The 60,948-nt window shown below is 37.4% G+C and overlaps 2 protein-coding genes and 3 long non-coding RNA genes across 10 annotated transcripts; 4 read left to right on the forward strand and 1 right to left on the reverse strand.

Moving 5' to 3' along the window:
• Positions 1-10,267: 10,267 nt before the first annotated feature.
• On the reverse strand, positions 10,268-12,188 carry LOC125211754 (SUMO-conjugating enzyme SCE1). Its single transcript, XM_048111674.2, has 5 exons — positions 12,004-12,188; positions 11,815-11,898; positions 11,180-11,332; positions 10,969-11,082; positions 10,268-10,581 (listed from the first exon to the last, which is right to left on the reverse strand). Exons 1-5 carry the CDS (start codon positions 12,070-12,072, stop codon positions 10,519-10,521), a joined length of 483 nt encoding a protein of 160 aa, XP_047967631.1. The 5' UTR covers positions 12,073-12,188; the 3' UTR covers positions 10,268-10,518.
• Positions 12,189-15,267: 3,079 nt separating this feature from the next.
• On the forward strand, positions 15,268-16,271 carry LOC125202707 (uncharacterized). Its single transcript, XR_007173168.2, has 2 exons — positions 15,268-15,618; positions 15,754-16,271. It is a non-coding gene; the product is annotated as an uncharacterized LOC125202707 (long non-coding RNA).
• A 3,630-nt stretch (positions 16,272-19,901) lies between these two features.
• Positions 19,902-22,318, forward strand: LOC125202626 (uncharacterized). Its single transcript, XR_007173137.2, has 4 exons — positions 19,902-20,171; positions 20,249-20,425; positions 21,454-21,515; positions 21,970-22,318. It is a non-coding gene; the product is annotated as an uncharacterized LOC125202626 (long non-coding RNA).
• A 6,476-nt stretch (positions 22,319-28,794) lies between these two features.
• LOC148932446 (uncharacterized) lies at positions 28,795-31,194 on the forward strand. Its single transcript, XR_016135482.1, has 4 exons — positions 28,795-29,064; positions 29,142-29,318; positions 30,347-30,408; positions 30,863-31,194. It is a non-coding gene; the product is annotated as an uncharacterized LOC148932446 (long non-coding RNA).
• Positions 31,195-50,780: 19,586 nt separating this feature from the next.
• Positions 50,781-59,129, forward strand: LOC125201405 (protein MRG1). Of its 6 annotated transcripts, none has more exons than XM_089065704.1 (12): positions 50,781-51,057; positions 52,313-52,370; positions 52,466-52,519; positions 52,718-52,780; positions 53,104-53,258; positions 53,395-53,430; positions 54,045-54,085; positions 56,085-56,237; positions 56,829-56,908; positions 57,813-57,982; positions 58,211-58,295; positions 58,765-59,129. In XM_089065704.1, exons 1-12 carry the CDS (start codon positions 50,796-50,798, stop codon positions 58,853-58,855), a joined length of 1,248 nt encoding a protein of 415 aa, XP_088921830.1. In that variant the 5' UTR covers positions 50,781-50,795; the 3' UTR covers positions 58,856-59,129. The 6 variants fall into 6 exon arrangements, with proteins under 6 accessions (XP_088921830.1, XP_047955452.1, XP_088921831.1 ...); XM_048099495.2 differs by having other exon boundaries at positions 50,830-51,057; positions 52,445-52,519; XM_089065705.1 differs by having other exon boundaries at positions 50,843-51,057; positions 52,445-52,519; positions 56,085-56,183.
• Positions 59,130-60,948: the final 1,819 nt, after the last annotated feature.

Consider the following 60,948-nt stretch of genomic DNA (forward strand, 5'->3'; position numbering starts at 1 on the left):
AGAGAAGAACTTAGTCCTAAACTTCGAGAAATGCCATTTCATGGTACCAGAAGGAATAGTCACCGGCCATGTAGTTTCCGAGAGAGAGATTCAAGTGGATAAAGCCAAGGTGGATGTAATCTGGAAACTACCCTACCCCACGAATCAGAAGGAGGTTAGAGGGTTACTGGGTCACGCAGTTTCTATAGGAGGTTCATCAGGGATTTTGCAAAAATTGCCCAACCGCTAACGCATCTCTTGCACAATGATGTAGAATTTGATTTTGATGAATGATGCAAGAAGGCGTTCCAGATACTGAAGGATAGACTTGTCTCCGCCCCGATAATCCGCGCACCAGACTGGAATTACCCCTTCGAATTAATGTGCAATGCGAGTGATTTTGCAGTAGGACCAGTCCTAGGTAAAAGGATTGACGGGAGAAGCTATGTCATTTTTTATGCCTCGAAGACCCTCAACCAGGCTCAGAAGAACTATGATACCACAGAGAAAGAGATGCTGGCAGTGGTGTACTCATTCAAAAAATTTCGACCGTATCTGCTAGGGTCGAAGGTAACAATCTACACTGATCATGTTGCGATTAAGTATCTCCTGGCCAAGAGGGAGTCTAAGCCAAGGTTGATTAGATGGGTGTTGTTGCTGCAAGAATTTGATTGGGAAGTAAAAGACAAGAAAGGGACGGAGAACAAAGTTGCAGATCATTTGAGCCGAATATTCTAAGGGGATACGGATGAAGCTATACCGGATGCCTTCCCCGAGGACCATATTTATTATATATGGAAGTCTGCTAGGTCTATTGACTGGGAAGCAGTGTTCACAGCAACAGGTCTAGGAACATCAGACAGGGGGAAGCGTCCGATGAATGCAGAGCCATGGTTCGTTGACCTGGCCAATTACTTAGTCACTGGAGAACTACCAGGGTCCCACGAAAGTTATCAACTTTAATTTATGTGTATCACAAGTAAGTCTCAATCATCTACTCAAATTCATGCATGTTTCTAACGTTTCCCTTTTTCCCCTCGATTCGTTTTATATTACCAATCGAAAATCAAGATATTATTATCATATCACTTTCTATTCACACCACAACAACTCCAGATCTATCATTAAAACGTGCCACGCATGAGTGTTTTTCAACACACAACACACATGCACGCACACCGAGGCACGCACATACACACACACACGATTCACACACGCACACATGCATCCCATATTCATCAATTGTTTCCCCTTTCACTCACTCTATATGCATGAGGGTTCAAGAACACTGATTAATCGGTTAGATATGAAAAGATTAATGCAAAAATACCTTTTCTCGATAGAACGAACGGTAGAACAAAGTAGTAGCCTTGATTCTTCAAAAATTCTTGAGTTCCAACTTCAATTTTTCTCAAAAGATGAAGAAATATTGGAGAATAGTAGAAGAAAAATTGAGAGAGAGTGAGAAAGAGGGGAGACGTGATTTTGGGGGAGTGGGGGCGGTTTTTCTTTGATTTAGGTTTAGGGTTTTCACTCTTATTTATAAAGTTCAAGAATATAATCCCACAATTAAATAAATAAAGATTTGGAAACATATGGGGGGGGATTGGCGTTAATATTGGTGAGAAATAAGGGGATTTCGAATTCTTAGGCTATTTAATTAGCCTATGATTTAATTTAGATATTTCACGGAGTAGAATAAAATATCACGGAGCAGAATAAAATAATAAATCTCCCAATAAAAGTAGGAAAGTGGCGTGATTTTTGAATCTCTCCACAAGGATTCAAATTAAAATCCTAATTAAAATAGGATATGGCAAGATATTCTTAGATATGGTAAGATATGCTAGAATATTTATATTTATTCATGGAAGAGAATAAATAAGGGATCAAATAATAAAATAAAATAATTCCTTCTCCCATAAATAGGAGATTTTCAAAAATCTCCATATTATAAAGTGGGTTTTGAAAATTTCATAGAGGAAATAAGGAAAAATCAGAATTTGGATTTAATTTGGATAAATATCCCAAGAGAATAATCAAATCCACGAAAAATAGAATTCCTCTCCAATAAATCATGAGGGTCGAAAATTCCAATAATATGTGTAGGATATTTATGAAAATCCTATTTAATCTCACTCATCCCTTAGGAAATAATTCGCCACGATATATTCTATCCCACATCAAAATATTCACATAATCGCATCACAAAATCCACCATTTTTAATTCCACTCCATCTTCACAACACATTGACCTTTCAACGGCCACGTCATATTTTCCACACTATTGACTATTCAACAGCCACGTCATATAATCAACAAGTTTGACTATTCAACTCAAACTCAACTCCATATCGCAACTAGGTCACACACAAAGAATCATGCAATAAATCACTCATCATTTAATCCACACACTTCATAGCATTAAAAGCATTTAATGCAAAAAAATTTATGTCTCGAAAATTAGGGTTCGAAAAAGTGGGGTGTTACATTTCTTATGCATATACTTTTTCATCTTGCATGACACATTATATTTCTTTCAAAATGTGTAGAATATCAAATACGTATGCACCAAAAAAGTGAAATAAAAAATAATTTATTAAAATTAACTCATAAAAAATTGATTAAAACCTTTTAACTAAAAACAAATAATATCGAACAGAAAATTTGTAAACACTTATACAAAACAAATAAATTCAATGTTGATACTTTCATCACCAAATATGGAAAAAGAAGAACCCACCCAATTGTCAGAGACTGAATATCAAAGAGAATAACAATAAGGATGGAAAATTCTAGGTAGAAGATAAGAGGTAGTAAAAAAATACTATGCTCCCTTTGTCACACTGTGAAAGCCCAGAGCTGCCTTCTCTTGAAAACTGAGAACCTAAATATCTGACATCAGGAAATGGAAGAGCATAGCAATAAGCAAAGGAATCGTCCAGGTAGAAGATAAACGACAGTACATAGAAAAATACTATACTCCATCTACCATCCTTCATAAACTCGATCAACACCAACACCAAATATTGGTCCATGTCCAACAACCAGACCAAGATAGCCACCTTTAGCACAGGAAAAAAAAAATTATTTTGCATCTCATGTCATATGTCGAGGCCAAACACAAAAATTATTTTGCATCTCATGTCATATGTCGAGGCCAAACCCAGTACCCATGTCAAAAAAGAAACTGATGACACTGAGAAAAAATAATCAAACACCAAACCAGAACTGGCTTCCATGTAAGGTTGATTAATACTTACCAGCCAATGCTAAAACAATGGAAATTGAAGAGTATAACGGTAACCCTCCATAGACATTGTCATTGCCAGAGATGAGTCTGTGTCCATATGTAGGAACTGGCAGCGGAAGCGCTGGTGGACGCTAATTAATTTGCATGAATTAACATAATTTAGCAATCATTAATCACACCAATAAATCACATAATAATCAGATCTATTTAGAAGATTATTTAGACAAAATCTATTCGCGTAATTCTTACATGTATCATGCTCATAACTTGAATTAATCATGCTTTAAGAATATTGAAATCTAAAACATGCTTTTCTACGGAGTAGAAAAATACCTAATTAATTCTCCAAAGAATTGAAGATGGCTAGCTCCTTCTCCACGTGCCGCTTTGAATACTAGACCACAAATCTTCTCTCTGGTTCCCGAACTGTACTCCGATATCAGTGTGGGTTGATCTCACCAGAATACTAGGACTTAAATAAAGAAGACAGAAGAAATCCTTTTGGGAAAAGGAGTGGAAATCGAAAATCTCCTCAGCTGGGGGGGCGAAATTTTCGAAAATTTCAGTGCTGAAATTGTGTTGATTCTGTCTCCTTTATTCTCCTATTTATATTAAGTTCCTTTTGGGCCCAGACAGGGATCTATGGAAGGTTTTGGATACGGACTCATCCAATTTACTTTTTACTAATTAAATTGAACCCACAATTTAATATAAGTTATAATTGGAATATTACGAGCAGCCACTACAGAAGTAATATTGAACTCTCCCCATCCAAATCCGAAATTATAAGTAATCCGGGTTTCCGTTTAACTTTCATTTCCTGCGCTTAAGATAAAAATGTCCGTTAATTAATTAATGTCTGCTATGGACTTAATTAATTAACTTCTTATTAATTCCAAGATTGGACTTAGCATGAAACGCTTATTTATTATTCATAGAGTAATCAAACTCCAACTAGCTAGGTTCCGAATAATAAAACCTTGTTTCGCGCTCCTCTTGAGGACATTATCAAACGAGACTCACCTCGCGCACGATTCAATATAATAGCAATCCTAGCACCGCTAGATATTGATCACCACTACCCAATATATCAGGATCATTGGGTTGCGAAAAACCCGCACCATTTGATAAGTCAAAGTAATGCATAATCAATACCGTATGCTCAATGCTAACCTACAATGATTAAGAAACAAATATTATCAAGACCTCGCCTTTCAGTAGATAGCCCAAGGACAAGTCTCGCTGTTAGATCCATTCAGTCTTATACCACACCAATGTCATCTTATTTCAGTAAGGCTTAGAAATATGCGGACTGACATTGCAACCTTTCTCGATGGATAATCAAATTCCATCTAGGTTGTGAAATTCATCTTTTTCTTTGTTTAGAACTGACCGTGTTACCTTAAAGTGGACACGACGCCCACAACCGGTCTACTAAAACAAAGACTTAGACTTTGTTAAGTTAACTTATACATTTAAACATGTACTCCCTCCGTCCCATGGTATTAGACTCGTATACCATTTTGGGGTGTCCCAATATAATTGACCACTTTCTATTTATGGTAAAAATTAAAGAATTTAAGTAACACCCTTATTACAATTAAGATTAAAATAATGTTAATTAATCCAATGTTAATTGAATGGAAATCGGTACCCAACCCACCAACATCATTTCATTTTTTGTCTTCTCTCTCTTCCAGACTCAATCCCTCATTCTCTCTCCACGCCTCTTCCAAAAAAAAAAACCCTAGATCTAACATTTCCTGTCAAACTCACGCATCCATGGCTTCCAACGACGAAATATGTGAGCCTAATCCAAGCGATGATGGGTGGGTTAACCCCCGACGGCCCCTTACTCGCTCGCCGTCGTGGTCTGCTGGCAGTGGCAGTGGCGGAGGAAAATCACTCGTCGTGGTGCAAGGAAAGAGGAAAGCTCCGGTTGCCGACGCTACCACCCCTGCCGTAAAGAAGTTCAAGAGCGGTCAGCTGAAATTAAAAGATCTGAAAGTTGTGTTCCATTTATTTTAAATTTAAAAATAAAAATACATCACATTACCTAATCTACTTTATTACCAACTTCATTTACACCACTAAACATCACCTCCTAAAATCTTGTGCCCAAAAGAAGCGAGTCTAATACTCTGGGACGGAGGGAGTATTAACATTCATTAAATGTATAATATAACAACATTATGACAAGAATAATTTGTTTTATTCATTGAAAAATAAAATAAGAGTTTTACAGTATTCAATCACTCGAAACGTGATTTCTAGTATACAAACTCTAACACCATATACCAAACAATCTATTCCAATTTATTTATGGAGACACCAAGTCAGAGAATTGTGCATAAGATATTCATCCTCATTAATATGTGATCTTGAGGCTGCTCACCAGAGAAGAGCAAAGAAGAGGAAAACAATGAGGAAAGTAATCAAAGCATGAACACTTCCATCAACTGTCGATAACTATCAAACTCGGAGAATAGACTAGAAATAATTTCACATAGACAAAGAGGCAAAAACCTAAACTTCTCGCTCAAATGATCTTGGGCTACCAAATCGATTCACTACATAAAATATAGAAAGATTTTCATGTGCTCCACTGCTCCACTAAACCAACTACATAGCACATAGCAGTTAAATATAATTACTATAATTTATGATTTATGATTATGAAGTCTTTATTTAATTTTATTTTATTATAATATTCATAATGTCAGTTTTGTAAATATCTCCAAAACTCCCCTTTTATATATTTATAGATTTATTTTATAATGAATTGTATGTAGAATGAGTTAATAGGATATGAAACATCCTTACCATTTATAGTAAAACGAAAAATGGAGTTCTAATGGAGTCGTAGATGGACATAACCAACAAAAATGAACAATTAATGAGACACGAAAGAAGTAATATTTAAATTATTATTAATTTTTATTTGAAGTGTATATTATTAGAATTATTCTCATGCCTTTTGCCTTTTTTACTACCGAGTACATATGCATTTGATTTTTTTTGGTTATGTTAACTTTATGAGACATGTTGATGGTGAGATTTTCCAAGTACCATGTAGCCATATACAGAGAAGTGAACTTGAAAGATAAGAACATATCTCTCAAAGTTCGCTTCTCGTCGTTCAGGCATCACAGAATATCTTTAGAAGAATTGTTCGCTCGATTCTTGAAACTCTGTTAAGTTCATTGATGCATAGTTGATTTGAAGTGTTTCTACATGCTAAGAGTATTTTCATTTTCTCTTTAAAAACCACTAATTAGCACTCACAAACCATCCAAGTGGATGAGATTCGTATTCCGTCTCCACTTAACTAACAAAACCTCATTTTATTAAATCCCGTGTCGAACAGAAATGTTTCACTTAGTGAGGGACAGAAGGAATGATAAATAATTGAAGCGAAGGGAAAATAAAGTAAGAGAATAATACAGAGATGATTATGTATTATAAACAGGAGTGAAAATGAAACGTCTAGTTTAGATTAGGATGGAGGAAGTATATAATTAGTATCTACAATTATTGTATTATGTTTATACATTATAAATATAAAACTCTTAGGTCGTTAAGCTAATCCAAAACCTAAATGTTTAGGATTATAAATTTCTAAAACAATAAAATTACAATCTGATTAGCCTCAGTCCAAGTAGTATTGATTGAACCTGATGGACTAGCCTAATTGCAGTGTTTTAAAAACCAAACCGGACCGACCGGTTGGACTGCGAATCGTCAAGTGGTCTATTCCGGTTCACCCCCTAAAAACCGTGAGCATTGGTCAGGCCGCTTTGAATTGATGGAACCGGCCGGTCCGACGGGTTGGGCCGCGAACCAGAAACCGGTTTTGTATTTTAAAAATGGCTTGTTTAAAATTTAAAAAAAAATATGAGACTGAAGGGGGTCAAACCGAGACCTCTAGCCTATATAAGGCATCTTTATCACTCCACCACATGTATATGAATGAATATTGTGAACATTAATTAATCTTATACAATAAAATATACACTCTATGTCCATGATTAAATGTCTCATATTTGACTAGCACGAGTTTTAACAAATTGTTTGACTTTATAAAGTAAAGTGGGTAGAAAAAGTTAATGGAATGTGGGGCCTACTTTTATACATTGGTTTTATAATAAAATGTGAGTGAAATACATTAGTGGAATGTAGGGTCCACTTACCAAATATAGTAAAAGTGAAACGGGACATTTATTAACGGACGGACAAAAATGGAAAAATGGTACATTTAATGATGGACGGACGGAGGGAGTAATTTTGTGTAATTTTAACTATCATCCACTAAATTTTAACTATATTTTGTCGAACAATAAATTTTATTTATATTTGCATAATGATAATAATATATATATATATATATATAATTAAATAATTTTACCAAAGATTTAATATTTAATATAATTTATTATTTACTAAATATTATTCCCTCCGTCCCACAAGTATATACACTATTTCCTTTTTAGTTTGTCCCAAAAGAATATGCAATTTCTAATTTGTAAACTCTTTTACCGGACTATTCGGGCCGACCCACAGGTTTCGGGTTGGATTGACATCCCTAATTTTATATATTGTAGTTTTATAATAAAATGTTAGGAGAATGAGTTAGTGCCTTAGTGGAAAGTGAGATTAACCTACTATATATGGTAAAAGTGAACCAAAGTGAACCAAAATTGTAGTATGAGAGAGTACTATTTTTAGTAAATAAACTCCACATTCTACTAATTTATTTTACTCTCAATTATTATAAAATTAATATATAAAAGTAGGGCTTACATTTCACTGACTTTTTCCATTTATTTTTTCTCCACAAAGTTAAACAATTTCTTAAAGTTCGCACCAATCAAATATGAGACATCTATTAGAGCATGAATAACCTTGGCCCGGATTTGGGCCGCAAGTCCCCTCCACGTCATCATTCCCTCAAATTAGGGGTTCCAGCCTTCCAGGCCACAACTCCATTAACACCGCAGGCCATAACTCGGGCCACAACTCAGGCCCACAACTATTCATTTGCACTATTCACAACTACAACATATTTTAATCATAAAACAAAATACGTTGAACAATTAAAATCGGAAAAATTCATTGTTCAATCGAAAAATAGAAAATTACAACATTTAAATTTAAAAATTCAAAAAAAAAAATTTAAAACATAAGTCAATTTGAAAAAAAAATTAATAAGAAATTATCAAAATGAAAAAATTATAAACTATAAATTATAAATTTCATTTTTAATTCTACCACTTCCCAATTCCCAATATAAATTTATAATTATACTCTATTTTCCAATTCCCAATATAAATTTAATCATATTTAAACTCCCAATTCCCAATATTAAGTAACGTTCCTCTCTCTCCCTCTTTTCTTCTTTCTTCTTCCTCTCCATTTCTTCTTCTCAATTTCTTCAAGAATCTGAAAAAAAAAAATTCAGACTTGCGGCCCGGCCCGAACACAACTAACGCCGGGCCGGGACGGGACTCGGGAGCGGCCCAGGGACGCAACTGCGTCCTCGAGACCGTCCCGAGCCGTGACGCTCGTGCCTCCAATGCTAAAATCGGGCCGGGACTCGCGAGTTGCGGCCCGGCCCGCCTGCGTTATTCATGCTCTTAGGGACTGGATGGAGTATGAAATTAGGCTTAGCTAATAGACAAACTTTAGCCACATATGACTATTCTTAGTTTCATTTATATTCATTGTTTATTTAATAATATAAGTGAATTTTAACCCACATAAGTTATCATGTTTTAAAAAAAGACTAAAGTACATTTTTGGTTCTTAATAGTAATATGATTATTTTATAATTTTGGTAAAAAACATTAATTTTTGGATCTATGAATCCTGAACAAATAAAAAGGGTCTAGAAATAAACCTTTATGTACAGTGCGGTCTAAAATAGATGGTCAACACTATTAACTAACTTTTGACTGGATTAGATTATTAATTCAAGATTATTTAGCAACTTAAACATTATAAATTTTTGGCTAAATATTTCTAAATAGAAATTAGATTAATAAATAAATTAAAATAGAAAAAAAAAATACTCACTCTCTAACGTCTCTCACTCTTCTTATTTCTCAAACACTAAGCAAAATTAAACTCATTGCGACATCACGAAAGTGGCAATTTAACAAAGATTTGTAGTACTTCATGATGAATAACACGTTTATGAAGTCATGACGTTGTCTTCATCGACGGGCTCACACCACTTGAAAAAATATTTCATTTCTCTCACAAACAAAGTATAGCTTCTCCCTTGTTTCAATCATAAAAATTGTACTTGAATCGATGGTCATGCCCACAGGCACGCGCCGGAGACAGAGACTATAGTAATTCAATCGCTTCATATTTGACAAGAAACTAAGGTACTTGTGGGAATGGGAAAAAAAGACATCGACAATTTTGTTAAGGAAACACTAGTTTCTTTTTATTTTAATTTCATTTGTGAAAAAGGTAGAAATAATTATTTATAAAATATTAAATATACTAATCAAACTTTGCTAATCCAGCGAAAATGTACTTTAAAAAGGTTGACCTTCAATTTTAAATGGCACTGCCATTAAAGGAAATTCCGTGTACACTATTTGAGATTCAAAGATCCAAAAATTAATATTCTTAACCAAAATCACAAAAGGGTAATACGTCTAGGACTCTTTTAAAAAACATCAAAATCAACGATATGTTACAAATAACCTAAAGAAACCTTTTTAAGTTGATCAAAATATGTCAATTGTGTTACTATGGTGAACAACAAAAAGATAGAGAAGATAAATACACTGCATATTTTTAGTATTTTTAAGTTCTGAAAAAAAATTCACCATAATATAAAAATTCGAACCATACTTCAAGAACAAAGAGATCGAAATTAGAAAAGACCTAAAAGTAGAAGAGAAAAATATAACGAGGGCCAGGGGAAAATGTTTTGTAATTGATGGAAGACATCAAAGCAAGGTCGTTGTCTAAGGGCCAAAAACAACACTCTTGAATGTATGAAAAAATAACGCATGCCTCTGAAGTCGAGCAAAGGAAAGGCGATCTTATATTACCACATTCGACATCAATCAAATACAATCTCCTTATCACAATCAAGAGGTTTCTATGCATTATGCAGGTTCAGTAACTAGAAGCACATCCAAACACCGTACCAACAACCAACACTGCCTTGCCAGTCACTGGGGTACGTGATAACCTTCTTTTGACAAATACAAATTCTAGCAACATGTTTGCATCAAAACTAAGGAATAACCAGCACAAAGATATATTCAGACAAGAGGAGGATACAGCTTCGCCTGTTGCCGAACCCTTTTCTTGTATTCAATTGGATCCTGCAGGATATACAACAGTTCGGCACAAGTTAACATGGAGCTTTTTTCACTCCCAGCTCTCTAGGGCCCATGAAAGAATATGAATCCATGTCAAATGAAAACACACTCGCACAGAAATTTACATGATGACTTTGGAATTAAATATCCTGAATAAGGAAGAACTAAAGAACTGGGCCATATACATGAAGAGTATAAGAATGAAATATACGAGCAATATAAGAAATAGTATATCAAGAATTATGTTTGTCTTATATCTCATGCACACATTACAGCCAAAGGGAGAAACGATTTATATAGCAAGTGGTAATAAATTTGGGTAACTGTTGCAATAAATCTGTACAGAAAGAGCACGGCAACAATTTCAAAATCACAGAGAATTTCTATAACCTGGATGAACATATGGTATCCCTCAGTTTGAGCTGGATCCTGTGGATTAGGCGTATCCAACAAATCTTGGATACCAACCAAAATTTGCTTCACTGTGATGGCTGGGCGCCAACCCTAATGATATTTAAAATGGATAGAAAAATAATAATAATCACCATAAGAATTAGCAGATCAGTAAGACAACGAATATAGAAGAAGCAGTTACACTCACACTATCTTCATTAAGAATTGAGAGGCAAACAGTTCCAGATGGGTACACATTAGGATGGAAAAAGCCTTGAGGGAATTTACACTTCGGCGGCTTGCTTGGATAATCTTCACTAAACTGCATTGTGAGTGGGTAATAACCACCCTCCCAGTCAGTCTGCAATGCACCCATGATCAAATATTTAGTAGTATTAAAAACATAAGTAAACACCACACTCAGTATAACTCATTCATCTGTTCATGAGCTACCCATTACAAGCATTGCCATACATCAATTATATGTATACAGCAATAGAAAATCAACATGGAACAATTTAATAAAACTAAAAAAGAGAACAAAGAAACAGAAAGAAATCCAAACTGAAGCCACTTCAAAATTTGTCTCTCTCCTCCATGATTTGGTATTTTAGGGAGAACTACCATGGCTGATTAATTCAAAACAACTTCCACAAAAATTAAGTAAGCTGATAGAGAGACCAATTTGCCCATTAAAAAGTAGACGCAATCACAATATTAAACCCAATCAATGGGCTGAACTCCTATGTCAAATCCACATTATTCAACTCCAAATCAGGGGCTCAATTCCAAGTCAAAACAACGACGAATAAACAAAATTAGTTGATTGATTGATATACTTACCCCGGCCTTACCAGGAATCGTGCAGTGCCACACCATCAAATTCACTGTACCCTCAGGCAGAGTCTCCGGTTTAGCCACAAAACCCTACAGCCAAACATCAAAATCCACAATAAAATTCATACTTAAAATCACTCCATAAACAACAAACACAAACTGCGATCGAAACTAAAAGTAGAGAAGTGCACCGACATGTGGATGATTCTTCCGCCATGACTTTCGCTCCTCCGTCAGCCGCCCGCGCGCAATTCCACCGGACATTTTGCAATCTGAGCCCTAAAATTCCTCCTTTAATCCGAGAAGAGAAACAAAGAGCCTTCGCAATCTCTAATGGGACTATAGCTATTGAATAGTCCGCGAGGCAAGTGATAGATGGACGGAGAAAGGGGCATTTTATTTTTCATTTTCCTTTTTGCTTTAATTTTGTGTTCTGCAGGAATAAATGGACGGCCCGATTAGAATCATTAGATCTTTCATCCGATGGCTGCAAATATTTTGGAAATAAATAGAAAAGTTTGAAGAGAAAAGTCAAAAGGAAAAATTAACTATCTTGTTTTATTTCAGCGTGAATACAACGCTACTAGGAGCATCATGTGTGCAACTCGTGGGAATGGAGTGTTTGTTCCTTTTATGTTGAAGTTAATTTTGAAGTGCTTTTTTTTTCTCTTTAAAAACACTAGTTAGCATTTACTCCCTCCGTTCACCGTTAAGAGACTCATTCCTTGACGACACAGGTTTTAAAACATGTTAAAAAATGAGTGGAAAAAAGTTAATTAATTATGGATCTCACTTGTATATATTAGTTTAAAATAAAATGTGAGTGCAATAAGTTAGTGAAATATGAGACCTATTACCATTTATAGTAAAAGTGAACTGGGACTCCTATTCACGAACGGAGGGAGTATAAACCATTCAAGTGATGAGATTCATATTTTGCCTCCCATGCATGCAAAAGAAAGAAAAAAATAGGCAACATGTCAATACAATCTCATAAAAATTGTTATCATCTGAATCATTAAAGTTGAAAGTTTCTACCTCAGTTAATCTACATCCGATTAGCTCATAGTTCGAGTAGGATTGACTCGAAATCTATTGGGTTGGCCTTAAATGCAACTATTGTCTTGTTCCAAAACTATGTTAGTATTGCAATTTTGATTTGGATAAAATTAGTACACAAATATAAAATAAAAATAACTCTCCAATTTGTATATAATAATAATAATAATAATAATAATAATAATAATAATAATAATAATCTATCTATCTATACATATATAAAAGACGAGTTTTGGCACTCTTTTAAAATATTTATAAGTTTTATCCTTATTCTGAAATGTTTATAATTATGGTATCAATTTGAATATTCATTTGTAAATACAATTTTAAAATACATGGCCGTTTCATCTTAAATGCAGCCATTCTTTATGATTAAAAATTATTAATTGATTAATGAATCTATAAATTTTAGAATTATTATATTGAAAGTTCAACTAATTAAATGCAAATTTGGAGTGGGAACGTTATGAAATTCCTATCACCCAGGAGTTTATATTATAAATTATAAATTTATAAAAGTAGAGTATTTTAGTTTTTCTCTATAACAAAGTGGTAGAATAATATTTTAGTCACTTTTGGGATTTAAATTATTTTGAAGACTTGATTTGGTGCATTTAGACCAGGTGTGATTATTGATCACACGATAAGTAATTTCGTTTGTCATTCAAGTTGTAACCGCCAATGTTATAGAATTTTATTAGTAATAATTGGAATAGCTTATTCATATAAGTTACCCAAAAATTAGTAATAATCATGCAAATTATTAATTTGTAACAGTCAACATTATGATTGCTTTTCAATATTTTATGTCTATAAATATGTATTGTTTGTAAGATTCTATTTCATTTCTTCAATATCTCTCCTCACTCCATTACAAATTTTCGGCAAAAATAAAACAATTTTCACATCATGGAATTCACATTCCTTAACGATCTACAGTCAGTAATTTTAGTGTAGTGCATGCGTGTTTATAAATTCATTAAGCGTGAACAAATGTCACGAACACACTTTGCTAAGGATAGCAAAGCCGGAAAACCGTGACTAGGAGTGGGGAATAAGAAGAAGGGAATAGAAAGAGGATAAATAGTGACTCAATACTCATTCAGAAATAAAGGGGAGACAATTTCAAATAAACTTTTAATCACCAGAACTTGAATAGAAATCTTACTATTCAATAATTATTTATCAGAGTATAGAAGAACAATAAGCAGCGGAATGAATGCGGTCACATGTATGGAGACATGCACCACCGAGAGCCTCTACTTAAAATAAAAAGGAATCATCAACTTTGCTCAGCATACTCCATCGTCACTGCTCAACCTGCACATTTAGAAATATATGCAGGGCTGAGTATAAAAATACTCAGTGAACACATTGCCCAAATATACATATATAAAATGAAAATATTGTCATACCATCACAGTAACACTCGAGGGTTTTCTCTTAAAAGGCTCGAGCTTACTAAATTCTTTGTGAGCTAAAGTTCGACTGATCAATCTAAGTTCTTTCTGTACTTTTGCCATATCTGAACACCAAGTGCCGTGGAGACGGTGCTCTCCCACGGTCACCTACATCTTTCCCCCGCCGGGGAGGTGGCCTAGTGCTCTCCCACGGTCACCTACATCTTTCCCCAGCCGGGGAGGTGGCCACCTCCCAACGGCCTCTACTTATATCATCTTTGTGCTGTGAAAGGTGGCCACCTTCCACGGTCACCTGTGTACACTAATCCGAGTAGGGACACCACCCTCACTCGGACCTGAATTCGATTCTTACGTTCCAACCAAACAGATAGGCCTCATACACATAAAACAAATCATTTATGGCAAGACAACATCATTTGTATAGCTAAATATCATCTCAAAAATAATTTATAATTTTTATCCACATTAGTATGTAGGATAGAAAAGTTCACCTCGTTCTTTTAATTTCCTTAACTTGAATTTCTCACTCCGACTTTATAACTTGCACTATTTAACCTTTTTGGAAACATCAAAATATAATATAAAATACTAATCAGACTTCAATAAATTCTTGAACTTTAATAGAAATGCAGGCCTCCTAATTAATCCTTTTCATTTTTTGCTTATCCATTAAAACTTCCAAAACTCATATAGTATTTGATCATTCTTCTTCTATTAGGCTCAGATTCCATAATTAATCTAGATTACCGAAATTTAATATTAAATTTCTTTCAAAATAAATTCTAATTTCGAAACTGGTCAAGACTTCTTTTTTTTTTCATTTTTCAGCCCAAGTAATCAAATTATCGGAATTGGGCCTCTACAAATCATGTACTGCAACACCAATTAATTAATTAGAAGTTGGACTCGAATTTATTTCACAAAGTAGTTTAGCCCAATCATATAAAGCAAAACACATATGCAACACTCCATTTCCTCTTCCTCACTCCTAACCCAACTGATGTTAGAGAAACTCCTCCTTCTCACTCCCTGCTGCTACCGCCGCCTCCAGCTCAGCGACGCCGTCCGCCGTCGCCTCCGGCGGCGCCCCCTCTTCTCTTCTCCGTCTCTCCCCCCCCCTGGCTCCTCTCTCTCTTTCTCCCCTTTAAATCTCTCCCTCTCTCGGATATGTTATGCCGCCGTCGCTGCTGTGAGCGCGGCGGCTCGCCGTCAAGGCCCTCGATCTCTCCCTCTCGGATTCCACCGCCGTCACTGTCATGCACCACCTCAACTTTCGACGCCGCTGCATCCAGCGGCCAACCACACCGCCTTCTCGCCGGATTTCCGACAGGTAAGAGTTTATTATGTTCTCCTTTATTGTTCATTTCAATTTCTTTAGATTTGTTTTATTAATTATTAATATTTGTCCCAACAGTTTCAGATTTGGATGAACTAAGAGATTTCTATGTTTTTGAAATTTTCGTAGTTACTGCTGTGGCTGTCGCCGGAATCCGGACATAACCTTTACCTCGAGACAAGTTTCTTAACTTTAATATTATTAAAGAAAGACTTAGTTCAAAAGAAAGACTTGGTGGTGAACAAGCGCTTAAATTAGGACTTAGTTTGCTTATTTCATGGATTTTGGGGAACCTAAGCATGCCAAAAGAAAGACTTGGTGGTGAACAAGCGCTTAAATTTTATGTTGATTCAGGTTCTGAGTTCAAAAGTTTATATGAGTACCGAATTATAAAAGGAGATTACCTTCTTATTCTCCTAGGAAAATTTGGTATGTTGAGAGCTTCATATGTATTCTCTTGCTTTGGGGGAGGAAGAGGACTGAAAGATGGGAGTATAGATTTATATATTCATGGATTTGGTCTTACACGTATGATAATTAGCCGCCTTTCTCTTATCATTATCATACTAATTATAGTTGTATCTTCTTTTTTTTCATGGACGCATGCATGTACATATTTTAGTAATCTACTCCGTATATTTTATTTATTGTGTATGTGTAGGAGAAAAGAGTATTGTGTTGCTACTTGGATGTGCGTCGAACAAAAGGCTCATCAAGACTTACACTTCATTAAATCAATTCTTTTAAATTGTCAAAAGAATGAAGATTAAATAAAAAATTTCGGCTATCCATTCGACGTCCTTTCGAGTTCAACTAGAATGATAGGAAAAGCTCGGGATGTTACAATCCAACCACCTTAAAAAAAATTTCTTCTCGAAATTTGATGTGTTCCTTATGTGAGTAACTCGGGTAGCACAAAGAGATAATGTTATTGTTCTTGGTTCTTCGATGATTTCAGGAGCACTAATAAATCGTGGCCTTGACGTACCCTTGAACAAATATCTTATCTTCTATTTATTTTTCAACTCAGATCGGCACGCATTAGCTTAAGATTTAGTGTCAATTTGCGCTTCCTTGATCCTAACACGTATACATCATTATTTCATTTATCGCATTTCGTGTTAATATTTATCTTTTACCAACTTCGTGTTAGGCCCTCATTGTTAGATTGTACGAATAATTTTTTTTTTATTCAAGAAGCGTGGAAACTGTAATGGCCTCGTCACCTCCACTCTAGATAACTGCTAGGGTCTTCTTAATCATACTCTTAGAGTTCAAAAAATTTTCTTATTAGGAGGTTCCCTTAATGGTACTAAAATAATCCAGAGGGTTAGTCAATTTAAAAAGTTCCAGTTATCACTGGATGATAACTTCAATATAGTAGGGTTGGAAACAATTAGGCACACCGAGATTTGAATTTAAGCAAAATGCCATGAGTTGCGATGACCTTTGGTTTAAAACATTGTGTTATGAGATCATGCCAATAAAATTTCAAGGTTTATGGATAATCCAAGGCAACGTACTCATAGCAAAGGTAATCCTAACAACTAGTTGATGAGGAAACAAAATGGGGATAGACTTAAATTTGGAGATGCAGAATATCCAAAGATGGTGACAATACTTGCAGTGTAACTGACAAAAAAAAAAGACGGTCATTTTATAAGAAGGAACTTATCAATAACCATTTGTGAAAATATAAATGGTTAACGAACAATCAGGAAGCTTATGTTCTTGAAAGAGTACAATTGCCTAAGAGGCACAAGATAAAAAATGTTCAATTCAAGTACTCTTTCAAAATGAGAATTGGTGATAGGAGTATCATGGAGTTGATAAATTGCTTTCACTCTTGACTAATAAGTCAAGGGGACTGTAGTCAATCAAGGGTGTCTAAAATATAAGGATAAGTTAAATTTAAGTAAACTGAAGGTGAGTCACAATTGGATATGTGATAAAGGGAAATTGTTGTAACTATTTACAAAATGAATTATTTAAAGGTCTTAACCAACCAAATAATCGTTCAAAGACAAGATGATTGCGAGCAGGTAATCAAAACGGCTTTTGGGAGAAAGCTCGTAACACCCTCACCTTCAAAAGGAAATCATGTGTGCTGACTTAGGATCAAAATCATGAATGAGACACCCGATAAACCTTACACCGCCCACCTTGGAAGTACCAAGATGTACCAATGACATGAAATAAAATTTGGTGAGATGGTAGAAAAAGAAGCATCTCCGCATTCATTGAAAAGGTATAACGAGGGACTTCTTGACAATGTTTGGCCAAAATCGAATGAGAAATTATAGATATCTATACATATATAAAAGCCGAGTTTTGGCCTTAATTAGAAATATTTATAAGTTTTGGATTATTTTGTAAAATTAGATACTATTTTGATTGACCTATAAAACATTAATTCAATTATTTAATATTGCTGTTACAATTTAGTCACCAATTATTATTATCATTTGAATCAATTCATCTTAATCGTACACTAATTATATTTCATCCATAGAGTAGGCGATTACACTAATTAGAGTGATAAATGTGGCATGAAAGTTTTCATTCATAAAGGTTTATAAAATATTAGCAGTTACAATTTTTTTAATAATTGTGATTTAATCTCAATAATAAGCACTACATATCCATCAATCATGGAATTGGGACTGCACCAATTTGAAATTTATAACTTTGTAACCGCCACATTTATTACACATTATTAGTAATTGTATTAAGGAAAATTTAATGTAAATTTTAACGCACTATAATTCCTCTATATTTTTTTCGTCTATATATATAGATGCCATTCGCTGGCTTATTACTCACTTTCTCATTACCGTCACCTATAGTCTATTGCATCACTGGATTTTCTGCAAAAAAAATATTTATTTTCAGTAAGGTTCTTGCTTTTTATCAATATTATCTTTTTTATAATAACCATTTTATGGATTCTTTTTGTATGATTATTATGTTAGTAATATTTGTTGTTGTATTCTTACCAGAGAAGATGGTTGAAACCATGAAAATGGAATTAATCTTTCTTAGTGATCTACAAACTATCATAACTTTATCAATCAAAGGTTAGAATTATGGAAGCATTCTCCTTGCCAAGTTTGGTTTTGAAATTGGTAAGTATATTATGAAATTTTATAGAAAACAAAGTTGTGTTCGCATTGTTCACGAATGAAAATATTTCTCGAAATTGCAATATAGGGTCTATAGTTGACTTTTGTTTAAAGTCCTTATCTACATATGAGAGCAAATTGGTTTGATGGAGAAAATGGTGTAGACGTAGGACGATGAAAGTGTTGGAGACGATGAGCGGAGAAGATGATGGTTGTTGGAGATAGATGGAGGCCGATAGGCGGCGGGCCCAAGCTGCATGAGCATAAATGATTCTGGATTCTACTATTTTTATATTGATTTCTTCAATTTCTTGGTTGCATTCTGATATTGTTTTTTATTAATGAAATTATTGAATGTTATATAATTAGTAGTTAAATGGATTGATGAACAATATAATTAATTCAAACATAAGTACAAATTAAAATTTCAACATTAGTAAAAATATCCATAAGACAATATGGAAAACTATTTTAATTTATCAACATTACCAAAAATTATTAGTAACATAATCAAGATTGCTTCGTAATTGATGTCATTGGTTTGTATTTAAAAACTTTATATAATTTTTACTTTTTCTCACAATTTATTTAATTTACATTTTCACTTTTGTATGAAGAAAATTCAATAGGCCGTGCAATGCACGGGGTTGATACTAGTTTGGATAATCATTGACTATCGCATTAAATCGAGATTCGAGACTCACCTTGATACTTTGAAAAGCTTTCAGAAATAATTGGACATTGAATTTTTTTTTTATTCTATAATTTTTTTTTGTACGACATTTCACTCACAAATTGACGAGCAATCCGATTGAACACTTCAAACCCTGGAGGATACGTTAAGAGCAGTCGTGCAAGATAGAGAGATCAGTTGGGAATCTATCTGTAACACCCGTCTTTTTAGTACCCTTTTTCGATTAATTTTGTTTTGAGAACGAGCGATTGATAGACCTTAAATAAGATGTTGTCTTTGTTTCGAGTGGATGTGAATGAAATTAATGAATGCTTGATCGTGTTGGTTAATCGTGTGGTGAATGTATTCAGCGAGATTGATGTGAGTGTCGTCGGTGAGATTATTTAGGCGTTCTTACTTAGTCACCAAAATACTAAAAATAAAATACTACAATTTAATTAATACTCTAAACTATTAATTTGGGCTTATCTTTCTATCTTCCTTATTTCTAGCTTTTACTTCTTTGGGTTGACCGTTTTGAGAAGCCAAAATATTAAATAATTATTCTACTTCTCCTGCAGTCAAATTTTAGTCAAATAAATCTCTCCAAATCTCATAACCATACGGTTTCTTCCATATCTCCATCTTCCTTAAAAATCTCCAACCAAAACCCATTCTTCTCCTTATAACTTCTTCCACAACGCAGCTTTCTTTTTGTAGCTGCTGTTATTTTCATCTCCTCCACCAAAAAGGTATATTCTTCTCCTCAAATTCATTAATATGAAAACCTCAATTTGTTGACTCAATGGCCAAATTCTTGATATCACAGCATTGAGAGGAGAAAACCGAGAGAGTGTCGGAATTAATTCTTCTTGTTATTCTCTTCTTCTCAAAGGTATAATCTTTCCCTTCAATTTAGTGTATACAACCTTCTGGGTATTAAATTTGAAGAAACCGTGACTCTTTTAATACCTCCTGCTTGTGCAAAATTTTCTCTCAACCAAAGGTATTTTCCTTCTCTTCAATTCCATGTTATAGATGCATACATTCACGGTAGTCCACGAGATCAGATTTGTTGATTTTTCTTCAAAATTTGGTGAACGATTGGTTCTTGATAAAGTTAGAAACTTGAATTTCTTGTTTTCTCTCTTCAATCCAAATTCTTGGAAATACTTTTGCCTGCCCACTAATTATTTAATCGAACACATGGTAAAATCTTAATAAAAGATGTAGAGAGGGAGGTATGGTTGTGTCTCTGTTTTTGGGCGAAAATTGAGAGCTGGAGAGAGAGAGAGTTTCGATTGGTTCTTTTGGTGAAAAGCCGTAGGTGACAGCGGAGAGTATGTATGTAGTACAATTTCTTTGAATTGTTATTTTTTTCTGACTTGGATTAGGGAGTGTACTTATTAAATTCTTTTATATAATAATATTTCTTTTATTCTGTTGTGATGAAGAGTTTGACGGGAGGGTAGGAGTATACTTTGTTATATTATTTTAATTTGTTCTTCCCTTTGTATACATGCGTGTAGGTGGAGGTATTTTGTGATATTAATCCTCATTCCTTTCTTTAATTAATAATAATGTGGAGAAGTGAGTTTTTACGTGTGTTGATTTGTGGTATATAGGTATTAATCATTTTATCTGGTTTTGCTTTTGTCCCTTAAAGTTCAGTGAGGAAGTAGTAATATACATATATATATATACGTGTGTTTGGACAGAGAGTATGTACGTTGGTGACTGGGAGTATAATATACTTTTTCTTGTTCCATTATTTTACTTGCATATGATTGTTTGAGCTAGAGAATTGTTGCTGTAGGATTTCTGTTTGGCTACGTGATCTAAATTTATGAGTGTGCCATCGGATAGAAGTATAATTTTGTTGATGTTGTTTTGTTTAATTGATGAGGTCGAGATATGAAGGTTGCTAAGAAAAGAGTAAGGGATAATTTGAGCATACACACTTAGGGTACATGCATTGTTAAATTAATTTATTTTGCAAAGTCTGAATTTTGCATATCTTGTTATTTCAAAAAGGGTGAGCTTGTGCACGTTGGTTGCGGTTGGAATAAGAGGTGATTGAGGAGTAAGCTTGTGAGGTGGGCTTTCGTTTTAAATAAGGACTATGTCCTAAATACTATTTTATGTGAAAGGAGGTGAAAATTGTTTGTCTTGCCATGTTTTGTGTTTGAATGAACCTATCTGAAGTGGCTATGCCATGTATGTTTAATCGAATTCGGGTCCCAGTAGGGCCGCAAACCCTGCTCGGACTAGTGTACACCCAGTAGATCGTGCGCTATCTCTTTGGAGTTGGCCGGTCTAGTGACTTGGTTCGTGGCCACGTTCCTTGTCATGTATGTTCAGATATGGTGATGGTGATGTGAATGGAAAATGGTTGCAACCGAAATTTATGTAAAGATGATTTTAGTGACTTGGGTTCTTTTCAATTAAAACCCCCAAGATCACTCGTTATGGCTTGACAAACGGTTTTGGCATGTGTCCACTGAGTGCATCAAGTACTCAGCCCTGCATATTTGTTTTCTTAATGTGCAGATTGAGCGACGACGGGCGTGGAGGATGTTGAGCAAAATTCATGGATTAATTATGTTTGGCTTAATATTGTTGGATATGTCGTGTCTTCATACTCGGCATTTTCCGTGTCTTGAACGCTTCCGCTAAGTGTCTTTTCTTTAGAATTGTTTTAGTATTGAGAACCTAACTCTTTTCAAAATATTCTACTTTCTAGTCTTTATTTCTTAGAATTGGTACTTTGTTGAAATGATACTATGTTGTTTTCTAAGTTATTTCAATTATTTAAATATTTTGGTCAAAGATGTGTGTTTCCCCCTTTCTTCCCCGCTTCTTTAATCATCCCCTAGTCGCGATCAACCGTATTTTCTATCCTTAGAAAATACGGGCGTGACAAAGTGGTATCAGAGCAATTTTTTTTCTTTCCGCTCTGGACCCTAGAGTCTTTTCTGTCTTGATCTAGATTCGTATCCCTAGATCAAAATAAATAAATAAATAGGTAATTGAATAAAAATTTTAAAAGTGTCAAAGGCTCAACATCCGACCGTCGCCACGCAACCTGAAATGAGGTAAATGTTTTGGAAATGGAAATTGATTAGTTGTGCATGGTGAGATTCGGTTGGCAGAAATATTTATGTTGTGGAAAAATTGGTGAAAATTTTGGAGATATTTGAACTTTAAGTGAAAGCATGCCAGTTCTTTTCTTTTGAGATTTGAGGAGTATGATGTTGTTATATGTTGAGATATCTAGTGATAATATTTGTTTACGCTTGATTATGTGGTCTATATGTAATAATTTGAGTGATGACTCATGGATATCGAAGGATAATATTGTGAACTTTGTGTGTGATTGCGGACTATTTTGAGATGTACGTTGGGAATGACGATATAGATTCTAGTGGTATGTAATAACTCAATTTTTTCGTCTTTTTTTTGAGCAAATGAATGAACATGGAACATTGAACCACAGTGAATCTCTAATACCAAAGGATATAAAATAAAAAAAAAAAAATAGAAAAGTAAATATAAATGTTTGAAAATTGTGATTGGAGGTCGAGTGACGATAATTAGCGTTACCTGGGCATATATACCATTTTCTTTTTACTTTTGTACTCACTTCGAATTTACGTTGGGAAACCCTACCCTTCGCATAGATGGCGAGTAGGATTCGAACCCCACGAAGGAGTGACCCACCGGAGGCACAACAAAAACTTAAAGCATATCGAGTCTATCGGAAAAAAGACAACGTACCAATGCTAGAGTTTGTCGCACGTTTCGACACCCTTTGGAAGGCTGTTCATGAGTTTGGGGTGACGGAGCTTGATGGTATAGAGAAGTTGATTGAGCTACTCCCAAATAGTTGGAAGGAATGGGCCACAACGACATCAAAGCGTTACACATGGTACCAGGACGAAAGTGATGACATGAAGGGAGACTTGAAAGGCTTCCGAAAGGCTATATATTGCGCCTTAGTTGATTCTGAAGATGATCTACCCCCGCAGCCTGCGGATGAGGAATTTGAGGATAAGCAAATGATAGTGCATGAGGCCGAGGCGGAGAACAGAAACGAAGGAGAATTAGGGATGGTCCCGGGGTACGAGGAAGACTACGAAGAGGACCCCGAAGAGGAACCCGAGGAGGACCTTGGAGGGAACCCCATAGAAGATTCCGATGAAGACCCAGAGGAAGGACCCATGGAGGAAGATGATTAAGTAGTTGCGTTAGATCCTTTAAGTAGTTTAATGTTATCTTTTTCTTTATCGAACTTAGTAGTAATCTTCTTTATTCCTATTGGTTTTTGATGCGAAGTCCTCAGTGAGACAATTGTTTATTCTTTGATCCTAGTTATGAGAAGTTAGAATTTGATACCTCTTATACGTGCTACCTAACTGTTATACATGAAAAAAAAAATATATGAGGAGATTTATGAGAAAGTGGTGATTTATGGATAAAAGGAATTGTAATAATTATGTGTCTTGAAGCAGAATGCCGCCGAGACGTGGTCCACGAGCAAGGCGCAATGCGAGGGAACAAACCGAAGAGAGTGTTGGGAACCAAACCCCGCCACCACCACCACCACCGCCTCCACCACCACCACCCCCACCTCAGCCAAAACGATACATCGAGACTTTCATGAGCCAAAAACCCCCACAGTTTGATGGACTGGGAGAGCCATCAACGGTAGAGACTTGGATACGCGCTCTCGAGCGTATATTCGAGTTTATGGAGAGCACCGATAAGGAACGACTCGCTTGTGTGAAATTTCAACTAACTGGGCCCGCCGATTACTGGTGGGATACCAAGCTAAGGACCATGGACCCTGCACGCCGTGAAGCGCTGACATGGGAAGGATTCAAGGAGGAGTTGAACAATAAGTACGTCCCCATGAGTTATAGGCGAGCAAAAGTAGAGGAATTTCATACCCTCAAGCAAGGACGCATGACTGTGACAGAGTACGACCGTGCCCTTTGTGAATTGACCCGATATGCACCTGAGTTAGTAGACACGGATGCGAAGATGGCGGAAAAATTTCGTGTTGGGCTCAGACACGATATAAGAGCAGCTGTGGCTAGCCGTAGAGGAATCACATACTCGGAGGTTTTGAGTTGCGCCTTAGACGTGGAAGAGGCGTTGCCCAAGGATAGGACAATCGTGAAAACTACGTCACCTCCACCACATCATCAACAAAATTTCAGAGACAAGAGGAAGTGGGAGGGAGATCGAGCTCCATACGATAATAAGAGACAACAATATATGAGAAACCCACCACAATATGGAAGTAGGAATGCTCCCTATCAGAGGGGTGACTTTCGGCCTAGGGCCCCTCACTGTGTTAGTTGTCTCAAGAACCATTTTGGAGTGTGCAGAGAGAAGAGCAATAAATGCTACACTTGCGGTGGAAATGGTCATTTTTCTAGAGAGTGTCCGAATAGGAACGTGGGAATGGGAGCAAGGCATAATAATCAAGGGTTCCGTCCGCAACAAAGGGCACTACAAGTCGAGCCAAGAGGATACTTACCCGCCCCGCAGCAGCAGCAACAACAACGTCGTCAAGGACTTCCCACTCAAGCAAGGGCATATGCTTTAAAGGGAAAACAACCGATGATTGGGCAAGGGAGTAAGGAGCAAGGAAACTTGGCAGGTATGGGCACACTACTCAACATGCCTATTGTTGTTTTGTTCGATACGGGTGCATCGCATTCTTTTATTTCAGCGTCATGTGTGGATACATTAGAACTGCCTACCAATAAAACTGAACATAGAATGAGTGTGACTTCACCAGTAGGAGGAACTGTAGATATTTCACAAACTTGCTCGAATGTTGAACTTACTATGGGAGAACTTAAGTTAGTTGCACATAATTTGCAAGTTATGTCGATGGGGAGTATAGACATAATTTTGGGTATGGATTGGTTAGCCGAGAATCATGTTACCATTCGCTGCAAGGAGAGAGAGATCTTTTTCCAAACCCCGGGAAAGGAACCAACTATATTCTATGGGATTTCTATGAATCGACGCAAGTCCATAATTTCTGCGCTTCAAGCAACTACTATGATGAGGAAAGGATGTCCAGCGTATCTCGTCTATCTTAATGGAGAGGAGGAGCAAGAAAGAAGAATAGAAGATGTGGCGGTAGTGAAAGAGTTCCCAGACGTTTTCCCTAATGCTTTGCCAGGACCACCTCCCGATAGACAGTTGGAGTTTACAATTGATTTGGAGCCGGGATCAGCACCGATATCTAAGGCACCATACCGGATGGCGCCTAAGGAATTGGAAGAGCTTAAGATACAACTGCAAGAGTTGCTTGACTTGGGTTTCATTAGACCCAGTGTGTCGCCGTGGGGAGCGCCAGTGTTGTTCGTGAAGAAGAAGGACGGAACATTGAGGATGTGCATCGATTATCGAGAGTTGAACAAGTTGACACTCAAGAATAAGTACCCGCTGCCGAGGATAGACGATTTGTTCGATCAACTTCGTGGAGCTGGAGTGTTCTCGAAAATGGATTTGAGATCGGGATACCATCAACTGAGAGTCCGACGAGAAGACGTACCCAAGACTGCTTTCCGAACTAGATACGGCCATTATGAGTTTATAGTGATGCCTTTCGGATTAACAAATGCCCCGGCTGTATTCATGGACCTTATGAATCGTGTGTTCCATCCATATTTGGACAAGTTCGTCCTAGTTTTCATAGATGATGTACTTATCTACTCAAAGAACGAGGAGGAACATGAAGAACATTTGAGGACCACCTTGGAGACGCTAAGGGCCGAGAAACTCTATGCTAAGTTCAGCAAGTGCGAGTTTTGGCTTAAGGAAGTAAATTTCCTTGGACACATAGTGACCGCAGATGGAATTCGAGTGGATCCTACAAAGGTGGAAGCTGTGCAACAATGGAAGTCACCGACTACACCAAATGAGATTCGGAGTTTCTTAGGACTGGCGGGATATTATCGGAGATTCATCGAGGGATTTTCAAAGATAGCAAGGCCAATGACTCAACAATTGAAGAAGGGAGTCAAAGTGAATTGGACACCGGAATGTGAGGCGAGTTTCCAGTTGTTGAAGAAGAAGTTGACCACCGCACCGATTCTCGCTGTGCCAGAGCCGGACACTAACTATGTGGTGTATACTGATGCATCGAAGGTTGGACTGGGATGTGTACTTATGCAGAATGGGAAAGTGATTGCGTATGCATCAAGGCAATTGAGGCCACACGAGTTGAACTACCCGACGCATGACTTGGAGTTGGCAGCAGTAGTACATGCCTTGAAGATTTGGAGACATCATCTTTATGGAGTTCGCTGTGAGATATACACGGACCACAAAAGCCTCAAGTACTTCTTCGAACAGAAGGATTTGAACATGCGCCAGCGTAGATGGCTCGAGTTAGTGAAGGATTACGATTGTAGTATAAACTACCACCCAGGAAAGGCAAACGTAGTGGCTGATGCTCTAAGTAGAAAGTCTCAACCTCAATTAGCCACTTTTCTCACAAATGAAGAGCACTTGATACGAGAGTTCAGTAGGATGCGATTGGAAGTCGTGAGGGCGCCCGAGACAGTTCAAGGAAGGATCGCCACCTTGGTGATGGAACCTGACCTAAGAGCTAGAATTGTCGAGGCTCAAAGACGCGATACTTTACTAGAGAAAATCCGTTCGGGAGCGAGGGCAGGAGAACAAGAAAATTTTCACGAGGAGGCGGATAATGCCCTCACCTACAAGGGAAGGTTATGTGTGCCTAAGGACGAAGGACTTAGAAATGAAATCATGAGGGAAGCGCATGAAACACCATATACTGCGCATCCGGGGAGTACCAAGATGTATCAAGATTTGAAGAGACAGTTCTGGTGGAATGGCATGAAGAAGCATGTTGCGGCATTTGTGGAGAGGTGTTTGGCATGTCAACAAGTGAAAGCCCTACATCAACGACCCTATGGAAGACTGCAGCCACTTGAGATTCCGAAATGGAAATGGGAGCACATCGCAATGGACTTCGTGACAGGATTACCGAGATCTCAACGAGGGAACACAGTTATTTGGGTGATTATTGATCGTCTTACCAAATCTTCCCACTTTGTGCCGATTCGTGATACTTATGGAGCTAATAAATTGTCTAAGATGTATGTGCGAGAGATCATACGCTTACATGGAGTACCGGTGACTATTACATGTGATCGTGATTCGAAATTTACATCTAGGTTTTGGATGAGCCTGCAGCGAGAGTTAGGCACCAAGTTGAATTTCAGTACTGCATTCCACCCGCAGACTGATGGACAAACAGAGAGGACAATACAGACTTTGGAGGACATGTTGAGAGCTATAGTGCTAGATCGAGGAGTAGGTTGGGAGGAAGTATTGCCACTAATAGAGTTCGCTTACAACAATAGTTATCAGGCGACTATTAACATGGCCCCGTATGAGGCATTGTATGGGAAGAAATGTAGATCTCCACTTTATTGGGATGAAGTGGGTGAGAGAAGAGTCCTTGGACCCGATTCTGTGGAAGAAATGATAGAGATTGTTCGACAAATCCGTGAGAGGATCAAGGAAGCTCAGGATCGACAGAAGTCATATGCTGATGTTCGAAGAACCGATCTACAGTTTGAAACAGGTGATAAAGTCTTTCTAAAAGTAGCTCCATCTAAAGGGATAACTCGGTTTGGTGTGAAGGGAAAATTGAGACCACGATTTATTGGACCATATGAGATTCTTGATAGAGTAGGTCCCGTAGCGTATAGATTGGCGTTACCACCATGCTTTGGAAATGTGCACGACGTCTTCCATGTGTCACAATTGAGGAAGTATGTGTTCGACCCTAGCCACATAATTCACCAAGAGGAGATGAAGATCTTGAATCCAAATTTGAGTTATGAAGAGAAGCCTGAAGCTATTCTAGATCGGAAGGTGCAAGAGTTGAGAAACAAGTCTATTGCTTCAGTGAAGGTTCGGTGGAGAAATCATGGTGTTGAGGAAGCCACTTGGGAGCTAGAAGACAAGATGAAGGAGAAGTACCCAGAAATGTTTGAATAATCTAAGCAAATTTCGGGACGAAATTTTTGTGAAAGTGGGTAGATTGTAACACCCGTCTTTTTAGTACCCTTTTTCGATTAATTTTGTTTTGAGAACGAGCGATTGATAGACCTTAAATAAGATGTTGTCTTTGTTTCGAGTGGATGTGAATGAAATTAATGAATGCTTGATCGTGTTGGTTAATCGTGTGGTGAATGTATTCAGCGAGATTGATGTGAGTGTCGTCGGTGAGATTATTTAGGCGTTCTTACTTAGTCACCAAAATACTAAAAATAAAATACTACAATTTAATTAATACTCTAAACTATTAATTTGGGCTTATCTTTCTATCTTCCTTATTTCTAGCTTTTACTTCTTTGGGTTGACCGTTTTGAGAAGCCAAAATATTAAATAATTATTCTACTTCTCCTGCAGTCAAATTTTAGTCAAATAAATCTCTCCAAATCTCATAACCATACGGTTTCTTCCATATCTCCATCTTCCTTAAAAATCTCCAACCAAAACCCATTCTTCTCCTTATAACTTCTTCCACAACGCAGCTTTCTTTTTGTAGCTGCTGTTATTTTCATCTCCTCCACCAAAAAGGTATATTCTTCTCCTCAAATTCATTAATATGAAAACCTCAATTTGTTGACTCAATGGCCAAATTCTTGATATCACAGCATTGAGAGGAGAAAACCGAGAGAGTGTCGGAATTAATTCTTCTTGTTATTCTCTTCTTCTCAAAGGTATAATCTTTCCCTTCAATTTAGTGTATACAACCTTCTGGGTATTAAATTTGAAGAAACCGTGACTCTTTTAATACCTCCTGCTTGTGCAAAATTTTCTCTCAACCAAAGGTATTTTCCTTCTCTTCAATTCCATGTTATAGATGCATACATTCACGGTAGTCCACGAGATCAGATTTGTTGATTTTTCTTCAAAATTTGGTGAACGATTGGTTCTTGATAAAGTTAGAAACTTGAATTTCTTGTTTTCTCTCTTCAATCCAAATTCTTGGAAATACTTTTGCCTGCCCACTAATTATTTAATCGAACACATGGTAAAATCTTAATAAAAGATGTAGAGAGGGAGGTATGGTTGTGTCTCTGTTTTTGGGCGAAAATTGAGAGCTGGAGAGAGAGAGAGTTTCGACTGGTTCTTTTGGTGAAAAGCCGTAGGTGACAGCGGAGAGTATGTATGTAGTACAATTTCTTTGAATTGTTATTTTTTTCTGACTTGGATTAGGGAGTGTACTTATTAAATTCTTTTATATAATAATATTTCTTTTATTCTGTTGTGATGAAGAGTTTGACGGGAGGGTAGGAGTATACTTTGTTATATTATTTTAATTTGTTCTTCCCTTTGTATACATGCGTGTAGGTGGAGGTATTTTGTGATATTAATCCTCATTCCTTTCTTTAATTAATAATAATGTGGAGAAGTGAGTTTTTACGTGTGTTGATTTGTGGTATATAGGTATTAATCATTTTATCTGGTTTTGCTTTTGTCCCTTAAAGTTCAGTGAGGAAGTAGTAATATACATATATATATATACGTGTGTTTGGACAGAGAGTATGTACGTTGGTGACTGGGAGTATAATATACTTTTTCTTGTTCCATTATTTTACTTGCATATGATTGTTTGAGCTAGAGAATTGTTGCTGTAGGATTTCTGTTTGGCTACGTGATCTAAATTTATGAGTGTGCCATCGGATAGAAGTATAATTTTGTTGATGTTGTTTTGTTTAATTGATGAGGTCGAGATATGAAGGTTGCTAAGAAAAGAGTAAGGGATAATTTGAGCATACACACTTAGGGTACATGCATTGTTAAATTAATTTATTTTGCAAAGTCTGAATTTTGCATATCTTGTTATTTCAAAAAGGGTGAGCTTGTGCACGTTGGTTGCGGTTGGAATAAGAGGTGATTGAGGAGTAAGCTTGTGAGGTGGGCTTTCGTTTTAAATAAGGACTATGTCCTAAATACTATTTTATGTGAAAGGAGGTGAAAATTGTTTGTCTTGCCATGTTTTGTGTTTGAATGAACCTATCTGAAGTGGCTATGCCATGTATGTTTAATCGAATTCGGGTCCCAGTAGGGCCGCAAACCCTGCTCGGACTAGTGTACACCCAGTAGATCGTGCGCTATCTCTTTGGAGTTGGCCGGTCTAGTGACTTGGTTCGTGGCCACGTTCCTTGTCATGTATGTTCAGATATGGTGATGGTGATGTGAATGGAAAATGGTTGCAACCGAAATTTATGTAAAGATGATTTTAGTGACTTGGGTTCTTTTCAATTAAAACCCCCAAGATCACTCGTTATGGCTTGACAAACGGTTTTGGCATGTGTCCACTGAGTGCATCAAGTACTCAGCCCTGCATATTTGTTTTCTTAATGTGCAGATTGAGCGACGACGGGCGTGGAGGATGTTGAGCAAAATTCATGGATTAATTATGTTTGGCTTAATATTGTTGGATATGTCGTGTCTTCATACTCGGCATTTTCCGTGTCTTGAACGCTTCCGCTAAGTGTCTTTTCTTTAGAATTGTTTTAGTATTGAGAACCTAACTCTTTTCAAAATATTCTACTTTCTAGTCTTTATTTCTTAGAATTGGTACTTTGTTGAAATGATACTATGTTGTTTTCTAAGTTATTTCAATTATTTAAATATTTTGGTCAAAGATGTGTGTTTCCCCCTTTCTTCCCCGCTTCTTTAATCATCCCCTAGTCGCGATCAACCGTATTTTCTATCCTTAGAAAATACGGGCGTGACACTATCATACTCTAGATGGGATTCGTATACAGTTATAGCCGCCTGTATGATGGAACTGGCAGCGGAAGCGGTGTTGCATTGATTAACATAATTTAACAATTATTAATCACACCAATAAATCACATAATAATCAGATCTATTTAGCAGATTATTTAGACAAAATCTATTCGCGTAATTCTTACATGTATCATGCTCATAACTTGAATTAATCATGCTTTAAGAATATTGAAACCTAAAACATGCTTTTCTACGGAGTAGAAAAATACCTAATTAATTCTCCAAAGAATTGAAGATGGCTAGCTGCTTCTCCATGTGACGCTTTGAATACTAGACCACAAATCTTCTCTCTGGTTCCCGAACTGTACTCCGATATCAGAGTGGGCTGATCTCACCAGAATACTAGGACTTAAATAAAGAAGACGGAAGAAATCCTTTTGGGAATAGGAGTAGAATTCGAAATCCACTTCAGCTAGAGGAGCTCGAAATTTTCAAAAATTTAAGGTATAAAATTGTGATGATTCTGTCTCCTTTATTCTCCTATTTATATTAAGTTCCTTTTGGGCCCAGACAGGGATCTATGGAAGGTTTTGGATATGGGCTCATCCAATTTACTTTTTACTAATTAAATTGAACCCACAATTTAATATAAGTTATAATTGGAATATTACGAGCAGCCACTACAGAAGTAATATTGAACACTCCCCATCCAAATCCGAAATTACAAATAATCCGGGTTTTCGTTTAACTTTCATTTCCCGCGCTTAAGATAAAAATGTCCATTAATTAATTAATGTCTGCTATGGACTTAATTAATTAACTTCTTATTAATTCCAAGAGTGGACTTAGCATGAAACGCTTATTTATTATTCATAGAGTAATCAAACTCCAACTAGCTAGGTTCCGAATAATAAAACCTTGTTTCGCGCTCCTCTTGAGGACATTATCAAACGAGACTCAGCTCGCGCATGATTCAATATAATAGCAATCATAGCACCGCTAGATATTGATCACCACTACCCAATATATCAGGATCATTGGGTTACGAAAAACCCGCACCTTTTGATAAGTCAAAGTAATGCATAATCAATACCGTATGCTCAATGCTAACCTACATTGATTGAGAAACAAATATTTATCAAGACTTCGCCTTTCAGTAGATAGCCTAAGGGCAAGTCTTGCTGTTAGATCCGTTCAGTGCTATACCATACCAATGTCATCTTATTTCAGTAAGGCTTAGAAATATGCGGACTGACATTGCAACCTTTCTCGATGGATAGTCAAATTCCAACTAGGTTGTGAAATTCATCTTTTTCTTTGTTTAGAACTGACCGTGTTACCTTAAAGTGGACGCCGCCCACAACCGGTCTACTAAAATAAAGACTTAGACTTTGTTAAGTTAACTTATACATTTAAACATGCATTAACATCCATTAAATGTAAAACATAACAACATTATGACAAAAATAATCTGTTTTATTCATTGGAAAATAAAATAAGAGTTTTACAGTATTCAATCACTCGAAACGTGATTTCTAGTATACAAACTCTAACAATCTCCCACTTATATTCAAAACACTTTCGAGTATACAAAATGTGCTAACGTCTAATTCTCCCACTTATACTGAAAGCGGATTGAGGTCTTGAATTAGTCGAACTCCCATTCCTTCAACATGGCTTTCATACGGCTTTACCGCTAATGCCTTCGTGAAAGGATCTGCCAGGTGGTTTTCTGACTCAATCTTGACCACTTTTATGTCTCCTCTCTGCACTATATCTCAAATGATATGATACTTCCTCTCTATGTGCTTGCTTGCCTTATGAGCCCGTGGTTTCCTCGAATTTGCCAGTGCACCAAAATTATCACAATAAATGATGATGCTCTTGGACATATTCGCAACCACACCTAAGTCCAGAAGGAAGTTCTTAAGGATCCAACCTGGAACATCTCAGAGTGTGGGGGTGTTCGGCCCATGTATTGGAAAAGGATCCAACTAAGCTGGAATCTAGGACGGAGGTATGTGTGTTTATAGGATACCATAGAGGAACGAAAGCTTATGAATTCTATAGTCTCTGAGATCAGAAAGTAATTGTGGGCACTCATGCCACATTCTTGGAGGAGGAATTTGTAATGAATCATAAGTCCAGCAGTGAGATAGCTCTTGAAGAGCTAACTCCAGTCACAACTTCCATTAACCAAGAACAATTATCTAGTGTAACAACAATTCCAGAAACTTCAACTAATACTCCAGATGTTGTAGTGCCGCGTCGCAGTGGGAGGGTCTATCATGAGCCCGATACATTGGTTTGGGAGAGTGTATGGATCACTCCTCGGACAACAATGTACTTGATCCCTGGAATCTGTAGAGGCGCAGGCAGATGTCGATCATTGCGAATGGGTAAAAGCAATGGATTCGGAACTACAATCAATGGTAGACAAAGACGTCTATGATTTGTCTGTCCTACCCGAAGGCTGTACTGTCATTGGGAGCAAGTGGATATACAAACGTAAACGTGGACCCGATGGACGAGTTAAAGTCTTCAAGGCAAGACTAGTGGCTAAGGGGTATACCCAAAAGGAAGGCATCGATTACGATGAGACCTTCTCCCCAGTGGCCATGCTCAAATCGATCATTATACTTTTGTCTATAGCAGCTTACATGGATTGGGAAGTATGGTAGATGGACGTTAAGACTGCGTTTTTAAACGGAAGTCTTGAGGAGACCATCTACATGGAACAACCCGAAGGCTATGTGGTAAAGGGCAAGGAACACATGGTTTGGAAGCTTAAGAAGGCCATTTATGGCCTCAAGCAAGCATCTAGATCATGGAACCAGTGTTTCGATCAAACCGTTCAAAAATTTGGATTCGAAAAATGCCCTAATGAAAGCTGCGTGTATAAGAAGGTTGAAAAGAGAAATGTTGTGTTCTTAGGGGCTGTTCAAGTTGTTTGTTATGGGTAGGGAAGAATTAAAACTGGCTAAGATTTGGGCGTGTAGGGTCCACAGTTATCCCATCCATTTCTGTTGTTCATTGTTCCCTATACAAAACTTGAACTATACAATTTGGAATTTTATGTCATTTTTTTATCAGAGTTCTAAAAACTAATATGACCAAAATACCCACAAATTAATACTATTGGTTAAGATTTGTCTCAGAGAGAGAAGCGCCACCATGAAATCATCCACCGCTTGAAGCGAAGACCCTTTCCGCCCACTCTCCTCCGTGCCGTCAACGCAGCTTTGATCAACTCTCCAATCTCCGCCACTCCCATCACCGCCTCAATCGTATTCCCCACATCCTCTCTCTAACTCTGCTCTTAACTCCCCTCGCCACCTCCACGCACACCCCCATCTTTCTCCGCCACCGAATTCCACCCGCAGTGGCTCACGAACATGTCTATTGATCGACGTCGGAGTATCTCCAGCTGCGGCGCCCATGATCGGATCAGCAATCCCTCCGATCACCGCACGAACATTCACCTTCCACTGTGCGTTACGCAAGAAGCACATACCTAAACACATGGTGGCAAAAGCGATTTCAACACTGTGAACCGTGAACGGCGACGAATCGAGTGGGTAGTAGAGATGCGGAAAATTAGGGATGTTGTAGTTTATTCTTTTGCAGCTGAGTTTGTGATTTTTGGGGGGAGAAAGAATTTGGGAGGGGTAAAGCTGCCAATTCATCTCCATTTCTGGGTGTAGACTTTGTGGCAAGTTTCAAATACCACCAAATTACCGAGAATTCATTTCTGCACATAACAACAAGGAACAGTGCGGGCCAGAGATATAACTAGGGCCCTCCACATTTGAAGCTTGCTCCTTGAACGCCCATAAAGGGTCAGATTTGAGCCCATTTCTTACTATAACAAGGAACTTAAACATGCCCTTAGTTTTGTATGTAGATGACATTCTTCTAATTGGAAACAATAAAAGGATGTTGTCATCAGTGCAAATTTGGTTGTCCAGCCAGTTCGAGATAAAAGATATGGGTGATGCGGGACACATTCTCGGTATCAAGGTTCTTAGGAACCGTGCAAAGAAAATGTTGTGCTTATCCCAAGAATCTTACATCAACACAGTACTTAGACGCTTTAGCATGCAGGATGCCAAGAAAGGTTTCCTACCTTTTAGACATAACATCCATTTATCTCAAGAGATGTGTTCTAAGACAACATCAGAGATAGCAGCAGAGATGAGAAGAATACCATATGCCTCGACAGTTGGTATTCTCATGTATGCTATGCTTTGTACTAGACCTGATATTTGCTTTGCTGTTGGCATGGTAGCAAGATATCAATCAAATGCCGGCCAAGGACATTGGATTGTCGTAAAGAACATACTCAAGTACCTTAATCGGACTAAGGACTATGTTCTAGTTTACAATGCAGCCGAGCTCTGTCCTTTAGGATATACAGATTCAGATTTTCAAGCTGATGTAGATTCGTGAAAATCAACTTCCGGATATGTGTTTACCTTAGGAGGTGGAGCTGTAATTTGGAAGAGTGTAAAGCAGAAATGCATTGCAGACTCTACCATGGAAGCCGAGTATGTGGCCGCTTCGGAGGCTGCAAAAGAGGCTGTATGGCTTAAGAACTTCCTTCTGGACTTAGGTGTGGTTGCGAATATGCCCAAGAGCATCACCATTTATTGTGATAATTCTGGTGCAGTGGCAAATTCGAGGGAACCACGGGCTCATAAGGCAAACAAGCACATAGAGAGGAAGTATCATATCATTCGAGATATAGTGCAGAGAGGAGACATAAAAGTGGTCAAGATTGAGTCAGAAAATAACCTGGCAGATCCTTTCACGAAGGCATTAGCGGTAAAGCCGTATGAAAGCCATGTTGAAGGAATGGGAGTTCGACTAATTCAAGACCTCAATCCGCTTTCAGTATAAGTGGGAGAATTAGACGTTAGCACATTTTGTATACTCGAAAGTGTTTTGAGTATAAGTGGGATATTGTTAGAGTTTGTATACTAGAAATCACGTTTCGAGTGATTGAATACTGTAAAACTCTTATTTTATTTTCCAATGAATAAAACAGATTATTTTTGTCATAATGTTGTTATGTTTTTGATAGGCTAGTTTTCATCACTCGGAATTGATCACTATTTGCACTATATGTTGAATATTTGCATGAAAAAAGATGTTATTTGGCAGGGAATGGAGCATTAAGTTGGAAAGCTGCTTAATGAAGGCATGGAGAGGAAAACATGCAAGAAAGAGGGTAAAATGACAAGGAATGGAAGAAAGTGAAGGAAGAAGGCAAAGAAGACCCAAACTGGCCAAGCTGTTGGACTGGCCAGTTTGAACCTGACGGGAAAATGACTAAAGCCACTTCCACACATTTGTCAAGGACAATTCTCACTTGCTACACACGCCCATATCAGCCCTTGGAGAGTAAAAAAGAAGGAAAATATCTTTTATTGGATATATGTATTAAAAAGACTTAGTCACCAACCACCAGTACTTTATCACTCTTTAGTTTAGTTTTAGCTTTCTCTCTCTAGGAAACTTTTCTCTCTTCCTTAAGAAGAGAGATTTTCACTTCAAGGCTGCCAAGATCATTGTTCACCATGGGTTGAAGTAGTAGTAATTTAGTAGTAGTGTTTGCTTTCTCTAGTTAGCTTGTTCTTAACTTTGTAGTACTTTTGCTCCTTTCTAAATCTTAGTTGTTGTTGTTGTTGGACTTGTTTTAAATGCTCATTTCAAGTAGTAATTGCTCTTAGTGTTTATGTATTGAATGTGTTTTAAAGTTTAGTTCTTGTTTGATTTCCGGTTTAGCTTGTTGTTTAGTTCTAGTGTTGGTTATGTTCTTGTTTAGTTAAAACCTTTTTCAAGCTTTTAAAATCAGTTTCTCTTCACCATGTTTAAGTGTTCTTGAAGCTTCTTTCTATCTTGTTTAAGTGTTTTAAGTTTCAGCTTTTAATTTGATGTTTTCAATGCATGTTTAGGTAGTTTACTTGTTCATTTTGTGTTTCTCCTTGTATTTTTAATTATGTAGCAGCCAAGTAGTCTTTCCTCTCACTTATTTTCGTGCCCTTACTGTAGAATTAGGAGCCATGATCAGCTTTTAGGAGTTAAGTTAGAGATCCATTAGTTAGAAACTTTTACCCACTAGTTTTAACCATTGGACAATAGCCTTAAGGGAACACAAGTACCATCACCTTTCACCTTTTAGCTCTCCCATCTAATATGTCTTTTAGGATCAGATTTATAACTCTCTTTCCTTCTTTTCATTTTCAGCTTTTAATCACATTAGTTAGGAATTTAAAGTTCACCTTTTGAACATGTCACTTTCCTAGTTTCTAGCTTTCTTTAGGAGTTAACACTTAGTAGTTTATCTTCCTTAGCTTTTAACTTAGTTCCTTTTGCTTTCTGAACTTAGGATGCTCATGCAAGTTGCTGCTCTCTTTTCATTTCCGAAATGTTCTTATTTTCGCCACTGCTAAGTTGCCCAGTTTACCAACTTGCCCAGTCTGCGTTTCAGTTTAATTGCTTTCGTTTACTTGCATGCTATTTGCATGTTTAGTTACAATCTTAGCTTAAGTGTTATTTATATTTTATAGTTTAGTTCTCACCCCCAATTTAGAGCGTGGCGGCATCGCCAAAACCCTTTCTAAGTGTGGAAATGCATAACGGATGCTACCGTTCCTCGTGGGTTCGACACCCTAACTTACCATATCTAACTAATAGTATTTTGGAAAGTGGGAACATATAAGTATTTTTGAATAGGAAGGGACACGTGCCTACGACACGCGTGCAAAAATCCCTTCCTCTCAAATGGCGCCGTTGCCGGGGAACGGTGTTGTTGTGTTGTTATGTTTTTCTACACTTATTGTATATAGCTTTTGACTTGTTTTCCTTTTGTTTGTTGTTTTTTTTTCTTTCTTTTTATTTTTAGTTTATGAGCAGGTCCTCTTCTCCAAGGTTGTTGTTCGATATTGGAATTAAGAAGACGACGAAGAGGCTGCGTGAGGAAGCCGGTTTGAGAAGATAAGCAGGGCAGTTCCTTGAGTTGCCCAGTTCAACAGATGCCCAGTTTGAAGTGTCAGAAAGTTTGGAGGAAACCAATTCAAGAGAAAATGATGAGAGTGGTGCGACATTAAAGGGTTTCATGGATCATTTCACAGACCCTTACGATCATGGCTGGGGTGATTACTCCTATTTTGAATGGACCAATCCAAACCAACAATATCAAGGTCCACCACCACAAGTACATCACCAAGCTTTCCAAGGGTCAGACGAAAATTATGCTTATTGGCCTCCGGATCAAAGTGCTTTCCATCCGTATTTCCAGCCACAAGAATTCGACCAATATCAACCAAATCATCCGCCAATGCCACCAAAGTGCTTAGAAGAAATGATGGAGGACCTATTCACATCGCAACAACTCATGCAAAACAATTTGCAAGCCAATTACAATGTGGTGCATAAGATGCAAGATGAACAATATGAGCAAATGATTAGTCTTGATCATCTTGCATGCCAAATGGAACAATTGGCGACTTCCATCAATGATATGCATGGGAATGGTGGAGGAATTCCGGCTCAAGTGCAACCATCAAGAAAGGAGAATCTTAATCAAAGTACCCTTAGGTTCGGGAAAGAGTTGAAAGCTTCATTCAACAATAACTCAAACAGCGAACCGAGGGAAATATTGGAACAGGGGCCAAGATTGCCCAGTGCAATACACTGCCCAAGTCAGGAGACTTTTTGGTTGGAAGATGAAGAGGGTAGCGATGAGGAGATTGAAGATAATATCATCATTCAACCCGATGAGCCTACACGTATACCTTTGAGAACAGAGGTGACCATCATGAAGGGGTGCAACATATTGGAGCACGCAAAGTCTACCAGCAAGCTACCTAATTCAAGCGAACTGCCCAGTCTGAGGGCAGATGGGGAATTGGTACCGTCGGAAGTTCGGTCACCTAAATTGGAGTTCAAGCCACCGGCCACCAACGTCAACCATGTCTGCTTTATCATCAATAGTGAGTTGGAAAATGGCCAAGGTTAGAAGTTGATCAAAGAGTTGAAAGGTCTCGACTTTCTTGAAGCCGAGTTTTTGCAAGATATGTATCCATTGCCCTCTATTGAAGAACAAGTTGAGCTCGAAGGACTTAGTAAATGCATGCTGTTCAACACTCAAGGGCTTAGTGATGAAGAGATTGAGGCTGAAATAATGGCTTGGTGCAAGAAGAGGAACCACACAAACCCACCCGAGAGATGTAAACTGCCTAATCTGGAGGAACTGCCCAGTCAGAAGGACCTGCCCAACACGAGGGAAAAAGAAGAGTTGCTACCATTGGAGATCCATCCACCTAAGTTGGAGTCAAATGCATTTCCTTCAAAGCTCAAATATTTGGAAGAAAAAGAGACCATTCGCATGATCATCAATAGTAGCTTTCACAGGAATAAAGAAAAAGAGCTAATCAAGGTTTTGAAGAGGCTTAAGGATCTAATTGGTTGTACTTCGGCCGATGACATCATGAGTATAAGTCCCAATGTTTGCATATTTTACATGAGTTCAGAGAAGGGTTCCAAACTCTATAGGGATCCTAAAGGAAAGTTGAATGCTTCTACTTGGAAGGATTGGAAGGCAAGATTAGACGATGCTTTTTCGGAAGAACACATGTATCCTGCCCAGTTTGTTGAACAGACAATCTGAATGCCCTAGTGTGTAAAGCAACCAAACCTGGAGGAGCTGCGAAGCCAACACATGAGCCGGGGATCGAAACCCAAGGAGCAGCTGCACCAGCTCTACCACCACCTGCCATATCAGCCCGTACCCCCCGCTTTGTGCGGGGGAGGTGATTTCTATCCAACTCTCTCTTTTATTTGTTGTATATATGTGTTATGTATGTAATGTGTGTGTTTATTTTGATTTTTTTTTAATTGTGGCCTTGTCGGCCTTGCATGCTTCGTATTTGTGGCCTTGTCAGCCTTGATGTGTGTTTGTGGCCTTGCCGGCATCTTTAACTGTTTCGTTTTGTTAGTAGTCTCTTTCTAAACACTTGATCTACTTGCTCTCGAACAAGCAAAGCACAAGTGTGAGGAGGTGGAATTCTTATGTGTTTTTCAATTGGTTTCCTTTTCTTTGTTTTGTTGAATCTAGTCGCTTTCTTTCCTAACACTTTAATCAAACTTGCTTGAGGGCAAGCAAGGTCTAAGTGTGAGGAGGGGGATCATTTTTTATTTGTGGTGTTATTTTTCGTCGTGTTGTTTGTGAAAATCAGTTTGTTAAGAAAGTGTCAGTTTTTCTAGAAAAAAAAATGATTTTAGTCAAGCTTTGATGCATAGGCTTTGCAAAATATCTTCCCTTAAAACGAGCTTGAATGCGGTTGTTTTGCAAAGTTCTCATTCCAAATAATGGGTTGTTGGATGACGTTTGTATGACGGAAAAGTAGAGCACTACTCATTTGTTCAACCTCAGTTTTTTTTCTAAAAGTATAATACTTTCTACTATCTTTTTGTGAGTGTTATTGAGTGTGTGTGACTTGCACAATCTTGGATATCGCTTGGTCATTTTGGAAAACGTTAGAGGGCATTAGGATAACCACTTGAGCCTTAATTTTGTTGATAATCCTACCTAATGAGCTATCCCTAGTGATCCATTTTGAAGCCTAGGCCTTGTTCATTCATAGCCAAGAATATATTTTGCCCAAGCCACATGAATGCCTACATCCACATCCCAACTATGCATATTACACACTTGCTTAGTCAAGCCGAATGTGGTGATCTTATCCCTGTTTGAAGATGAAGAATGGCATTGCCTTGAGAACCTTTTTAAGAAAAAGAACATGAACAAATCGAAAAAAGGGAAGAAAAAGAAGTCTCCATGTCAGGGAATGAGAAAAAAAAAAAGGAAAAAGATGAAAAGAAGAAGAAACCTTGAGTCAAGAACAAGACAAAAGGAAACAAGATGAAAAAGAAGAAAAGACAAAGAAAGAAGAGGAAGAAGTCAATAGAAGAGAACAGAAAAGATCAAGAAAAGGAAAGAAAAATATGGGAAAAGAAAGAGAAAAAGGAAACAGAAAAAAATGAAGAAGAAGTACGGGACAGAAAAGAAAGGAGCACAAAAAGCAAGAAGAAGAAAATGTTGACGTGCGACAAAGCTATATTTGAATATCATAAGTTCATCATGCTTTGGTTTGATTTTTGTAAGTGTGTACACACTTCAAATGCATGGTTTCACTCTCTACATCAAGCTTAGGACCCCTAGGATCCATCCGATGCAATTCAAAAGGTCCGTAAGCCCCGCTACAACCCTCTCAAAGCCCCTTTCTAGCTATTTTGACTAAGTGATATCTTTTTGAGTGCTTGTGGTGAGTTTTGAGTGAAATACTTAACACTTTGAGAGGTGACTTGGGTGAAACTAGAACTTATGTGTAGTGCTTAAAGATCTTGACAAAACTGACAACATGAACCATATTTTGAGGAGAAAAATCAGTTGGGCTGCATTCTTGTTTGAATTTTGGGGAGGTTGAGTATGGTTTGTGTTTGATAAGCTTGACCCTTGTAGTTTTGTATGTTTTCGTTTGAGTCTACATTTGTGTTTGTGTCTTGTACATGTTTGTGTTGTGTGTTGTTTTAATTAATGTGTGTTGAGAGAAGAGGGAAGTGACTTAACAATTTAGTGAAAAGTCCAACCACATACTTGGGACAAGTATGATTCAAGTGTGAGGAGGTTTGATAGGCTAGTTTTCGTCACTCGGAATTGATCACTATTTGCACTATATGTTGAATATTTGCATGAAAAAAGATGTTATTTGGCAGGGAATGGAGCATTAAGTTGGAAAGCTGCTTAATGAAGGCATGGAGAGGAAAACATGCAAGAAAGAGGGTAAAATGACAAGGAATGGAAGAAAGTGAAGGAAGAAGGCAAAGAAGACCCAAACTGGCCAAGCTGTTGGACTGGCCAGTTTGAACCTGATGGGAAAATGACTAAAGCCACTTCCACACATTTGTCAAGGACAATTCTCACTTGCTACACACGCCCATATCAGCCCTTGGAGAGTAAAAAAGAAGGAAAATATCTTTTATTGGATATATGTATTAAAAAGACTTAGTCACCAACCACCAGTACTTTATCACTCTTTAGTTTAGTTTTAGCTTTCTCTCTCTAGGAAACTTTTCTCTCTTCCTTAAGAAGAGAGATTTTCACTTCAAGGCTGCCAAGATCATTGTTCACCATGGGTTGAAGTAGTAGTAATTTAGTAGTAGTGTTTGCTTTCTCTAGTTAGCTTGTTCTTAACTTTGTAGTACTTTTGCTCCTTTCTAAATCTTAGTTGTTGTTGTTGTTGGACTTGTTTTAAATGCTCATTTCAAGTAGTAATTGCTCTTAGTGTTTATGTATTGAATGTGTTTTAAAGTTTAGTTCTTGTTTGATTTCCGGTTTAGCTTGTTGTTTAGTTCTAGTGTTGGTTATGTTCTTGTTTAGTTAAAACCTTTTTCAAGCTTTTAAAATCAGTTTCTCTTCACCATGTTTAAGTGTTCTTGAAGCTTCTTTCTATCTTGTTTAAGTGTTTTAAGTTTCAGCTTTTAATTTGATGTTTTCAATGCATGTTTAGGTAGTTTACTTGTTCATTTTGTGTTTCTCCTTGTATTTTTAATTATGTAGCAGCCAAGTAGTCTTTCCTCTCACTTATTTTCGTGCCCTTACTGTAGAATTAGGAGCCATGATCAGCTTTTAGGAGTTAAGTTAGAGATCCATTAGTTAGAAACTTTTACCCACTAGTTTTAACCATTGGACAATAGCCTTAAGGGAACACAAGTACCATCACCTTTCACCTTTTAGCTCTCCCATCTAATATGTCTTTTAGGATCAGATTTATAACTCTCTTTCCTTCTTTTCATTTTCAGCTTTTAATCACATTAGTTAGGAATTTAAAGTTCACCTTTTGAACATGTCACTTTCCTAGTTTCTAGCTTTCTTTAGGAGTTAACACTTAGTAGTTTATCTTCCTTAGCTTTTAACTTAGTTCCTTTTGCTTTCTGAACTTAGGATGCTCATGCAAGTTGCTGCTCTCTTTTCATTTCCGAAATGTTCTTATTTTCGCCACTGCTAAGTTGCCCAGTTTACCAACTTGCCCAGTCTGCGTTTCAGTTTAATTGCTTTCGTTTACTTGCATGCTATTTGCATGTTTAGTTACAATCTTAGCTTAAGTGTTATTTATATTTTATAGTTTAGTTCCCACCCCCAATTTAGAGCGTGGCGGCATTGCCAAAACCCTTTCTAAGTGTGGAAATGCATAACGGATGCTACCGTTCCTCGTGGGTTCGACACCTTAACTTACCATATGCTAACTAATAGTATTTTGGAAAGTGGGAACATATAAATCTTGTTGAATAGGAAGGGACACGTGCCTACGACACGCGTGCGAAAATCCCGACCTTTCAGTTTTACATTTAATGGATGTTAATGCATGTTTAAATGTATAAGTTAACTTAACAAAGTGTAAGTCTTTATTTTAGTAGACCGGTTGTGGGCGGCGTCCACTTTAAGGTAACACGGTCAGTTCTAAACAAAGAAAAAGATGAATTTGACAACCTAGTTGGAATTTGACTATCCATCGAGAAAGGTTCCAATGTCAGTCCGCATATTTCTAAGCCTTACCGAAATAAGATGACATTGGTGTGGTATAGCACTGAACGGATCTAACAGCAAGACTTGCCCTTAGGCTATCTATTGAAAGGCGAGGTCTTGATAAATATTTGTTTCTCAATCAATGTATGTTAGCATTGAGCATACGGTATTGATTATGCATTACTTTGACTTATCAAAAGGTGCGGGTTTTTCGTAACCCAATGATCCTGATATATTGGGTAGTGGTGATCAATATCTAGCGGTGCTAGGATTGCTATTATATTGAATCGTGCGCGAGGTGAGTCTCGTTTGATAATGTCCTCAAGAGGAGCGCGAAACAAGGTTTTATTATTCGGAACCTAGCTAGTTGGAATTTGATTACTCTATGAATAATAAATAAGCGTTTCATGCTAAGTCCACTCTTGGAATTAATAAGAAGTTAATTAATTAAGTCCATAGCAGACATTAATTAATTAATGGACATTTTTATCTTAAGCGCGGGAAATGAAAGTTAAACGAAAACCCGGATTATTTGTAATTTCGGATTTGGATGGGGAGAGTTCAATATTACTTCTGTAGTGGCTGCTCGTAATATTCCAATTATAACTTATATTAAATTGTGGGTTCAATTTAATTAGTAAAAAGTAAATTGGATGAGCCCATATCCAAAACCTTCCATAGATCCCTGTCTGGGCTCAAAAGGAACTTAATATAAATAGGAGAATAAAGGAGACAGAATCATCACAATTTTATACCTTAAATTTTTGAAAATTTCGAGCTCCTCTAGCTGAAGTGGATTTCGAATTCTACTCCTATTCCCAAAAGGATTTCTTCCGTCTTCTTTATTTAAGTCCTAGTATTTTGGTGAGATCAGCCCACACTGATATCGGAGTACAGTTCGGGAACCAGAGAGAAGATTTGTGGTCTAGTATTCAAAGCGTCACATGGAGAAGCAGCTAGCCATCTTCAATTCTTTGGAGAATTAATTAGGTATTTTTCTACTCCGTAGAAAAGCATGTTTTAGGTTTCAATATTCTTAAAGCATGATTAATTCAAGTTATGAGCATGATACATGTAAGAATTACGCGAATAGATTTTGTCTAAATAATCTGCTAAATAGATCTGATTATTATGTGATTTATTGGTGTGATTAATAATTGTTAAATGTTAATCCATGCAACACCGCTTCCGCTGCCAGTTCTATCAAACCCCGTGATCCATTTACAGATATCTGATTTATCTTGATCGTGCCATGACATTTAAGTTAAACACTCAGACCAGTGCTAACCGATCAACATTCAGACATTAAATTGTTTTTGATCACCAATTTTCTTGAGACTGGCATGCAAACTATCACATTATCACAACATTCAGGTAACATTAGCTAACTAATGAAACCACTGCATTACACAACATTAACTTTTGGAGTTTGGACCAGCATATGGTACAAATTAGTGCCTCAAGTTGAAAACCAGATTAAAGCTTTCAAAACATTACTACAGAAACAAATTCTTAAGGAAATACCGTTTGTATAAATTTCAAATCCAAAGCCACAACTATATAGCCCTAGTAGATCTCTCTTATCTTCCAATATTGCAATATACGGAGTACTGCTTAAAAGGGAGTAAATTGAGCGAAAATTTAGAAGCATTAATTAGGGCACACAGATGCTAGAAATTAGTAGAGAATCGGTCAGAAATCTGAAGCGATCAAATTAGGAATATGGAAATTAATTGCAAAACAAAACTTAAGATAATTAAATTTGAAATTGGGGAAGAGAAAAAAAGACAGACGAACCAGAATTTGAATTCGGGGAGGCGGCGGACAAAGGGGCGGAACTCTTCTGAGTTCCGAATAGGGAGTAGATGCCGAGGGCGTAGGAGACCACGTAGAAACCCTGGAGCAGGAAGACTCGGAGGCCATACATCAATGCGATGCAAAGGAAGACGGTCCAACGGTAGAGCAAGTACGGTGTTGACTTGTCTAAGAAGTGCTGGAACCGCTGCGAAACTGCGAATTTCCACTGCGAGATGGCGGAAGAAGTCGACGCCGCGGAGGCAGTCGTGGTGGTGGAACCGTCTGCGTGTGTTTCCATTGTCAAAGTGTTCGTTGTTTGCTAAAATACTGCGGTACTTAAGTTGTAACTACTCCCTCAGAAAATCGAGTCCAAATTTTTTTCATGAATGAATGAATCCCTCAATATTATATAAATATTTTTTATTAAAAATAAGTTTCTTTTGAGTGAAATATTAATATAAAACAAATCTCTATTTTTAAAGGAAAATAGTATTAATCATAAAAATGAGATTTATGAGATATTTCATTATTTTTTCAATCCAAATGAATTTTTGCATAAACTTTATTTGGAGAAATTATCATAAAGCATATTTGCAATTAAAGAGATTAAGTGGGGATTTGCAGATGTAAATACAATAAAATATAGCAGTAAAAGATATGGAATAAATAGACAAACGAACGAGAACAGTTGTCAATGTGCAAAATGAAAATTACTAGTAGAAAAAAGGAATGTGATGCGCAAAGTAGGCGCTCGCCTAAGAGCATCTCCAATGAGACGGATGGAAAGTAGGCGCTCGCCCAAGAGCATCTCCAATGGGACATCCGTCCTATTGGTCTTCCCAAAAATACCTCCTGTCACATCATAAGTGTTGGTTTCTGGAATTACAAGATATAAAACTAGCCGGGCGTAATACAACCCAAGAAGAAATACAAATGGAAAAATTCGAAACAAGTAAACTGTGAAAGTGTTTAGCCGAGTCGAGGAGTCCTCTTTCCGCAAGATGAGATAAGCTCCGGTAGTGCTCTTCGGATTGACGTTTCGTCCCCAAAGATAAAACGGCTACATGCACCGCTATCAGCAGAGCTCCGGCGAACTGGACGGAGGAGAGGGCAGAGCTTTCGACAGAAAAACAATGCAGAAGAGAGGAGAGAGTGTATGATGCAGAGTGCTATTCTAGTTTCTGGTGTGTAGAATGCTAGAATGACTAGCCTATTTATAGGCTTAGTCCACTGTAGGGGTCAACACAGCCTTGATGGCTGTCATCAATGCTAGACCGTAACGGTCGTCGGTTACGAGGCATTACATGTTGTTACAGAGCTGAGAGGTTGAATCTAGAAGCTTCTAGATTCGATTATGACGTGGACTGTCACGTGTCAGCCACATTGGCTTACCGCGTCATACTGACAAGGTGTCATCCCGCTTGGCTCGCTGACGTGGAAACGGTGGTGGTCTAAAAAGAACTAGACCCACTAGCCTTGGACCAAGCCCAAAGAACAGCCCAAAGACCACCCAAAGACCAATTGCCAAGATCCAAGTCCAAGGACACGGGCACGGGCTCGAGGCTCGCGGCGGGGCGGGCGGCGCGCGCGTGTGGGCTCTTACAGCCCATCTTAGTCCACTATAATTATTACATGCAATAATCCTTCTTATTAAATACTAGTTTAATAAAGTTGTAACTTCCAATGTGGGGTAATTAACTCTTAATTATTCCATAAGCTTCTCTCATGCTCATTAAGTTTGCAATTTTGCACAATTTTAATCCATTATTTCTCAATCACCGGGAATCAGATTTGAGAAAATGAATATACCACGGTCATCTACTCCGAACGTAGATCGACGCTATATCATTTAATTTCACAAAAATCAAATATCTCGTTGAAATTATAATTGGTCAAAGTCCATTGACCGGCATAGATTCCAACAATAAGTACCTCCTGCCACGTCATAAGGACCTCCCACTGCACTACCACTTCATAAGGATATCGCACTGCACAATGGTGGACATCCCCCAAGGACTTCCCAAGCGGATTTCCCGCAATAAAAAAAAATCACAAATATGCAATTTACGTTACGGAATTAAAATTTCGACACGAATACGAACGGGGAAAATGCAACAAGTTCATTAAAAAAAATACATACATAATTATATATATATAAAAAATTACATAGTCATAAAACAAAAAAAAAATACAACCCTAAGCTTCAAGAAATGCGACCCCGTCTCACTCCTCGTCGTCCGCGTTGTCCCCGTCGCTAGTGCCGGCGCCGTCGTCCCCGCCGCCAGTCCCAGCGCCACTCTCGGGCAGGGGTGCCATCCCCAAATCGCGCCTCAATTCGTCGATGGCATCCTTCAACATCATCTTGTATAACGGATCAGTCGCGTTATGCCACCTGTCCAAGGTCTATATCAGGTTATACATTTGCCGCACGCAGGCGAGGTTGTTGAGCTCGGGAGTGTCCTCCGATTGTACCTTGTGGGACCCGCTGGCGCTTTCCCTTGTCATCCGCTGCGTAGTCTTTTGCCCTACCGGGCGACGGCGGCGGCGGGAAGACGCTTGAGGGGTTCGTGTGAACTGGCACTGCTGCTGTACTTGCTGGAAGCGCTGATCATCGTCCGCTTCGGCCACCCAACTTCAACACTCGCATAAAACTTGGCGGAATTCTGCACCACGAGATATATCTCCCAAAAATGCTCGAATTCATGAAACTTCAACTCCTTGTCGGGATACTGTGGCAGGGAAAGGTTTTTCACATCGTCGGTGGACATGCCGCTGGTTGCTATTCGGAGATTGTTTTGGTAGATGCCGGTAAATCCACTGAGCTTGCCCCTCAACCGCTCCCACTGTTTCCAGCATTGCTTTGCACTGTGAGGCTTCTCACCTGGCGGTTTGAATTTGAGGTAGCCTTGACTAATGCGCAACCACATTCTGTCGATATGCTGGTTAGCCCCGATGTAGGGATCCTCGACTACACCGACCCAGGGCTTCGCCAACGCAACGTTTTTCGCCACGCTCCAGACGGTCCTCTTTCCCGCCTCCTCCTCCTCCTCGGCCCCCGAACGCGAGGACGAGGTAGGGCCCTTGCCCTTGCCCCCGCCCCTACCCCTCCTTGTACCCTTCTTCTTCTTCGACCTCCCTCTCGCCGGTGGCACCTCAGTGGGAGTCTCCCTGATCGAAGATAGCCCCAACTCCTCCAAGGAGAAAGTATCATTGTCGGTGAACTAAGTCTCCAGAGGAGTACTCTGGGAATCTGCCGACAATAAATCTATGTAGGGGCGATAGACATTGTCCCTGGTGATTGGGGGTCCTTGCTACCCCCGCACCCACCCCGCAGCGGCAAGTATGTCCTGCATCATACCGGGCATCATTCCCCCCATCATCCCTGGCGTCATTTCCCCCATCCCCACTACCATCCTGGGCATCATTCCCCCCATCCCCGCTGCCCCGGGCATCATTCCCTCCATCATCCCCGTCATCCCGGTCATCCCTCTACTCACCCCGGGCATCTGGGGCACCATCCCACCCATCCAAGGGTATGTATTGTAGTACGAGGACATCATCCCCGCCATTCTGCTCGCGTTTCCCTCACCTTCGGCGGGAAATGTCGGCGTTTGTGACTCGCTCGTGGCGGGAGAATTCCTATCGTTCTCCATTTATCTTCAACAGAAATGAAATTAGAGAGAGAAACTTGTTAACACAAGTGGTACGAATGAAATGAAGTTCAACGAGCCGTATATATAGAGTTTTAAAAAAAAATGTAAAAAATCGGAAGTCCGCGTCGTCGCTGCAATGGCGGACGTCGCGACGGACGTCCCGCCTCAGCTGCGGATGAGTGGTGCCCGCTCCCCACGTCCGTGTCCGCCGCCCCGCGTGCCGGACGTCCGCCGGGACAGCCGCCCTTGGAGATGCTATGTTTGCAGCAAATCTTTCTCTGTATCACATTCTAATTTCTACAAATTAAACTACTATAAATTTATTACAATACGTAATTGTCCCATGACCCATATGACCATTTTTTGTTAAAATTGATGGTGGTGTAGAAGCCCAAATTTTGAACATGGACGGAACATCGATTCTCCACAATATTAAGGTCTCCTAACATAGCTACTACTATTATAGAGATGTTGAACAGACTAACAATATACTTCAAAAGAGAACTAAACCAACCGTGACAAAAAACAATTAGTGTAAACAAAAAAAAAGCCAGTAATTTATAGTAGGAAGAAGGACGAATTGACATATGCAACGGTGAAGATTATTGCTCCTCACATTGTGTATTTGTCTAGGCCAATAAGGAAAAATATATTGAATTTTCCCTGTACTATATACACTTACGTGTATATTATAATAATATGATCCCAAATATTTTTGAATGAATAATTTTTTTGATAAATTAACATACTTAACTATTCATATTTCATTTCATTCCATTTGGTGAAATAAGCATGTATGAGTATTTCATTTCATTCAAATTAATTAATGAATAATTCTATTCATTTGGTACTCCACATTGAGTAATTGTAAGTACAATAGGTTATGTAACGATCATATTATATAATTCGTTTAATCGAGATTGTATGAAAAATGAGAGTTGAGGACTTCGAATTTGGGTACTAAGTTATTAGTATTAATTCTAAATCAATTTAGTTTGTTTAATCTGTAAAATCATATACTGCAGACGTTATTAATCAGTATATTTAAATTCTAAATTTCTTATGAAAATTATAAATATCAACAGGTAAAATTCACTTAAATTAGTTGAAGTTGCGACAAGTCTTTCTCCACTATTTTATAGCAAAATTTGTCCTCGCTACTCAACTAAAATTATTGGAAAAATATGTCAATACCATTCATCCTGACGTGACAAATAAAGCCTAAAAATAAATCGGACGAGTCACGATCTAAAACAAGTCGGTTGCAAATTTGACATTATTGTAGTATCACTTTAATTAATTTTAAACATTTCATAATTAAATAAGTGACACTAAAAGTTTAGGTTATTAATTGCAATTATCTAATTTGTTCCCTTTTTTTTCTTTGTCAATTTTGTTTGATTTTCAGGTGATTGGAAATGAAACGGAATTCATTGGATGTTCACCTGAACCAATTTTCGTCGTTGCAAACCGAATTAAAAACTTGCCGTTAGCCTTCATTTGTAAAGCTTAATTAATCTTAAATGCAATTATTAAGCAGGTTAATTGACACAAACTACTGCTATATAAAACGGTATCCACTCGTTTTCAGATTTGAAACCGGCAAAGAAGTGGGAAATCACTTTTATCGGCATTGCAACAACAATGGTGAGCAGCTCCAAGGGAGAGTCGGCGAGCGACGCCGACAATTCATCTGGCGACGCGCTCGAATCCAAGTCCAAGAGCCTCTTCTCCGAGGGCGAGAAGGTTCTCGCCTACCATGGTCCCCGCATCTACGAAGCCAAAGTACTCCCTAAATCTATTTCTTAGGGTTTTTTCTTCTGTTCAATTAACGATTCTGAGTAATTGGAGCTCATTTATATGTTAATTTTAGTACTACCATGATTTGGTACTTGAATAGAATTCAAAATATGGATTCAGTTTTAGATGTGTTTTTCATGCGAGGATAGCTGTTATATTTGATTGCTTGTGAAAGTGAACTAGGCAGGCTTAGATGCATATTAAAATGCAGTGGATTATTGACCTGAAGAATAAGGTTGTTTATGTAGGTTCATTACATTTTTCTCTTTAGTGTCTTTGATTGATTTTAGTTCCGTTGCCTTTCTTATATCTGGCTATTGTGATGTGGAAATCATAGTGGAACTGTTTAGTGCATAGGTATTCACATGCTACAAACATGGATATGTGAGTTTCTCATAGGATTTTGTTTCAGATATTTCCTGGATTATGAATCACTTAAATTTACTAGAGGATATGTGACTTGTCTACTTAAGTAGAGGATATCATTTTGTTTTTCTAAATGCAGATGTAATTGTAATAATCTTCAATCTTGATATCTATGTCTCTTTATGTTTATCATACATGTTCATATCTTGTGCGTACTCATTACTCATGGTATATATTTGATCCTGCATCAGATATACACTAAAGAAATACTATGTCATTAAGATGGATATTTGTGATATCTTAATGCCAAGTATTACTAGATTTTTATGGCGTGTCAGTATGTTGTTTTTTTCCTAATTTCGTACCCACCTCACTTTCAAGGGGAATAATTTTGAACAATTATGCTTCAGTTGCCACCCTTTCTTTTAGTTTTATTGTTCAAATATATTACCCCTTTCCCTTTGTTTGTGTTCTTCTTTTGGTATGAAGTAGAGTCCTGCTAATGGGGCTTATAGTAAAGTTTAATAACCAGTGTTAAAGCCTGAGAATTGGAACAAAGAGAATCATTCAAGCATGCAACTTCGAATGAGAAACTTTGCTAATTTGCAATATTCACAGTTCCTTTCTTCTGCTTCATATTAAGTTATGCAGTCTTCTTTATAGGGTATCATGGCTCATTAGTATTAATATACTGAATCATCAGAAATAATGATTGTGTAAGAGACTCAGAGCCCCCTAATACTTCCCTGTGAATGTGAATAAAATTCCAGGAATTACGTTCTGGTTCTTATATTAAGACTGTGGGGGATCATGCCTGCTCTCATCTTTGAATTAGAAACGTCATTTATATATTTCGTTCATTCTTTTATTTCAGATCATGCGTTGGTGGTATACTATTCAGGATCGGTTTCATTTTTTTTTTCTACAACTAGGTTTTTGCTACATACTATTTGATCTTTTGTCAATACATGATGGTTTTCTTTACTCATAAAAGTATTTTCATTAGTTGCTCTTTTGTGTGTATAAGGTTCAAAAAGCAGAGTTCCGGAAGCATGAGTGGAGATATTTTCTCCATTACCTTGTAAGTTTTAATTTCCTACTTAACTTTCCATTCCCAGTTGATTTTGGTTGCGCGTTACCTGATATGTTTGTGACTTTGTTAATGAAGCTCTTCCTATTACTCCATTTTGTTTAGCCTGTCAATAACATGTTCCCGTGGTCTTATTTGTCAAATGGAATATCACTATATCTACTCTAATTGGTAGTTTATTTTTTACAGGGTTGGAATAAAAAGTGAGCATGTTCCCATCCCTTCATTTCCTTCTATTTATCAGACTTGGAGGTCCTATCTCAGTCTCTGTTTCTTTGTACTTTTGTAGAACACATAATACACAGCTGTTTTAACTGTTAGGTTAATTGTATACAGAATATACATAGCTGTTAGTTTTACTAATTATATAGAAGAAAAATTTCTTCCCTTGTAGTTCAGAATTTTAGAAACAAATAAAATAAACTCTCTGGGTTAAGTTATATTTGTTCAGCCGTATGTGTAGCTAATCAGAGTCCAGCAGTTCTATGTTAAAAGCTATAAGTAGTTTTTTTCTTTTTTATGCCTATACTGGTAATTGTTGTCACTAACTAAACGTTCAATATGCTTCCAATTAGTTGGGATGAATGGGTAGGCATGGATCGGCTGATGAAATATACCGAAGAGAACATTATGAAGCAACAGGCCCTTGATGCCCTTGATAAGAAAGCTGGAGTTGACAAGAATACTAAATTAGGGCGTTCTGCTCAAACAAAACCAAAAAGTTCAACTGGTATGTGTCAGTCAGTCTTTGATCTGCTAATTTCTTAGGGGCTCTTGATACTGGTATTTCTTCGTCAGATAACTGTTTATGGTTGGTGAGCTGTTTGTTTTTGGAATTAAGGTTCTATTACTCATGGATTTTGTAGATGCTAAAGTGGATAAAGAGGAGGCAAAGACCACAGGTACTGTTATCAGGTTTCTCCATTGTGTGTAATTTCTCACTTGCTCACATCATATCTTCTTCAACAAAAATTGGTACCATATCCTGGTCCATATTTTAGTAAGCAAGTGGAGGCTAAACTAGGTTGAAAATGTATCCTTTATGCCAATATTTGGTGTTGTTAACCTCTTGATGAAATGAATTGAAGGAAGAAACTTTGGGATATAGCCATATAGTAATAGCCGTGTATTCTGGACGTAATTGCCTATTACTTGTCATGGTATTTGATACTGAGTCTTATTCGTGGTGGTTTACAAGCGTGGGAGTCGAGTGGTTGCGGATTATCATTAGCTGTTGCGCAAAATTATCTTTTGCTGCATATCCTTTACTAAGTTGTTTTGCTAGAGGAGTCGTGTGTTACTAGTCTTTTAGAGATAGAGTTGTTTTACGAGTCTGTTTGTTAGTAGGAGTCAGTAGGCAGTCCTTGTATATAGTCCCTCAATGTTTGAGATGGCATGTATTGCATTTGAGTTTGTGAACTGTTATTCTGTTTGCCTCGTTGAGGATTTCTATCTAGTTTATTTCTTCCATTCCATTGTTTTCCATCCTCTCGCCTTTACTCTATCAACTTTGCAGCTACAAAGGGGAAAAAGCGAAAGGCTGACTCAGGGATTGAGGTTTGTTCTGTCCCCTCCTCTACATTAATAAGCTTGCAAGTTTAATTTGGAGTGCACTTATCTACAGATATTGATTGTAGAGCGCTTTGTCGAGCGAGACACACACAATTATATATTGAGATGAAACTGAAAGAACTCGTGCACGATTGACTAACTGAATAAACTGGAATTACTTGTACTAACTTGAATTAAGAACAATGTTGTTAAGGGTGTGGGGCGCAACGAGACGATTATGTAAAAATCCGGGTCGCAGTGCGTGGGACGCTCTAATAGATTGGAATTCTTCTTTTCTTGCTATACTGAAAAAAAGAATTTGAGTAAAGAAGGAAGAATTAATTGAGAAGAGGATGATAAGGAATATTAATGTCTTGAGAAGAGGAGAGAGCTGAAATGTTTTTTTTTTTGGAGATTATAAAATATTGTAGTACTATCTTTTGCAATATTTTTGGTGATTTGGAGGGATTAAAGGAAAATATCCAACATTAGTTATGATGAGTTATTTTAGGAAAAGAAGATTTCAAGTCTTTAGGGTTTTTTGATTGAAATATTTTCAGCTGCCACCCTTGGCTCGCCTGAGTCACCTTGGGGCTATTTAGTTGGCGTCCTGAGCGCCCCGCACCCCAGGCGCTCTTTTAACAATATTGATCAAGGATGATAGTTTTCCTCTTGCGAGGCCTTGACCTATGCCAAACAAAATACTCCCTCCATCCCGCCATAAATGAGGAGTTTCTTTTTGGCACAAGATTTAAGAAAATGATATTTAGAGATTTAAGTGGAGAGGGAATAAGTGAAGAGAGAATAAAGTAAAAGAACCAATTGATATATTTTGCCAAAAAAAGAAAATGACTCGCTTTAGGTGGGACGTTCCAAAAAGGAATACAAGTCGCTTATAGTGGGACGAAGGGAGTGCTAGACTTCAAGCTATATTTCCCCTTCAACTTCTAGGGGTATATATACTTGAGATCCTACTTCAACTTGTAAAAGAAAAGATAATTATCAGAAAAGGAAAACTACTAAACTAAGGAAGTGAATCCTAATAACTAAAGGAAATAAGTAACAACTATTAACATATCCCTAATGTGATTTGGACTCTGAATTATTTATGATATGTGACAACTGAATGACTAGATCAACAAATGCATGACTTTCTTCTTCCAATCTCCCGCTTCATTCTTCTTCTCATGCTTGAGCGGCTACTCGACGTGGACCCTCGTGTATACTGTATATACCCTCCACGGTTGAGCTCTATCACATATCTGCCGTGTATATGCTGCTTTCTTCTTCTTTCTATTTTTCTCTTTGTTTTCATTTCGTCTCTCTTTATATAAGTATTTTTTTAACTTAGTAAACATCATTGCTTGGATTTTGGACGTTTTCTAATGCTTGTTGGTGTATGATTAGTTCTATTTCTATTTCATATGTTATGACATTTCCTGGTTGTCACTTTAATTTCAGAGTCATGTGCTAATATAAAGAGAAACTGTACCAAAGTAATTTAATATCTCTTATTCCTAGAATGTGATCTATATCTTCTTCTCTATACGGCTTCATCCATCATATGGTTAAACTACTCTGCATCAGCAGAATCCAAATTTGTTTAAATTGATGCTGTTGAAAGTTTGTTGTTACTTGAGCTTCTGTTTACTTGGACCTCCGGTGAACACTTTCTAAACTCAGGAGTTGTCAAGTACTTAAAGTTCTTCAGAGTTTGAAAATGTGTTAAATACTTCAGTAACAGAACACTAAACCCAGTTTTCCATTACAACATGGCCTTATGCAATTTCACCATCCCAATTACACTATGTTGTTTCATTGGTAAAACGTTTTTTCTTTGCAGATGTTATAATTGCAACATAAATAAATAAAAAGTGTTGTAAGTTTGTAAATGCAACATTTCGAAATCCCTGTTATAATTTCCTATTATGCTAAATGTTGTATTGTTTACGGCATTTACCCCTTAAGTATTGATCTCGAATGTTTTTGATCTTCTCATTGTTAGGACAACCCAACAACAGAAAATCTCATCAAAATTCACATTCCTCCCAGTTTGAAGAAGCGATTAGTTAATGATTGGGAGTTCATTACTCAGCAAAACAAGGTAGTGTGCTTCTTTGCTACATTAAATTGGGAGTTCATTACTCAGCAAAACAAGGTAGTGTGCTTCTTTGCTACATAAAATTCAAGTAAAAGTTTCAGAAGGAGAAAGTGCTAATGAGTTAATACTACTCCACGGATGCTAATGAGGGATTATAGGGAAAAATTAGGATTTCCAGTAGTAATTTTTTAATCGCAATTTGGATAAACTTATAAGACAGTTAGTGGCAGCTTTACTGCAGTGTTATCCAGGACAGTTAATAAACAATGAAAACCTAACAGGCTAGTTTATGTGGACCAATGCTTACCCATCAGGCGTTTCATTCCATATTCAGTTTGTGCCACTGCAGATCGAAATCATTATCTGTCCTTTTTTTGATCAATTTTACTACATTGCATTTATTTTTACTTCAGCCAAATTCAGATAAGAATGTTCTCAAGAATCATGGGCTTTTTTAACTTAATGGTGATAACTTTTTTCTTCTAGACCTCCACCAGTCATGTAAGGTAAGGTGTGGTCCTGGATTTCTGAGGGTATTTGCCTCCCATTCTGTTGGTGCTTCCAGAATATTGTATTATATTTTGCGTCTCACTGAAAGTAAATCGTACATTCATACATGTAATTTTATAAAGGTTTTCTTCTCTGCAGCTTGTGAAGCTCCCGAGATCACCAAATGTTGATGATATATTGACAAAATATCTTGAACACAGGTTGAAGAATGATGGCATGTGAGTTTGTTTTCTCATCCGAAACTTTCTCATGGGTGTAAACTACTATCTGCCATGTTTCTCCATTTCATTGAAATATGGATGAGCTATTCTGGATATCTAGTTTCAGTTGTAAAAAATCTTTGGTACTCTATTTGTTAATTGTGGACCATTTATTTTGTTTGATGGATGGGTATTGACAAAGATTGCACTGTCGTGATGGAAGAAAATGCATGATATCCATTCACAGAGGAGATGCATTAAAATATACATAAAGCATGCCCAGTGTTCTAATTTTTCACTTTATTGTCTTTTCAGGAAATATACCATGAAAGTTCACTTGTTAACAGGTTGATTTGTTACAATTAGTACTCCCTCCGTCCCGGAATAGGAGTCCTATTTAGTTGTGGCATGAGTTTTAAGAAATGTAAAGAAAAGTGGATTGAATAAGTTTGTGGAATATTGGTCCCACTTATATATAATAGTTTTATAATAAAATGTTAGTGGAATAAGTTGGTGGAATGTGGAGCCTACTTAATATTTATGCTGAAAGTGAAATAGGACTCTTATTGTGGGACGGACCGAAATGGCAAAACAGGACTGTTATTGGGACGGAGGGAGTAATTATTAAAATATCATTTCCTGAAAATTAGTTTTATCCCTATGGTTGGCTTTACTCCCATACATCATAGTAGTTTGATTTTCTACTCACGACCGTCCCTATAAAATGTTGGAGCTTTAAGTTGTTCTTGTTGGTTCTGTAGCATCTAAAACTATAGTTATGTACATTGTTTGGTTACTTGCATGGTTTTATCTTGTAGAAGTTGCGTTCTTTGATCTCCTTGGAAGCAAAGATAGTTGTTCTGTGAAAAGTTTCATTGTACATGGTTGATGATCTTTGATGGTATTTTCTTCATGAGTACAGGATGACTGATGTGGTTGGAGAAATTTTGAATGGGTTAAGATGTTATTTCGACAAGGCTTTGCCAGCTATTCTTTTGTACAAAAAAGAACGCCTGCAGTATCGGGAGGCTATTTCGGATAATACATCTCCATCAACTATATATGGAGCTGAACATTTGTTGCGCCTATTTGGTATGCTCAAGTCAATTATAACTTAGCAAATCATCGACAAATATTATTTTATTTAACTTTTTTATATGATTGTACTACTGTTTTGCATTAATAGAATGCTTATTGAGGTGAAATTGTTTGTCTGCTTGGTGTTTCACCTTATTGAATTTGTTCTGCTAATATCTGATTTGGAAATTCTGACTTGTTTTGTTGATATCTTATTTATGTTTTTGTTTCTATTATTTGCAGTGAAATTGCCAGAATTGTTGGCGTATGTGAAAATTGATGAGGAGACTTTGATTAGGTTGCGGCAGAGATTGCTCGAGTTTATCAAGTACGTTGTTAGTCCTATTGTTTGACATCATGGCATCGACTGCTCTGTTTATGTTCTCAGATGGTGTCAAGAATAAAATAATGATCCATATTGAAATTCATTATGCTGAAATAAGGTTGTACATCATTGGAAATATTCATAACTTGTGAATAAAGCTAAATTTGATAGTTTTCTCCGCACTGTCTTGTCTGTTTTCTCCCTCAATGTGCGGTGTGTTTTCTCATAACCCTGTTATTTTAAGAAGGGCAATAATCCATACTTGCAAACATCAACAGCCTATGTCTGTTGCTTCATTTCTGAAAAAGAAAATTGCTGTTTCAAGTATCAGAATTCATTTTACTGATAACCTTGATTTGAGTTCTGCAGACATGGTTTAGAATCATTCACTTAGAATTTGAAGTTGGAACTTTTTTGTATATTTGATTTTCCAATACTTACCTAACTATACCTGTGGTGGTGTTTGATGTAGGTTTCTGCAAAATAACGAGAGCGCTTTCTTCCTCTCGGCATATGATGGTCCTAAAGTTACTGAAGGAGGTGGCAAGATGAAGGATAGCTGACTCGATTATCAGCATGTGTTCTTGTTATGATTCTTGGCTATATTACATCGGCAAGAAGCCTCAGTATTGTATGAGTAAGCATGTTGTTGTTTATAGGCTCTTTAACTATTAGCAAAAACTTATCGTTGTAGCAACAAATACTCGTCGTAGAAGAAGGATGCATAGTTTTTCCTCAGTTTTCTTATATTTCATTTTTATCACGGAGTATGTATAATTTTTTTATATTTCAAAGCAAACGTAACCTTATTATTTAGAAGTGAGAATTGTTACTAAACTACTTGATCGCATATATCATTGTATGTGAGTGATAGTTGCCCTAGTTCCCTTAATTCTCAAAGACATTTTTTTTTCCGTCATAAGCGATATATTAATTTTGGATATGAAATTTAAAAAATTAATATTTAAAGAGTTAAGTGGGAGGAGAATAAATAATTAGAGAGTAAACTTAAAAGTAGAGAACTACAGAGAGAACAAAGAATGTGAGAGAATAAAATTACTCCCTCTGTCTATTATAAGTGAATCGTATTTCTTTTTGGTGGTCCATTATAAGTGAGTTGTGTCCCTTTAACACATTTACTCCTTACTTTATTCCCACTCTCATACTCTCCCATATTTTATTCTTTCTTTATCTCTCTACATTATTCTCACTCCTACTTTATTCTTACTCCACTTGACTCACCAAACATTATTTTCTTATAAGAGTGCCTCATTTAAGGTGGGACGGAGCTAAAAAGGGAATGAATTTTAGATGTGACATACCTAAAAACAAAGTAATTTGCTTCTGGTTTTTTTTTTTTAAGAGGATCGACAATGGTTCCCCTCTACCCCCTGAAGTGAGTTCGAATTGTGGCAAGTAGACTAGCCTTCCTCAAACGGGTCCGGGTCCGAGCCCCCCCCAGCTTGAATACAAGCTCGTAAACTGTCTTGCCGACAAACGGGTCCGGGTCTGAGTCCCCACCAGCTTGTCAAGCCCACAGGGAAATTAATCCCAAGTTGCAACTCCTAGGGTTCGAACTCGTGACCTCTAGGATGCCATATCCTTGCCCTCTTACCGCTAGGCCAAAGGGCTTGGATAAAGTAATTTGCTTCTGGTTGAATGGAGGGAGTATATAGAACCGAGTTAATTATTTAATACTCTCTCTGTTTTCTCATAGTTGAGACATTTTTTCATTTTCGGAAGTTCCCTCATAGTTGAGTCATTTTCATACATAGTACTCCCTTCATCCCCAAAGAATATGCACTTTGGGTTCGGCACGAGTTTTAATGCGAAATTGATAAAATAAGAGAGAGGTAGAGAGAAAAAGTAATTAAAGTATTGTTAGTGGGGAATGAGTCCCACCTCATTAGAGAGAAAATAGTTTCCAAAACTAGAAAGTGCATATTCCTATGGGACAGACTAAAAAGGAAAGAGTGCATATTTTTGTGGGACGGAGGGAGTAATAATTAACACTTTTTCTCACTCTTACTTTGCTCTCTCTTACTTATCTCTAATTTATTCACTTTTTACATTATTCCCTCTACTTTTTTCTTCCTCTTACCTTTTTTTCCATCTATTGAACACACTAAATATCCATTTCTTAAACTTCGTGCCAAAAAATTCCGCCTCGACTATGAGGGAACGGAGGGAGTATTTTGAATGAACTACAAAAATAATCTTTGACAATATAATTTGCATATAGATCACTATCTGTAATGAATTTTATTAGCATGGATGATCCTAAACAAATGCTCCAAAAAATACTTACTCCACATTGTGTTGACTGACAAACTCATAGTTTAGGCTTGTTTTATGGGTGATTAGAGAGTACTTTTGATGATTTAAGGTGTTTAATATAGGTTTTTCACCACATATACACTAATTAGGTGAGTTAATGGGTTTGTCGTAGTTTTGTGATGAAAACAGGTTGAAACGAGCCGAAGCTGAACTTTGAGGAGGATTCCAGAGAGAAAACCCGACCGGGTGTTTCCCATTTCCCCGGAAAACCCGGTCGGGTGATTTGCAGCAATTTTGAGGACTCTAGAAGAAAAACCCGGCCGGGTGTTTCCTATTTCCCGGAAAACCCGGTCGGGTGTTTTGCAGCAGCTTGCTGGCT

The sequence above is a fragment of the Salvia hispanica genome, chromosome 2 (genome assembly GCF_029641045.1).
Source record: "Salvia hispanica isolate PSC_SH4W2 chromosome 2, Shi_PSC_v1, whole genome shotgun sequence".
Lineage (NCBI taxonomy): Eukaryota > Viridiplantae > Streptophyta > Magnoliopsida > Lamiales > Lamiaceae > Salvia > Salvia hispanica.

Bases quoted from the DNA above. Each gene is read 5' to 3' on its own strand.
- LOC125211754 (XM_048111674.2), bottom strand. From the start codon at position 12,072: ATGTCCGGTGGAATTGCGCGCGGGCGGCTGACGGAGGAGCGAAAGTCA. The intron at 11,333-11,814 runs GTAAGTATATCA...GGTGCATTGCAG, and splicing joins CGATTCCTGGTAAGGCCGGG to ACTGACTGGGAGGGTGGTTA. The intron at 11,083-11,179 runs GTGAGTGTAACT...AAATATCATTAG, and splicing joins CAATTCTTAATGAAGATAGT to GGTTGGCGCCCAGCCATCAC.
- LOC125201405 (XM_089065704.1), top strand. From the start codon at position 50,796: ATGCAATTATTAAGCAGGTTAATTGACACAAACTACTGCTATATAAAA. The intron at 51,058-52,312 runs GTACTCCCTAAA...CTTTTATTTCAG, and splicing joins CCCGCATCTACGAAGCCAAA to ATCATGCGTTGGTGGTATAC. The intron at 53,431-54,044 runs GTACTGTTATCA...TCAACTTTGCAG, and splicing joins AGAGGAGGCAAAGACCACAG to CTACAAAGGGGAAAAAGCGA.